The sequence below is a fragment of the Gossypium raimondii genome, chromosome 7 (assembly GCF_025698545.1).
Source record: "Gossypium raimondii isolate GPD5lz chromosome 7, ASM2569854v1, whole genome shotgun sequence".
Classification (NCBI taxonomy): domain Eukaryota; kingdom Viridiplantae; phylum Streptophyta; class Magnoliopsida; order Malvales; family Malvaceae; genus Gossypium; species Gossypium raimondii.
This window is the reverse complement of record NC_068571.1, coordinates 47,142,806-47,214,894: the sequence shown is the minus strand read 5'-3', so window position 1 is coordinate 47,214,894 and position 72,089 is coordinate 47,142,806. Positions and strand designations below refer to the sequence as shown.

Genomic DNA, 72,089 nt, shown 5'->3' with positions numbered 1-72,089 from the left:
ATTCAATTGCATATTGAATATTTCAAGTTTTATTCAATATTTGCCTAAATTCCAATTTAGTTCCTAAACCGAGACTAATTTATATTCTTCACAATTAATTCTATATTTTCCTACAATTTTCACTTTAAACTAAATTTAACTCCTTGTTTTCACTTAAATCCCTAAATTTCAAAATTTTCACAATTTAGTCCCTATTGCTCAAAATTTACAATTCATTCTACAATTTAATCCTTTTTCATTTCTCACTTAAAAACCTATCAATTTAATCCCTAATACTAAAATTATTCAACATTAACAACACTTAAAAACTCAATAATTGCTAAAATTTCGACATGGGTCGGGTAGTACTTAACACCGGAATTTCAAAAACATAAAAATTATAAGAAAAAGGGGACTAAATTGACTAACCAATTGAACTTGAAACTTTGAAACCCCTAAGCCGTGGGTTCTTCTTTCTTTCTCTTTTTCTTTTTCTTTCTTTCTATTTCGTTTTGCTTTTGTCTTTCTTTTTTTATTATTACTATAATATATATATATATTTACTTAAATATTAAGTAAACTTATTTTATTATAATATATATTAAATTTATAAATATCTTAACTTATGCCGCCTCATTAAAGAGTAATGACATAATTGCTTCTTTAGTCCCTTTAATTTTTTTAATTTATAATTCAACTTTCACCTTATATGCAATTTAGTCCTTATACCTAATTACTCTTAATTCGAGCAAATTCACTTAACCGAAACCTAATTAACTACACAACTAGCTTCGAGTCCAATTTATGGGAACGGAGTCTCAAGAATGTACTTTCTAACACCCCTAACTATCAAGTCGTTACATTTCTTCCCATTTATTCCTTTGTTTTTGCATGACCCTAAACCAAAGGAAGAAAAAAAGGAAATGACATAAAATGGTTATAGTTTAAACTAAGCACCAAATTTAATTATGTTATATCCCAACCTCAATTTGGATCTAGTTGGACTCTTTATTGGGTCACTTAAGGCTCAACAAGTGGTATATTTGGGTAGGAACCTTTACTTACCTATAAAATACCTCAATGATCAACATATTAGGGGACTCCTCTCCACTCAAAACTCTAATACACTAAGCATTTATTCTGAGTCCCTCTACATTTCTGACTCTCGACTCTAGAATGGGTGAATCGACCTTCTTCAACAATGCCCCCTCCCCTCCTTCTCCATGTCCGTTGATATTGTAATACCCAATTTTAGCCCAGGCCCTAGGGGTGTTCATTCGGTTAACCGACCGGTTAATCGACCCGAAATAACATTAACCGAATTAACCGACCTTTCAAATTTTTTAACCGTTAACCGAACCGAAATTTTTTCAAAAAATTAACTGAACCGAAATTTTTTCGGTTAATTCGGTCAATTAACCGAATTAACCTAAAACTATATGTTTTTTATTTTTGGTTAAAATTAACCGAATTACCCTAATTAACCGAATTGAATCACTACATAATTAAATTATTTTTAGACTTTTAGACTTTAGTTTTAGTTTTAGTTTTAGAATTTTATTTTTATTTATTAAATTATTTGTAATTTTTATGATTGGGTTGGGTTGAGTAATTGGGTTGGGTTGAATACTTGGGTTTGGATTGGGTTTAGGTGAATAGTAGGCCTATTTATATATTATAATTTTATTTATTAATTTTTTCGGTTAAACCAAAAAAATTTGGTTAACCAACCGGTTTCGAACCGAATTAACCGTTAACCGAAAAATTAAAAAATAATTAACCGACCCCCGACCGAAAAAATTCGGTTAACCAAGCGATTAACCGAATTCGGTCGGTTAACCGAATTTTTTCAATTTTACCCGAATTTTGCACACCCTAACGGGCCCGCAATTAAAATAGACCAAACAAATAAAAAAGAGTCCATTAGCAACAAAAACACAGTGTAAAAATAGAGAAAAATAGAAAATAAGTTGTATTTTCGGGCTATAAAAAGAGCCCAATTTTCTGTTTTACAGGGGGAATTCGGTATTCATAAAAAAGGGAGGAAATCAGTATAAAGGGGGAAAATCAGTGTAAAGAGAAAAAACCAGTGTAAAGGGAGGAAAAAGAAATCAAAAAGTTTTAAAGAAGGTGATTTTTTCACTTTTTCTTCTATATTTTTTCGTTACGTTTTTACTTTTCTATTTTTTATTAATCTTATATGAAAAAGAAAAGAAGAGTTAGGAGATGAGAATCTACCTGGCTTTGCCTACTCCGTCGCAATCGAGTCGGGCGAGTTTCGATCATCATTGAGCAGAGGGCAGAGAGGGTTTAGTTTTTTTCCTGATAGTTAATGTAAATAAAAAAGTGTTCTGATTTTAGGGTTTTAAGTGGCTTTTATATTGTGCATAAAACGGCACCGTTTAGGGCCTATTTTAGTGGCTCTAAACGGTGGTTGATTATTGCGTTAGCCTCGATAACACGCTTTCGGTGACCCGACCCGGGGAAGGATCAGCGCGTTTTGTAACGCTTCGGAAAATTGCACAAACAGTCCTTTTTCTTTCGCAGGGTATTTCAAATCGATTCTTTTATTTCATTTAAATTTGGCCACGCTTTTTAAGTTTCATTCCAATTTGATCCGTGTCAAGATGCTGCGTTTTGAGGGAAGGGAATATTTCCCATTCGGTCCCCATGTTATTTGCGCGTCATATTTTGGCCCTCGTTTTTGTTTTTTTCTCATTTTTTTCTTTTAATTTTGCTTTAAATTCAATTTAGTCCTCATTAGTTTGATTTAATTTGCTTGGGTTTTATTTATTTAAGTATTGATTATTATGCTATTTTTTTAATTTTAAATATGATATTATTTGAATGTTTATACTTATTATCATTAAATTAATCATTAATATTATCTAAGTTTATTGTATATTATTATTTTAGATTTATCATGTTTTATTATTTGTAATTTATCATGTATATTTATTTCAAATTTATCATTAATATTTTTAAATTTATTATACTATTATTTTGGATTTATCACGCATGATTATTCTAGAATTATCATCAAAATTTTAAAATTTTAAATTTTATATGTATTATTATTTCAAGTTTATTATATATTATTTATTGTAAATTATCCAATTCATTTCAAATTGTAGATATTATTTGTATTAAATTGTACATTCATATATATTATTTGTTTTAATTCATGTATTGTTTTAAACTTCATCCATATACATACTATTTATTTTGAATTATACATAATACTTATTTTTAATTATTTTCTTCATACTTCATTTGCTGAAATATTTTTGCATATTGTGTTTTATTAGTTGTTTTAAACAATTTATTAAATGATTTATTTCAATTCATTTCATGTATTCATTTTATCTTAAATTGATTTTCATAATAGATTTCTTTAGCCTATTACTTACTTCATGTTGTTTTATTTATGTACCCTTTCTTTGGAATTAAGTTTGTTTTATATATTATTTCGAGTTCGATAATTATTATGTGTGTTTGGGGTTTGTATGCATATTGTTTAGTATTCTGCCCATGTATATTATTCCATGTTCATACATTTGCTTTTCGATTCGAACATTACATCATAGTTAAAATTTCGATTTATTTGCCAAAATTGATTATTTCATTTCTTTTCATTTGAATAAATCAAATTTATATCATTGTTAATATTGCATTAAACCTTCGCTTTGATCCAATTTCGTAAAAAAGGGAAAATGAAGTTTGCAATATGTCGTCTTTGGCACGATGAGAAATCGTGCTCTAACTTACGGGGTTTCGATTTTCTCATCGAACTAAAACGACTAAACATTTTAGTTTTCAAATGCACAAAGTTTCAATAAAGATTTTTTAAAAGGTTAGCTTATGCTCAGGAATTCAAACGTTGCATCCTAACTTACGGGATACGACATCTTGATGCCTCGGGATGAGAAACCCTTTCACATTCGTTCAAATCTATCCAAGCATTGTTTTAAAATATGGCATTAATAAAAGGGGAATCGTTTCCAATCTTTTCAAATTTTTGACGTCCGACTTTAAGACATTAATAAATCAATTCGGTACCAATTTTGGGCGTTACGAGGGTGCTAACCCTTTCTCGTGCGTAACCGACTCCCGAACCTATTTTCTCAAAATTCGTAGACCTAAAATCGTTTCCAAAGTGATCCGATCACACCTCAATAAAAGATCGGTGATGACTCTATTTTTTCGTTTTAAAAGTCGACCCCGTTTTTTCAAAATAAAAATGGTTTCGACAGATATCATGTATTAATAAATTAAAAAAATATTAAAAATAAAACAAAAACAATGAGGTTGAAACTATTTCTTTATGTGAAAACTATGAAAATACATGGACGGTATAGTTATGGTTAGCTCCCATTAAGGTTTTAACAATAGAGTGAATAAAAATCTTTAAATATTGATTTGTTGATTTTTATTTATTTGCAATGTAATGTGAATCATATGTTAATTTACATAAATTTTGGGTTTTAAGGCCCAAATCAATAGCTCAAGAAAATTGAATCAATCAATATTTTATTTGAAACAAATGGAGGTAAAAAAAATACTATGGAGACTCTGCAGTTTGCTTATTCATCTAAAAAGAGAGGTAAATTTGTTCATGTATGTTAGATTAAAAATAAACTGGTCATTTTGCTAAAAATTTTATTTATTTCTACTATTAAAATTAATCTTTGTACATTAGCATGACATACACAAGACATGTCATGTGTTACTATTTAGTTAGTTCTACAGGCACGGTAATTTTAATAGTATAAATAGATGAAATCTTTAAACGAAAAAATTAATTTAGCTTTTCATCTACTGCATATGGATTAATGTATATAAATACTCCACCATACTTCTTTAGTACTATGTTATCAAATCAAACCAAATCAATTAGTTAAATTGAAAATCACTGATTTGATTTCGATTCGCGATATTTTAAATCAATAAAAAAACATACTTATAATTTTTTATTAATCCAGTTGTAATAATATTGGTTTATCCGTATATCAAGAGAGCAGAGCTGGACAAGTGTAAAAAGCTTAAGCGCTGCAATGGATGAAAGTGAGAGAAAGGGCGAGAATGGAATAGAAATGGAATAAACAAAAAAGTAAAAGCTAAAATTAAAATTAAAATGCAAAAATGATGAATCTATCCACGATGATAGCGTATGGATACCGCCATTGTACGCCACCAATAAAGCAACTCTTAAACTACACTACCTTCCTTCATCTTCATCTTCACCATCACCATCACCATCACCATCTTCAAGGCCGCCCTCTTTCCTTTAACAGTCTTAATCTCCCTAACCTCAATCTCCTTCTCACGGGTAATTGTCTCTTCTTCAGGATGCAGGTACCCTTTTCTTTTCTCTCTATTGGACTTATTTTTAATAGTTACAAACAGTTCTTCCATTTTTTGCGTTCTGGGTTGTTTTTCTTTTTCCTTTCTTATGATTGTTAATGGGAAATTGGGTTTTTGTTTCTTCTCTTTTTTGTTTATTTACTTAATTTTTGGTTTTGGGTTTTCTAGAAATGATGAATTTGTTGATGTTTTGGTAAAAGTTTATGGGCAAAGCTTGATTGTCAGTGAATTATGAAGAGAACCTTGTTAAAGAACTATGATGATATTGTGTCTCTAGAAATGAGTTGTTTGCACTGGAACATTTTTGGACTTTATTATAATATAGTAGGTTCAATTGGGTTTTTCATTTTCTTTTTCTCTTTGTTGATGTATTTTGGACTATTAATAATTTGGGTATTGAATCAACATAATATACAATCTGATGGATAAGGTGATGATTTCAAATGTTGGATTATACTATCTGATGGATAAGGTAATGAAAGAGGGAGATTGTACTTCTACTTAAAAAAATGGGCAAATTAATCCCTAATAATTAGATTAAAGCGCAAATTGATTATTTTTGTTAAAAATTTCATCATCTTAAAAACTGGTGTGGATGATAAAATAATCTAACAATGAGACGTGGCATGCCACGTGTACCTTATGCTGATGTACAAGAACCAGTTTTTAATAGTAGAAATAGATGAAATTTTTAATAGAAGAGCTAGCTTGCTCTTGATTCAACGTACAGGCTAATTTGCCCATTTTTTTAGTAGAGGGGTAAAAACGCAATTTGACTCCTAGTACAAGAGTCTCCACGGTGCTTTTACCATCAATACATTATAAAAAGCATAAGCTTCAAGTAGTTCCTGGTAAAGTTTGGTATTCGAGTAGCATACCGATGCTATGTTCCGCTGGCCATTTCTGATGGGGCCTATATTGGTAATAACTTAACATGTCTGGATTTTGAATTGCTGTATTTGTGGCCATAGGTGTTTTGATTCAGTGGTTGTAATGTAGGAACAGCTCTTCATGATAGAGTTTTTCATTGTTTTTGTTTCGGTATTTCATTTCTTTCTAGTGAGGTGGTTTTTTTTTTAAGATAATTTGAGAGATGTTTTTGTTGTTTTCTTTTGTCTAATTCAGTAGTGATTTGTGCCTAATATTTCTTTCGATAATTTGTAGCGCTTTTGGATCGGAAATGGGATCAACAAGAACAAACAAATGGTGGAGCATTTGCAGCGTTACGGAGTGATTTCGTCAATGAAAGTAGCTGAAGTAATGGAGACTATCGATAGGGCATTATTTGTACCGGATGGGGCTTCGGCTTATGCTGATAGTCCAATGGCAATAGGTTACAATGCCACCATTTCAGCACCGCATATGCATGCTACCTGCCTTCAATTATTGGAGCAAAATTTGCAGCCCGGCATGCACGCTTTAGATGTTGGCTCAGGTCTCTTTGCATTCCACAATTCTTCAACTCCATCATGTCATTTCTGCACTTCAATTTCTTCTTATGTGTATAACTCTGTTGGAATGCTGGATTCAAATGAACTACACGTATTCTCTTGGGATTTATTCCGACTCAATGGCCATTGAGAAAAAAAGGCATATTTTAATTCTGGTTATGCATTTGTTATGTAGGAACTGGATACTTGACTGCTTGTTTTGCGATAATGGTTGGACCACAGGGTCGGGCTGTTGGTGTTGAACATATTCCTGAATTGGTTGCTTCTTCTATAAAAAACATAGAAAAAAGCGCTGCAGCTCCACTGTTGAAAGAAGGTTCTCTCTCGGTGCATGCTGGCGGTATGTACAGAAGAACTTACCATATGTTCTTATGGTTTTATGTTCTATTGTTTAAATGGAAGCGAGTCTGTTGTTGAAATATGTTTGATACTTGATCTTTTATTGAATGCTTATGACTGATGCTTCGACCTTGTACATTTACCGTAGATGGAAGGCAAGGGTGGCCAGAATGTGCACCCTATGATGCTATACATGTCGGGGCAGCAGCACCGGAAATACCACAGGCTCTCCTTGATCAATTAAAGCCAGGTGGCCGAATGGTGATTCCCGTAGGAAACATGTTCCAAGACTTGAAAGTAGTGGACAAGAATATGGACGGTTCAATTAGCATTCGAAGTGAGACTTCTGTCCGGTATGTTCCTTTAACCAGTCGTGATGCTCAGTTGAGAGGTTACTGAGATTGGAAACATAACAATTACTTTAGCTTGTTTGAAAGTCCAGTTGTGAAAGCCGATTATTCTTGAACCCAGTACTGTACAGAATATCCTAGTTATTTATCGCATTTTCCTCCTTTTGTAAATGCAATAGCTTTTTTTCCTGTTTCAAGTTTGTTCTTGTTATTATGTGCAAAAATTGCAAAAATAGATCTTTACATGTATCGGATTACATGTTTGTTTGCGTTAAAATGACTAATAGAGATCTTACAATGTTTTTCTGCTAATAAAATTTTGAGCAAACAAACCTTTTAAAACGATGTTTTCATAACAATGGATACATATATTTTATTCCTTACAAAATATAATAAAATTAAAAATTGAACCTTAAAAAAAGGGAAAAATAGGACAAGTTATTTTAGAAAAATGAAAAAAGAAAAAAGAAAAAGAAAAAGAAAAGCAAACAGCAGTAGATCATGTATCTAAATCATTTCAACATCAAAAGAATCCTCGCCTTGGTCTTTCCTCTGCAACATTTACTCTTATTGCTCTTCCATCCAGACTCTGCAATGATCGGAAATGTGTTTAAGCTATGCTACTCGAACTTGGGTGTAAGTTTTGGATACAGTTACGTATTTAGAAGACCAAATCTTAATATGGGTTGGAAACGAATGTTAAAAAATGAAGAGTCAAAGCAAGTACTGATATGCATGTGATATGGTGTTGGTTCGGGATTTATGGAAAACTATGACCAAACAATCTAGGAAAAGTTGTAGAGGAAACACAGATAATACCTGTCCATCGAGAGCTGCAATGGCATCATTCAATTCAGTTTCTGAGGACATAGTCACGAAACCAAAACCACGGGATCGGCCTGTCTCCCTATCATAGACTACACGAGCCTCAACAACCTTACCATGTTCACTAAAGACTTGCTCTAGTCGAGCATTATCAACATCCCATGGAAGGTTACCTACATAAACTCTAAAAGCACGTTCAAAAACACGAGGGGGTCGGTCGAGACGTGATCCTCTAGGAGCAGCCTTATTAACAGTCAAGAGCCTTCCATTAAGGTCCTGTTTAAAAACAGGGAAGCAACAATGACTTAAGCACAGGCACCAGATACAGCTTTCAAGTTCAACATCAATCAACAAAGAAAAGAAAATTGGATAGAACAATCTCCCATGACATAAAAAAGAAAACTCAGAGCTTAGTTTAGCTGGTTATACGGCAAACTCTAAGAAGTGCCAGACTCAAATCCCAGATTTAACTTGGTTCATGCAAGCATTTAGTAATGGCTACCAAATCAAACAAGCAAAAAGCAAATACTTCACAACTTACGAGAATTTTGGTTCACAACAACAGTTAAATCTAAAAAAAAAATAAGTAAAATCAACAATGACCAACTAGTGTTCTTCCACTTGATGTTCAACTGTATTTATGAAATGTATGTTGAATGGAGGTTTTAAAAGGTTAGAAAATGTCAACTGTTGCAGTCCCGACTGATGGATCTTGTCACAGGACAATTCACAAGCAAACCATCCATCTTAGCAGGGCTCTTTCCCCGCAGGGCTCTTTCCCTGATTTCTACTTCCTCGCGAATGACCTATGATGAACAAGTTGAAATCGTCGAAGGGAATTCTAGACCTTAGACTCGTTAAGAGAGAGCCTTAAGCCTCTTAAAATTGAATTAAATGGACTTAATTTTATTGTTGCCTCTTAAATATAAGTTATATAGGTTTAATGGAAAGAGACAAAGAAAAGTTCAAGAAATCCAATGATTAGCAACCTAATGAAATTCACCACCAAATAGCAAAGGTAAAAGTTGGTTAAAATATACTCTATACTTGAATAAAGTTTGAGATTTAGTCCTATTCTTGAAAATAAAATCATCTTACTATCCCGATCTAAAAATTCTAATCCAATTATTAACATCAATTATATTTTCTATCAAAACCAGCTAGCGTGGCATATTGATTAGGTTGCCCTCATATCATGTGGCACATGATTGACAAAAAATAAATTGCCTCAATATTAATGATCAGATTAGGATTTTTACATTGAAATAGTAAAAGGGTTTAATTTTTAACCTTTTTATGTACAGAGACTAGATCTCAAACTTTACAAAAGTACAGGAACAAGAGGCATATTTTGGCCGTAAAAGTTAATACAAGTCAAAAGAAAGACGTAAATGGGGCAATCAGTCATTCTACACTACTAACAGGCAATTCCTGCTATGCCCCTTCTACACTACTAGCATGCAATTCGTACTATCTAGGTACAGGGTGAACACCCTTGGCCAATCAGCCAAAAGCTGGAGTTCATGTCCAATACTCATGTTAGACACTATGGGATACACTTCATATACATTAAAAAATACTTTATAAAAAATCAAATATACTTTAGTCATATACATACAAGTATCCAAGATAAGTAGCTCGTATCTTCAATTTTCTTTTAAATGTACGTGTTCAACACTCTTGTTGGTTGCATATCCTGATATGCTATAGGATAAGGCACTCCAAATATAATTCTTTTTATCATGGGATCCAGTGTCATCTAGGTGACAAATTGGAGCTTTAACCACGGCTCTAAACAAGTCTTGACACTCCAAATATCAATTAAACATACCCATAACACACATATCTATATACTAACCTATTTGTTTATATTTACTATCACAGATATTAATCCAGAAATAGGAAAATCTAAGCCAAAAAATAAGTAAAATAAAAGAACTTACATAACGATTAAATTGTTCAACAGCCTTCTCAGCTTCCTCAATTGAACTCATTGTTACAAACCCAAAGCCACGACTTTGCTCAGTGTCTCTATTGTAAATAACCTGCAATCAGAATTAAACAACATTTTCAATAATTTTATGACCTAAAAAACCCACAAAAAACAGAAGAATTTGAAACAATTTAAAAGCAGGAAAAAAGAGATTTTTCTCTTAAACCTCAGCAATTTCCACAGTTCCTGCTTTCTCAAAAAGCATAGCTAAACTTTGACTATCAACATCAGAAGGCAAATTCCCAACAAACAATTTAGCTTCCTCAGAGGGTTCAGAACCCTCTTCTTCTGAATCCCCACTTTGCTCTTCAAAAACAGCATCCTCGCCTTCAGGTCCATCACTTTCATCGTTTTCCCATTTCGCTTCAATGCCACTTTCCTCGTCATCGATGGTGATGGTGGCGTCATTTTCTTCCTCTTGTTGAGCACAATCTGATGTTTGGGCAACAAAGGAAACTAGAGAAGAGAAATGGGCTTTGGTTTTGAGGGTCAAAGAGGTTGAAGAATGGGAAGATGAGAGCAAAAGATTGATGCGTTTTGGGGGAAAGGAGAGGATAGATGGGGATTTGGAACAAGTGGTGAATAGTGAAGGGATACAAACGAGGCAACATGAGTCCGCCATGGATATGGGTTTGGTTATTGAAGACATTTTAATTGATTGAAGAAAGGGAAGATGGGGGAGAGTGAAGGAGAGGGTTTAAGAAGAAGATGAAATTGAGAGGATAAGGGATGGCAGGCGAGAGAGACGAGGAGAGGGTTTATCGAAAATAAAAAGGTAAACTACTTCATGTCATGTAAGTAAATTTAACTTAAAAAACTAATACTTTTAAATTTTAAAATTATTTGTAATTTTAATTGGTATAATAACAATATTTTTAAATTTTTTTATTATTTGAACTTGATTTTATATAAAAATTATAAAAATAAAATATATATATAATTTTTAAAAAATCTCAAATAGGTTATTGAAGAACTAATTTGTATAGGAAATAAAAAATTTATCATTCAATAGAATCCAATAACAAATTTTAAAAAATTAAAAACAAAGTTAGATCATTAAATGTTTCTTGAAATCGAATTAGTAATATCTTCGAGTCAATTTTCATGCTTTTGAAAAATATCAATAATTGATATTACAAAAGCTTGTGAAATTAACTTTTATACCATTTTTAGTAACATAATACAAAATATACGGCAAAAATGTCTTATTTAGACTCAATTCAAAATTTCTCACTTGAATTTGGCAAAAATAATAATTGTACAAGCCCATTTTTGCCCGGGGCCCAAAACCCACACATTAAACCCAACTACCCCCAAACCCAACAGCAGCCCAACACCAAATCAAAGAAAAAGAAAAAACCCTAGCCACCTAGGTCTTCAGCCTCCAGCACCGCAAGTCACGGTCACCTGCCCTTCTGACACCACCCACCGCCACCAACTCGCCCACTTGCCTGTCAATCACCTGCAAAATGGAGCAAACACGCAAGAACAACAGAAAACGCAAGAGAAATAGTAAAAATAACATGTAACTTGGGCTATAAAAAAAGGCCAAATGTCTTCATTGTAAAGGGAGTTTCTTCTTAAAAAAAAAAGAGGAAATCTGAAGAACAAAGATTAAAAAAGCAATAAAAGGTCACTCTTTTTTATTTTTGTCTCGTTTTTTTTTATTTCGAAATACAAAATAAAACAAGAAAGGAGGCATTTTTACCCTCTTTTACCGACGTCTGAGCGATCAGGAGGACGAGGAGGCCATTCGGCGGAAAAAAGAGAGACTTTTGGCCTCCCTGCCACACGCACGCATGGCGCCGACGACCGCGGCCGGCAAAGTGGCCCATGGCGGACCTTTGGCCGGAGTTTGACCGAAAGACGGAGGGGAGAGAACTTTTAAGTTTTTTTCGAAATAACAAGGCAAATGAATTTTTTTTAGAAAATTGGCTTAAATAGACTTCCAAAACAACGTCGTTTTGGGCACCTTCTCGAGCACCAAAAGCGGCGCCGCTTTTGCTCTTGACCCGATTTCAACCCGACCACTTTGAAGGATCCGCGTGTTATGCTTGGAGGGGCTATTTGCGCTTTTAGCCCCTCCGCTTTTTAATGCCTCCGCAATTAGTTTTTTTTTATTTTTTTAAATTTATCCTTTTATTTTATTTTAGATTTCAATTTAATCCCCTTTGAAGCTATCGTTTTAGAGGAGAAGGAAAATTTCCTTCCAGCCCCTCTATGTTATTCGTGTTCAATGTGGTCCTTCCTTTGATTTTATTTAGATTTAACCCAATTTCGTTTTAATTTTTTAGTTTAGTCCTTTTGTTAGTTTGTTTATTTTCTTACTAAATTTCATATTATTATTGTTATTATTATTATTATTATTATTATTATTATTATTATTATTATTATTATAATTGCTTATATATATATACTTATATACATACCTACATTTTTTATGTATATTGTATGATTTTTGTACATATTTACATATCTATATATATGTATTTTATTTTCATAAATATATATATTTACATATTCTTCATTTTTTAAAATATTTATTTTATATATGTATTTTATATATTATGATTCATATATATATATATACCTATACATATATACTTTTCATATTTTAATTCACATACGTATATGTATATACTTACTTATATATATATTTTATATAATAATTTTAAAATATGTAGATATGTTTTATATTTTATACATGTGAATACATTTACATAATATGTTTATACATACATAGTTCTTCTCTTTTACATAAATATATAAAGTATACATATATATACTTACATATATTTTCATATTTTCATAGCTTTATTTATTTTATTCCTTATTATCCTTGTTTACTTAGTGTTCATTTATTTATTTATTTATATGTCTATAATTTTCTTTTAATGTTTTAATTTTCCTTACTTGTTATTGTATATACATGAATGATTTGTCTTTGCTCATATTATTTTTGTTCACATTATCATATTTATTATTCCACTTTGCATATTAATATCACATTTCAAAAAAGGAAAATATTTCAAAATAAGGCAATGTTTTGCGTTTGGAAATTCGAGAAAACATGCCCTAAGGTGCTGGGTGTCGATTTTTCTCGTTCAACCAAATGGCTTAATATCCTTCTTAAAAATTTCAAAATAAGGCAATGTTTTGCGTTTGGAAATTTGAGAAAACATGCCCTAAGGTGCTGGGTGTCGATTTTTCTCATTCAACCAAATAGCTAAATACCCCTTCAAAAATTTCAAAATAAGGCAATGTTTTGCGTTTGGAAATTCGAGGAACGTGCCCTAAGGTGCTGGGTTTCGATTTCTCGTTTATCCAAATTGCCAAATATCCTTTTGAATTTTAATCCATGCCATTCGAGTTTTTTTTAAGGATTGTATTTTAAATTTCATTAAAGTTTTCAGTTTTTCGACACTAAGACATTAAGTAATCAACTAGGTACCAATTTTGGGCGTATCGAGGGTGCTAATCCTTCCTCGTGCGTAACCGACTCCCGAACCCATTTTTCTGAATTTCGTGGACCAAAATCATTGTTTTAATAAAATTAAATCGTTTATTAAAAACAACCGCTTTGCAAGGTGATCCGATCACACCTCATCAAAAAGGATCGGTGGCGACTCCAATTTTCGTTTTCATTTTCCAAAACCCAAGTCGACCCCGTTTTTCATCATCCAAAAAATGGTGTCAACAGCTTGGCGACTCCACTGGGGACTTTAAATAAGAGAGTCAAGCCACGAGTTGATTATTTCTTGTCTTTTTGTCGAAAGTTGAAAATTTGATTTAAATATACGATCCTCTCATTGCATTTCATTTGTTTTGAGTTATAGTTTTCATCATGTTTTGTATTTTAAATTTTTATATCTTTCCGCATTGCATTGCATGACGCTGGTCACTCCTTTTAAGTGGGAGTGAGAAGCTACTCCTTCTTGAGGTTTTCAACTCCGTGCAGGATAGTGGATCGCTTTCGGGATACATCCGTACCTATGTCTTCGTGAGATTTTCATCTCCGTGCAGCCATAGGGAAATGTATTCCCCTGAACCGAACTTGGTCCATATGAGCTTATAATGGGTGAGGATTGAGGAATCTGCTGGTTCGGGTACCCTTACTTTAGAACTAAACCTCATGTAGTGGACTTAGGAACTTAACCTAGATAGAGCCACTCCAAACCCCTAGTAGTCACCCGATTAGATACTTTCTGTTTTTCTTGTTTGTTTTTGTACTAACCCTTTTTATTGTGCTTTGATTATGATTGCATCGCATCTGCATCTTAGGAAAGAGATATTGATTTAAGTCCGATTACTAAATTAGAAAGCTTGTCATGGAATACGGATTCCTTGATAAAGTGGAAAACAATACGACTTCCTAAATATATTCCGAGAAACACAAGAAGGGCGATGGAAGAGTTCGTGACCCTGCTTCGTGGCCTGAGGATTAAGGCAATTGTCTAAGAGCCTTCAACATTCCAACCCCTTAAAGAGGCGGACGAGCCTTATGAGGACGGACAGGTGATGGATTACAACCAAGATCAAGAGAATGAGCTAACAATGGCATCTATTGGCGAGATTACCTCAAGCATGCAGATGAAGAAAAAGACCGATGTTGTTTCTTGGAATATGAGGGTGAGGTCGTACATGTATCCGTTTTGTGTAAGGGAATTTGCTTTCTAGAAAAGTTTCCTAAATGTATTTGAATCAGAATCAACGTCTCTTTAGGCATTCATTTCATGCATTTGCATTACATTGCATCATATGCATTAGATTTTCACGAAGTGACCCTAATTAGGTAAAATTATTTCAGAAAGTCTGGAAAACCAATATTTTTGCGGTACCCGAATAGAAACTAAGGAATGGACCAAAGGTTGGAGAGATTAGAGCGAATGCAGATACAGATGCTAGAGCAATTGGCCAAATTTCAATAAGATATGAAGGATCAGATGCTAGAAGTCTAGAGAAATCTGATGAGCCAGTTAACCCAGTTATTGGATATGAGGTTGGAAAAAGGAAAAAACCTAGTGGTCCACTTTGGGAATGATAATGAAGGTCCTGCATATCTTCCAGACTTTACTCCAACCGACATCCAAGCACAACCAAACACATATCCACAAAGGGTAATCACAACATCCGGACCAATACCTCGACACGGTGAATTTCATGACGAGTTCGGTTCCAATCGAGGGCAATCTAACTAATTCTGCATCCTTGATGATCTAGCGGGAACAAAACAGTAAGGTAGAGTTCTCAAAACAATTCAAGATCATTACAAATGAAAGGGCAAGAATGGAACTCCCAAAACAATACTTCAAAGGTCTCGAGGAAGAGGAAAAATGAGGTAAGCAATGCGGTAGGTATAATGAGGGTTATTCAAAGCCGTTTACTGCAGTCGAAAAAGGTCGGTTATTCTTGGCCATCGATATCCCAAGACATGAATCGGCACTAAGCAAAGCATTAAGAAGTCTCAATTTACACCGATCCCAATGTCGTACCAGGAGCTGTATCAGAGTTTATTTGACGCACATGTTGTCTCCCCTTTCTACTTGAAGCCTTTACAACCTCCGTACCCCAAATGGTATGACATAAATGCGCAATGTGACTATCATGCGGGAATTATGGGGCATTCTATAGAAAACTGCACTGCTTTTAAAAAGTTGGTCGAAAGATTTATCAATATGGGCATCGTCAAATTTGAGGATTCACTCAGTACAGAAAACCCGCTACTCAATCATACGGATAATGAAAGGAATGCGATGAATGAAGAGATGTTGGGAAACGTTCACATCAGTGCCGAATACGAAGAAGCAACCGGAGAAGAGATCTTATTAGATGTTTGCCCTTATAAACTTGGGAGTGTTCTAAAGGAACCCCTGTAGTAGTTAGAGCTTACTCAGAGTAATATTCAAAACACACTTGTTGCTTTTAGCCTAGAGGCAACAAGAAGTCTTTTGTGAAATAGGCTCATGTCTGAACGTCATTATTTTAATGGAATGCATCTTTGTGATCTTTTGAACCAATATTCTTTCATTTCTTGAATGATTATTCTTTTAGTCTTTCATCCAAATCATTTTTTCATTCATAATCATACTGTGCAGATAATTATTCTTAAATTCATACATTCTTTGTATATTCTTTTGTACCTGCAGTAGGGCCCTGGATATCAACGACATGAATGACACTGCTACAGACTTAGAATCTCATTTTAAGTGAGACATGTGTTTAGAGGGATCTCACGCCTTTGAAGATGACATAGATTGTAGCCTATATTTGGACTTGTTGAGGATGGTAGAATAAGAGGATAAACAGGCCCTACCTCTCAAGGAATCATTAGAATTTGTGAACTTGGTGAAGACTAGAATTGACCTAACCACAGAGACGAAGCAAAACCTTGTTGAGTTACCTCTAGAGTTCAAAGATGTCTTTGTATGATCATACCAGGATATGCCTCAATTCTTATAATAAAATCTGCACAACAGCATGATGTCAGAAATTTGCAGTGCGAACGATGTAATTCTTTGCCGGGGCAATGCCTCTCTCGTTGAGTCAGCATAGCTTTACCCATTCGAAGTCAAGTTCCCATCCCTTCAAGATGTTGCTGGATTTTATCCTGATTAAAGAGGAAGATCTAAAGTTTTCTGTCGTAGTTGCGTCCCAAAAGGGCTCTATGAAAGAAATCTGGTATCAAAGAATGTTTTTGTATGATCATACCAGGGTATGCCTTAATTCTTATAATAAAGCCTGCACAACAGCACGATATCAGAAATTTACAGTGCGAACGATGCAATTCTTTGCCGGGGCAATGCCTCTCTCGTTGAGTCAGCATAGCTTTGCCCATTTGAAGTTGAGTTTCCATCCCTTCAAGATGTTGTTGGATTTTGTCCGGATTAAAGAGAAAGATCCAAAAGTTTTCTATCGTAGTTGAGTCCCAAAAGGGCTCTATGAAAGAAATCTGGTACCAAAGAAGGTTTCCCACATACAAGATGAAAGTGGAAGATCTTATGTGGAAGACTTTAGAATAACATTGATTTTGGTCGAAAAGCATGACTAGGACTTGCCTAATCTCATCAGTTTAGACTCAACAAAAAAAAACAAAAACAAAAATAAAAAATCGAAGTAAAAAAAAGGAAAAAGAAGAAAAAAGAAAAAGAAAAAGAAAAATAAAAAGGAGAGGTCAAGGCGAAAACCCGCAAAGGGCGCTTTGAGCAAAGGTGGATCTGAGTTGAAAACCCGAAAAAGGGCGACTCAAATTTTGAGCGAAATGGGGCATGGACATCACCATTATCGAAGACTTCTAATGGGCATTGCTTCATTTTTGAGAGGCTACTTCATGGATCAAGGTCATCCTATACCAATACAGAGTTTCAGAGAGGATGGTATTGGAAAATGCATTGAACTTAAATGATAGCACGATAACTGAGGTCTGAAATCAATTCAGAAGCAGACACCACGTTTTGTCACCAAATTACCTAGAGTTGAACAAGGACTGGCATGAGAAATTACTATTTGCCCTCATCGTTTGTCGAACATCTGTACTGGGATAACACCTCTCTTGTTGGTTTACAGGATTGAGGTAGTTTTACTTATTGAAATCCCTCCATTGCTTGTTGGAGGGATCCAATCGCGATGTGATCAGTTGGCCCTAGGAAAAGAGTTAAAAGCTATTCATTAGGGGTTAGATGTACCAAAAATAAATTATATGAGCCCGTAATAAATAGGCTCGTCTCAGAGAATTCCATGAGAAGACTGGATGTTAAAAAATATTCTTCCTTAACGAAAAAATTCTAGAAGGAAATGAATGACAAGCCGGGGATGTCCTTGTGTTGTAAAGAAGACCTTTTTCAGAGGAGCACTGATCTTGAGTGAGATTGATAATCCTATAAACTCGGATCCAGTCAAGAAACGCTTCGTTTAAAGAAGAAGAAAAGACCAAGGTAAAAATCCGCAAAGGGCACTTTGAAAAAAAAAACTCTGTTGGGGCAATGCCGTTCTCTTGGGCCTATCGCGATTTTGCCTATTGAAGACGAGATTCTTTTTGAGTTTTTGGACCCAATCCCGATCGATGAGGAATGTTCAAAGTTATCCATCATGGTCAAATGCGCCAAAAGCAAATTATGTGAGCTCAAAAAAAAGAGGGAGAAGAAGAAGAGAATTCCATGAGAGGACCCAGTATCGAAGAAGATCCTTCTCACACAAAAAGAACTTCATGCCAAGATAGAAAGAACCTTAGGTGGAAGGCCATTATCTGGAAAAGCGTCAATCTTGATCGGAAAGGATAACGAGGACATGCCTAATCCAATGAGTTCAAAAAAAAAGAAGGTAGAAAAAAAAAAGAAAAAGGAGAGGCCAGGGTGAAAACCCGCAAAGGGCACCTTGAGACCAAAGGGGATTTGAGTTGAAAACCCGAAAAGGGTGGCTCAAACTTTTGATCATAATGGGACATTAAGTGATCAGAGCAGCTCAAATTTTGATCAGATCTGGGCATATGGTGATCTTGCTATACCTGAATCAATAGGAAAGGGTAGGCTACATCTTGGGGCATCGACAAAGTCCTGTTGATCTCCTAAACACATGTCTTCAGAAAGTTTGTACAGAGAAATTCAAGCTGCGATATCTGGGGCACCCAACCTTCATATTATTTATATATTAAATTTGTTGTTCTTGGAATACTTTTTCTTTTCTAAGATATACATTCCCAATCAAATTTTTTATTATTATCATTCTTTACTATTTTTTATAATTTATTTTGAGCTATGCTCAGAACCATCTTTATTCTTATCCATTGTTATAACCCTTTTTGCAAGCATGTTGCATTGGAATAATGATTAATGGACAAATATTACTTTCACAAGGGAAGTTTGCATATTCCTCTAGAAGTTTCTAAATAATATAGGAACCTGAAACAGGACTATTGTTTAGAAAACACCAAGTTTAAAGGGTGAAATATCTAAGAAGGAAAAGCCTAAATCAGGACTATCCTTTCAAACTTTGTTGTCCAAACAAGGATTGAACAAAATGAGAAGATGCCGTGTTGGTGACAAATCTTCAATGAACAAACAAGCAATGTTCACCAAGCAATAAGAAAATGTTTTCTGTGAGAAGAAAATACTTCATTGTACATAGACATTTGGTATGACACATTGGGAATGGTGTAGGAGACCAAAGAGTTTCACATTCTGTATCCTTGAATTGTGATAGTAGAAGATCAAGAAAAAGCCATATTTTTCTACCCTTGGGTTACAGTAGGAGAATGATGGTACAAATTTTGCATCCTAGTGGATTGAACTTGGAGGTTTGCAGTGGGGGGCAATCTGATTAAGTGTTTCTTTGGATATGCCAGCCAAGCAAGAAGGCGTTGTAACACGTCAGTGATAAAAATTAGCAATAACAACTCAAACATTAAAAAATGAATTATTCTCATGACATTCTGCATTCATGCAAATATCATTCATACACATCTAGTTAGGAAATTTTGATTCATTTTAATCATGACATCCTAAACACTAGGCATAAATAGGTCCATCAAATGGATTATAGAGGTCATGTTCCCCAGAGAACAGATCAATGAAGATAGCAGATCTTGCCTTCCTGTACTGATAGTGAAGCAGATCGAAGAAACCATAGTTTGCAATTCAAACGATTAAAGCCACCTCGGTGAATCTTGATTAAAGCTACAACAGCGAATCTTACGCCCCAAGCGATGCAGTGGAATAGATTAAAGCCAAATTGGTGAATCTTGTTTCTCCGACATTGCAGTTAAAAAGATTAAAGCCACATCGGTAAATCTTGATTAAAGCTACAACATCGAATCTTACGCCCCAAGCGATGCAGTGGAATAGATTAAAGCCAAATTGGTGAATCTTGTTTCTCCGACATTGCAGTTAAAAAGATTAAAGCCACATCGGTGAATCTTGATTAAAGCTACAACAGCGAATCTTACGCCCCAAGCAATGCAGTGAAATAGATTAAAGCCAAATTGGTGAATCTTGTTTCTCCGACATTGCAGTTAAAAAGATTAAAGCCACATCGGTGAATCTTGATTAAAGCTACAACAGCGAATCTTACGCCCCAAGCAATACAGTGAAATAGATTAAAGCCAAATTGGTGAATCTTGTTTCTCCGACATTGCAGTTAAAAAGATTAAAGCCACATCGGTGAATCTTGATTAAAGCTACAACAGCGAATCTTACGCCTCAAGCAATGCAGTGAAATAGATTAAAGCCAAATTGGTGAATTTTGTTTCTCCGACATTGCAGTTAAAAAGATTAAAGCCATATCGGTGAATCTTGATTAAAGCTACAACAGCGAATCTTACACCCCAAGCGATGCAGTGGAATAGATTAAAGCCAAATTGGTGAATCTTGTTTCTTCGACATTGCAGTTAAAAAGATTAAAGCCACATCGGTGAATCTTGATTAAAGCTACAACAGCGAATCTTACGCCCCAAGCAATGCAGTGAAATAGATTAAAGCCAAATTGGTGAATCTTGTTTCTCCGACATTACAGTTAAAAAGATTAAAGCCACATCAGTGAATCTTGATTAAAGCTACAACAGCGAATCTTACGCCCCAAGCGATGCAGTGGAACAGATTAAAACCAAATTGGTGAATCTTGTTTCTCCGACATTGCAGTTAAAAAGATTAAAGCCACAATGACGAATCTTACTTTCCAAAAGTTACGAGTTACAAATCCTATCTCCCTGATATTACAATGGAGTGGATCGAAGAACCAAAATCTCATCCCCCTAAAGTTGCAGCAGAGTGGATTGAAACTACAGGTCATATCTCTCTGAAGTGCAGTAAAGTGGATTGAAGCAACAAGACACAGTGGATTGCGAGAAGGCTACCTGAAGAAGAAAGGCACCAAGAAGTCAAGACTCGGCAAGACCGGGCAAAATTGGGCTTTCTTAGTCATTGCTCTGTTCCCGTTACACGACAACAAGCAAAGAGGGGCAGCTGTACAAGCTCATTTTTGCCCGGGGCCCAAAACCCACACATTAAACCCAACTACCCCCAAACCCAACAAAGAAATTTCAACACCAAATCAAAGAAAAGAAAAAACCCTAGCCACCTAGGTCTTGACCTCCAAGCCGCAAGTCACGACCACCGCCTTCTCGACACCACCCACCGCCACCAACTCGCCCACTTGCCTTTCAATCACCTGCAAAATGGAGCAAACACGCAAGAACAACAGAAAACGCAAGAGAAATAGTAAAAATAACATGTAACTTAGGCTATAAAAAAAAGCCAAATGTCTTCATTGTAAAGGGGGTTTCTTCTTAAAAAAAAAAAGAGAAAATCTGAAGAACAAAGATTAAAAAAGCAATAAAAGGTCATTCTTTTTTTATTTTTGTCTCGTTTTTATTTATTTCAAATACAAAATAAAACAAGAAAGGTGGCATTTTACCCTCTTTACCGACGCCCGAGCGATCGGAGGAGGGCGAGGAGGCCATTCATGGAAAAAAATGAGACTTTTGGCCTCCCTTGCAAGCACGCATACGGCGCCAAGGCGACCGTGGCCAAACAAAGTGGCCATGGCGGACCTTTGGCCGGAGTTTGGACTGAAAGAGGGGAGGGGGAGAGAACTTTTAAGTTTTTTTTCTGAAATAACAAGGCAAATGAATTTTTTTTTTAGAAAATTGGCTTAAATAGGCTTCCAAAACAACGTCGTTTTGGGCAGCCTTCTCAGGCACCAAAACGGCGCCGTTTTGCTCTTGACCCGGATTTCAACCCGACCCGCCTGAAGGATCCGCGTGTTATGCTTGGAGGGGCTATTTGCGCTTTTAGCCCCTCCGCTTTTTAATGCCTCCGCAATTAGTTTTTTTTTATTTCTTTAAATTTATCCCTTTATTTTATTTTAGATTTCAATTTAATCCCCTTTGAAGCTATGCGTTTTAGAGGAGAAGGGAAAATTTCCCTTCCAGCCCCTCTATGTTATTCGCGTGTTCAATGTGGTCCCTTCCCTTTGATTTTATTTAGATTTAACCCCGAATTTCGTTTTAATTTTTTAGTTTAGTCCTTTTGTTAGTTTGTTTATTTTCTTAATAAATTTCATATTATTATTGTTATTATTATTATTATTATTATTATTATTATTATTATTATTATTATTATTATTATTATTATTATAATTGCTTATATATATATACTTATATACATACCTACATTTTTTATGTATATTGTATGATTTTTGTACATATTTACATATCTATATATATGTATTTTATTTTCATAAATATATATATTTACATATTCTTCATTTTTTAAAATATTTATTTTATATATGTATTTTATATATTATGATTCATATTTATATATACCTATACATATATACTTTTCATATTTTAATTCACATACGTATATGTATATACTTACTTATATATATATATTTCTATAATAATTTTAAAATATGTAGATATGTTTTTATATTTTATACATGTGAATACATTTACATAATATGTTTATACATACATAGTTCTTCTCTTTTACATAAATATATAAAGTATACATATATATACTTACATATATTTTCATATTTTCATAGCTTTATTTATTTTATTCCTTATTATCCTTGTTTACTTAGTGTTCATTTATTTATTTATTTATATGTCTATAATTTTCTTTTAATGTTTTAATTTTCCTTACTTGTTATTGTATATACATGAATGATTTGTCTTTGCTCATATTATTTTTGTTCACATTATCATATTTATTATTCCACTTTGCATATTAATATCACATTTCAAAAAAGGAAAATATTTCAAAATAAGACAATGTTTTGCGTTTGGAAATTCGAGAAAACATGCCCTAAGGTGCTGGGTGTCGATTTTTCTCGTTCAACCAAATGGCTTAATATCCTTCTTAAAAATTTCAAAATAAGGCAATGCTTTGCGTTTGGAAATTTGAGAAAACATGCCCTAAGGTGCTGGGTGTCGATTTTTCTCATTCAACCAAATAGCTAAATACCCCTTCAAAAATTTCAAAATAAGGCAATGTTTTGCGTTTGGAAATTCGAGGAACGTGCCCTAAGGTGCTGGGTTTCGATTTCTCGTTTATCCAAATTGCCAAATATCCTTTTGAATTTTAATCCATGCCATTCGAGTTTTTTTTAAGGATCGTATTTTAAATTTCATTGAAGTTTTCAGTTTTTCGACACTAAGACATTAAGTAATCAACTAGGTACCAATTTTGGGCGTATCGAGGGTGCTAATCCTTCCTCGTGCGTAACCGACTCCCGAACTCATTTTTCTGAATTTCGTGGACCAAAATCGTTGTTTTAATAAAATTAAATCGTTTATTAAAAATAACTGCTTTGCAAGGTGATCCGATCACACCTCATCAAAAAGGATCGGTGGCGACTCCCATTTTCATTTTCATTTTCCAAAACCCAAATCGACCCCGTTTTTCATCATCCAAAAAATGGTGTCAACAATAATAATTTAGATTTATGAATCCAAATTCTTTGTTGGATAACAAATAAAAAGTTGAGTTTAAATTTAGGCAAATCTAAGTCGAATTGTATAGGAGTTAAATTTTTTTATTTCAAATTTCATTTTAAAACTTGAAATTTTCAAGATACAATATTGATTTTGTTTTCTCTTCTTTCAAGGTTTCTTTAAAACCCAAACAATAAATAATTATTTTTACTTCTAATATATCATCAGCAAAGCTTAAGGTTTTCAAAATTAGACCGATAGACGAACTGGTCAGACCATTGATACCCAATTCAACCAATTCAATCGATTCGACATGTTCAATTGAATAAATTATTAAAAATAGATAAAATCGGTTCTAATGATTCGATTGTCGATTTGGCCAATTCAATCATTGGTTCAATCAATTCACGAGTCAATTAATTTGACCGCTTATTCCAGACTGGTATCCCTACCAATTCCCGATCCAACCTAGTTGTTTACATGTATGATATCAATATAGTATATATTTGTACAACAATTTAGGTCATAATGTTTTGGAATTTTGATCTCAAATAGTATGAAGATTTTTTTTCATATTATTGTTGTTATTACTAATACTATAATATCCATGTCTATATAAAAGTTTATATCAATTCAGTTATAAAAAAAATCGAAAATAATTTTTTGATATATATATATTTTTTAAAATTGGTTTAACCGATTCACTGCCCAATAAACTGGTCCTAACTGGTACTCAGTTCAACCAGTCTAATGCCTTTCTCCAAATCAATACCCTAGCTGATTCTCAGTTTGATTGATCGGTTCAGTCTGATTCAAACAACAATTGTAACATCCCGTTTTCAATGAAATCGAAACAATGGTTTCGAGACCACAAATCCAAATCAGGAAGAAAATTTATTTTAATATTATTGTATGGTCTGCATTATGATAGGAGAGACGTATGAAAATTTTGATAAGAAAATTTTACTGATTTCATGTTTAATTGTTAGTAAGGACCAAATTGCATAAAGTGCAAAAGTTGAATTCTAGTAGCTAGAGGGATTAAATAGCTATGGAATTCAAAATTCGAGGTCCTTATAAGGCAAATAGTCCATTAAGAGAAGTTAGTAGATATTTATGATGATTCATCCATGGAAATTTAAGAAAAGAAAAGGACTAAATTGGAAAGTGGGAAAAATAAAAGATGATAGTTAATTAAAAGATAAAATATCATTTTATATCATCATATTCCCCAAAATTTTCTATGGAAACCCTAGATAAGAGAGAGAACTTCAAGAAAGCTTAATTGGGTAAGTAATCATGTCCTGCTTTTAAAAAATTTACATTTCGAGATCGTAATAACTTAATCTATCTATTTTGGGGATCAATTTGCAAAGTTATCAAAGTATTAAAATTTTTCCGTGGATGAGTATACTAAAATTTTGAAATTTATGGTAGAAAATGAAAGGTTGTTGATAAACAACTTTTGTAAATGAAATTTTCATGAAATTGTGATTTAGGGATTTAATTGAAAAGATGTAAAATTCATGGAAAAATTCTGAATTTTTGAAATACATGGACTGATATTGTTATATGAAAAATTTAGCTAGGCTTGGAATAATGATTAAATTGCATTAATTTTATTTTTCGAGCCTAGGGACAGAATCGTCATTTTTAAAATTATAAGGGCAAAATGGTAATTTTACCTAGGATGTGAATTGGATTGAATTGAATATGAAATATGTTAAATTGATGTTAAATTCATTTATATAGATCCAGAAAGATCAAATAGAGAGTTAGATCGAGGAAAATAAAAAGTATCGGATTAGTAGATTTCCGTATACAAGCAAGTGACGAGGTAAGTTCGTGTAACTAAAATTGTGTACATTTATAGGTTTGAATTAAATGTTATATATGTGAATTGAATAATTGCCATGTATATGAAATTGATTAAATATCCAAAAAATGCCTAGTAAATGTTAAGTTCCGTTTGAACAAATGAAAATCGATGGATACAAGTTTCCAGTATTGGTTGTAGTCCTGCATATGTTGCGGACACAACATAGCTCGAAAGAGCGTCCCGTTATTAGCTGTCTCGAGCTTCCCGTTATATTGTTCCTGCGAGCTTCCCGTTAATAGCTCTTCAGAGCATATCGATTGGTTGTGATCCTACATGTGTTGTGGACACACCACAGCTCTTATGAGCTTCACGATTATGGCTTTTTGTGAGCTTCCCGTTAATTGGCTCTTTGTGAGCTTCCCGATAAGGCTCGCTTGAACTTCCAGATATTAAGCTATCCGGAGATTCCTGTTAATGATTCTTTGGAGCTACCCGATATTGGCTCGCATGAGCTTCCTGAATATGGCTCTTATGAGCTTCCTGAATATGGCTCTTATGAGTTTCTGAATATGGCTATTATGAGCTTCCCATTATAAAGCTCGGATAAGCTACCCGTTTCATGGCTCAGATGAGCTTCCTGTTATATGGCTCGAGAGAGTGCTTCCCATTTAAGTGTTCTTATGAACACTCCTGAATATGAATTGACGAATTACAGATTCCTACACTTCATGTGTACTATCCGATGTCCATCGATATTTCATAAGGTTTAACAAGCAAAGTTCTGATATAAGTTAAGATAAGGTCTGAATGAATTGATAATTGTATCTACCTGAAAATGTATGGAAATATGTATACGATGAACTCATCTCTGTTACTTACTTGAAATGCATTTGAAATATATGACTAACTTGCTTGAGGATGTATATGTGTTAGGTTATTGATTAATTTGATTTGGATGTACTTTGTATGCATATTTTAAATGAATATGAATGGTAAGTCAATTTCTCGTTATACGAACTTATTAAGCATAATATGCTTACTCTGTTTTATTTCCTTTGTTTTATAGTACTCGGAAGCTCGTGAAGGTTGGAACTTAGTCGAAGACACATCACACTATCCTTCGGACTTCTCGGTATATAAAGCAAGCTAGTTTTTAGTATGATGGCATGTATAAGCTAAGTTAGACAGTGTAACAACCCAGTTTTGACCCTAATCGGAATAGTAGTTTTGGGACTACAAATCTGAGTCAAAAAAATATTTTAATATTATTTTTAGTTTTTATTATATGTTAAGTTATAGGTGTGAAAGATTCGTGTGGAAATTTAATCGTATGAAGGTTCAATTTGATAAAAAGGGTTTAATCGCATAAAATAAAAGTTAGAGGTTAAAATTTAAAAGCACCTATTTGTAGTTGTCTTTTTAAGTGGGAGGTCTAAAGATGTAATTAGACCAAGATTTAGTTAGTGGGTGGTATATGCCAACATTGCCCTTAAGTTATGTGATTTATAATTTATTTAATTAAGGTTAATTTAGTCATTAAGTAAATTATAATATTATAACTAAAATAAGTCATAAAAGATGAATATGTTCATCTTTGTTAGCGAATATTGGAAAGGAAGAAACCATCCATGGTTTCTTAAGTTTCGGCACTTTCATAGCAAAATTAAGGTATGCTTTGATTTCGGTTTTTGATAATTTTTACGTTTTTGAGATCATTGCTTTGAATACTTCAAAACCCATGTCTTAATTTTGTGAATTGTTGATGATTTTGAAATGTGCCATTGATGAATGCTTGAACATTGTGATAGTTGATGATGAAAAATGAAAGAAATTTGATAGATTAACATGTTTTGTTTTTGAATTTTTAGTGAATTTGAGAAATTAGAGCTAAATTGTGAAAATGAATTTTTTTAGGGATTAAAATGTGAAATAAATGAAATGTGTGGATTTGTATGAAGATAAGGAATATTCGGCCCTAGCTTAGTGTGGGCAAATTTTGTGTATTTTGTGTTTTGTGCAAAAAGGACTAAATTGCAAAAAGTGCAAAATGTTAGGGGCAAAATGTTAATTTTCCCATTTATGTATTTTTGGACTTAATTGAGTGTTTTGATGAATAAAAAGGTTAAATTTGATTATGTTTAGATCAAGAAACGAAGAAAATGATTTGGATCGGGGGAAAACGAAAGTAATTGAATAGTCGATCGTGTCCGCTAATATCCGAGGTAAGTCGACTAGCTATTTAATGTTAATAATTCAATATAAATATATATATTTGTGTGTATGAATATCTACTGTATTTTTATGTTAAGGTATAAAAAAATATACTTTGATTAATTAAGTTGATATATGGATGGCTTATATGTGTATACTTATATTCTGGCTATATGAATATAAGTCTAATTAAGCTTTGGGGATTAAATGTAGTTAAGAATGATGCATAGATGGATATAATTATATATAGTATAGCTATATGTTTGAAACTTCATTTGGAAATATTTGATAATATGAGGGCTATAATTGCAAGAACAATTTTCGAATATGTATATGTATAATTAAGTATAATCTTTGAGTTTGATTAAGGGTATACATTGTATATACTTTAATAATTTTGAATGAATGTCTCTGTGTGAATTGAAGAATATACATGTATATTTTCGAATAAGTTCTGAACATATTTCAAGGTTTAAATGTTAAGTATATTTATATATATGGAAATATCGAATAGGTAATAATATACATATATAGTTATTTCAGTATAAGTGTAAGTATATGAGTTAAAATATAATGTATGAATTGTATATATATATATGTGTGTGTGTGTTAGTTAATGTATATTTGAGTTTTATAAGTTAAAACAAATTGCATAGATTCTATATATATATATATATTTTTAGCGAATATATATATATATATGCTGAATTTTGTAAGTTGGATGAAATTTAATGGATTACATATATGTTAGCGAATGTATGTATTGAATTCGATAAGTTGAAATTAATCACATGAATTATATGTATGTTAGTTAATGTTTGCTTTGAGTTTTATAAGTTGAAGCTTATAATATAAAATAAAATATATATAATATTCAATGCGTGTATTGAGTTCTATGAGTGAATTTAATGATATGAACTATAGAGATGTTATTCAAATGTATGTTTGCTACGAAGATTGGAATAATAATTCGATTCTTGCTGAGATACGATTATTGAAAAGATTTATATGAGATATAAAGAATATCTAGATTTTCTTATAAAGAATTTTGTGAAAGACCAATTTCATATCCGTGGTATTCAGGCTCGATGCCTAGCAGATGTAGTGCTTGGGTGAATTAATTCGACTTTAAGTCTAGTAGGCTAAGTGCTTGGTGATCCGAACCAGATTATGAAACTAGCGTGCTAAGTGCCGTGATTTGAATCAGTTATAAACCTAGCGTGCTACGTGTTGGTGATCCGAATCGAAGCTATAAGCCTAGCAGCTAAGTGCTTAGTGAATATGTTAAATTAAGTGATTCTATGCATGTGATATATATAAATATATAAATTATTTTGGGTTATATATAATGAATAAGTATATGAATATTTATTTATATGTATTCGATGAGCTTATAAATGTTTGGATCTATGTGTTTAGTGAATAGGCACATATATTGGTTGATATGAAAATTGTTGAATATACATGTATGCAATCGGCACATGTGGATTAGAAGTATAAATGTGCATTTGATTCATGTAGTTGATAAGTAAAAATATAAGCTTTTGACATATGTATTTGAAAGATCATAGATATGCATTCATGAAATGCAAATGATAAGTATATTTGGAATTTGTATATGCAATTAATGATTATGTATGTAACTTGATTATAAGCATATAATGATTATGCATATGTTCGTTTATATGTATTTTAGATATGCTATAAACTTACTAAGCTATAAAAGCTTACTTTGATTGTTTTTGTCCATTTGTTTTATAGATTTTGGAGACGAGTTACGAGCTTGGGGGTCATCAGCATAGTCTATCACACTATCGACTTCTTTTGGTATTTTGTTAAAAATTTGAACTCGATCTTATGGCATGTATAGGTTTGAGTATGTTTTTGGTTAGTTTTGGATCGTAAAATATAAATAGCCATGCAAAAATGATTTAAATTTCATGTTTGTGATAAGTTTGGTTTTAAAAAAAAAGGTTGTGTTTGTTTGGTAATGCCTCGTAACCCTAATTCGGCGACGGATACGGGTTAGGGGTGCTACAGACAGAATGATGAAATATTTTGGTTGTAACTAGCCATTGGAATGGCTAATGTAAGACTTATTTTGATGTAATTATATAAGGCCTTAACAAGTTTGATGTGTGATAAAATGGTGATATGATGGGAAGTATACAAACCTATTGATGAATGGTTTTGAATTAGCATAATTGATAAAGTATGCCTATAAGCATAAACGTGTTTTTGGTAGGTTTAACACTTGAACATATGAGATAATATGTCATGCATAAAATTTGGTATTGACATTGATTTGAGGCTTATGAATTGGCTTGTGAATGTGTTTGGATGATTTTGTAGGTGAAAGGCAAATTGGGTGAGAAAAGTGGCCTGAAAATGGCCTATTTTTCGTCCACACGGGCAGAGACGTGGGCGTGTGTCTCAGTCGTATGTGACACACGGCCATGTGCACTGGCGTGTGGTTTGGCCATGTGTCCCCTGCACCTAATTTTTGAATATTAAATTGTCCACACGACCTAGCACACGGGTGTGTGCTTGGCCGTGTGACCCAAGTCAGAGAGTTACACGGGTATGGACACGGGTTGGGACACGGTCGTGTGCCTCACATCGAATGCCCACACGACCTGGGACACGGGCATGTCATTTGGCCGTGTGAGCCACATGGCCTGGCCACACGGGCGTGTGTCCCCTGCACTTAAGAAAAGTTTTGAAATTTCGTGAAAAATTCTCTGAGTACCCGATTTAGTCCCGACTTGTTTCAAATGCAAAATTTGGGCTTCGAGGGTCCATTTAAGGGACAATATAATTGAATATGATTGTTTTCGATATGAATAGTAAATGACATGAATTAATTGTATTTATTCTATAAACATCGGTAATGCTTCGTAACCCTGTTCCGACGACGGATATGGGTTAGGGGTATTACAACAATGTTCAAAATCCTCCTCAATAATTAAATTAAAAAATATATTTTCAAAGCTTAGAATTAGTTGAAATCCAAATCGAAATTTCAATTATCCAAAAAATGAATTTGAATTAATTCAAAATCTTGAAATTTAAATATTTTAATTCCCAAACAAAAATTTGGAAATAATAAATTCATAAATCATAAATTTCAAAGTTAAAATTTTGAAATTTAAATTCATAATCCAAAATTTTCAAAATCCAAATTGTAAAAACAAATTCTATTTTGAATAGCAATGTCAAGAAATAAAAGAGTTAAAAGAACATAGAACCAATAATTTTGCTTAATGTTTTTATTTTTTCCATGTTCTTTTAAAGAATAAGAATTTGATATTTTATACAGATGATAGAGGAGAAAATTTGGAGGGTTTAAATAATTTTCCTCATTTTATCTAATTTTGAAAAAAATCTATTTTTATTTAATTTTTAATTTTAGAATTTTCTAAATTTTAAAAATAATTTCAATTTTTTAACATTTTATATATAATCAAGATCTAATTGATAGAAAGTATAAAACTAAGACTAAAATTGTTATTATACTAATAAAAGAAGTGCCACCTAACACTTGGGTGACAAAAAACAATTTTGAAAACATTAGTAACAAAATTATAAATTTTTTAGTTAAGTGAATAAAACGAATTACCTATAGTTTAGTGGCTAATAATGTAATTTATCCAAATAAAACTAAAAATGATATAAATAATCTGTAAATATGGCGAATGGGAGAAGTTTCTTGAACAAGTCATTTTTTCGCCCCTCATAATTGTGGGTTTAAATATTTTGAAGAAAAAAATCCAATAAATAAAAGAAATACATTAGTATTGAAGTTTGTTATTATTTTTCACGTAAATCAAACAATTAATATGCTTTCAAAGAAAATAGACTTGAACGAGTTTGTAGGGAAGTCGAAGGTCTTGAGTTTACATGAAGGTGTTAGTTTTTATTTTCAAGTGTTTTAATATAATATAATAATTATTTAATCAAATTTATTAAACAACTTCCCTAACTTTTGTAAAAAAAATTTCAAGTAATTCTAAATTCATTTGAAAGACTTCGAAAATTTTACAAGTCTTAAAAGCCTCCCAAAAAGTCTTTCAAAGTGTTTTAGGCAAACCTTGAACTTATGTTCCCATACACTCCATAAGTATCGGAACTTATCGAGCCAAAATGAAATAAACAAGCTACTGACTTCATAGGTATCGAATCCCATGAGCAAAAGTGTCGATACCCACATAGGTATCGGAACTTATCCCCTAATGGTTTGATACACAACAAGTCAATGATCATTTTCGACCAACTAGACATATCAGACCGCCATCTCAGATGAATTAGACCCTAACCAAGAGGTATTGGAACGTATCCCCATGTCTTGATAAGTATGGGTCCAACAATCATATTATTTAAAGTTAGGTATCAACACCTAAGAGTTATGTCCTAGAATATAAGGCATTGCAATTGCATTTAATGTCTAAATTGATGGCTCCAACGGCTTTTAATTCCTTCCAACCACTCCAAATGGCTACAAATCAATGATGGAGTATAAATATGGTTTAAAAATACAAGATGAAGACAAAAAACAAGTTTACAAAGTTATTTGTGCAAAAATTCAATCATTTTTTTATAGTTCTTATTTTACACTTGTACACACTTGGGGTTTTATTTTTTTCACTATTTCAAGTGTTGTAATTTGTTTGAATGGACTCGAATTGTTGTAAATTAGCCTTTGAGAGGTATTCCTTGTTTTAATTTCATTTCTAAAACTTGTGAGAGTATTCTTAACATTTTAGGTAGAAAACCTTGAAGGACGTAGCTCTATCTTGCTTATTGGAAAAAAATAGTATTATAAAGATTAAACATTGTCCTTAAAAGGTTTTAAATTAGTGAATTTTGGAAATACTTAGTTGTGGAAAGCCAAGATAGCAGACGTAGGCAATTTGGGCCAAACCACTCTAAATCATTGTGTCATTTTATTTGCCCATCTTACTTCAAAACTTTAATCACCAATTCATACCCTCTCTTGGTGCATTTGAGCTTTACGATTGGTATCAAAGCTAGATCTCTAAAGTGATTTATCCATCAAGAGACATAATCTTAAAAGAGCTCATGTACTACAACCATGGAGAACCATCACCAAGAAGTTTCCACCATGAGGGATGTGTGTTTGAAGCTTTGAGCAAAACTCCACAATGTTGGGAGAAGGTCATTCTAGCATGAGACCTCCACTATTCAATGACACTAATTACTCATATTAGAGGACAAGAATGAAGTTAATCATCCAAGCTAATGATTATAAGGTGTGAATCACAAATGGGTTATCCATCCCCAAGAAAAGAGTTGATGGCACTATAGTCAACGAAGAAAAAGATGAATAGGATGAAGTTGATATCAATATGGTGTGACTGAATGCCAAGGCCATGCACACTCAATTTTGTGCACTAAGCTCCAATGAATATAATGGAGTTTCTTTATGTGACAATGCTAAGGAGATGTCACACATGAGGGGACAAGTAGGGTCAAGGAGTCCAAGATAAGCCTTCTTACCTTCAACTATGAATTGTTCAAGGCCAAGTCAAACGAAAGAATTAAAGAGATGTCTAGTTGCTTTACCAATATTATCAATGGTCTTAAGGCACTTAGGAAGACCTATGACAACAAGGAGATGGTGAAAAAGATGTTGAATAGCCTTTTAAAATCATGGAAAGCTAAGGTGACGACTATAGAGGAGTTAAAAGACCTTAACACTCTTTCTTTTCATAAGCTCATTGGGTCTTTCTTGAGACTAATGATGCTCCAAAAAAAGTGGGTGTGACATTCAAATCAACAACTTTAGAAGATGGTAATTCTAGTGATGATTTGGAAAATTATGAGAAGATGGCTATGTTTGCTAAAAAATTCAAGAAATTCATTAAGTTCAACAAAGCCAAAACACCTTAAAGAATAGAATTCACCAAAGGAGAGTCAAGCAAGAAAGAAAATGACTCAATCATTTGTTACGAATGCAAGAAGGAAAAAATCACATAAATGAAATTTACATGTATTTGTATGTATTATAACCCCCGCATAAAATTATATATATGTATGTGTGTATGGGTAAACTACACCTAAGGTCATTAAGCTATTAGTAAGTTTACATTTTGGTCACTCAATTTCAAATAGTTACATAACGGTCTCAAAACTATTCAAAAATTTTCATTTAAGTCACTGAATTATTCGAAAGTTTTCATTTAAGTAACTAAACTATTTGAAAGTTTTTATTTAAGTCACTTAGTTGTTATGTTTTTTTAAAGTTCGGCTAGTGAGCTTTAAGTGACAGTTCGACGATTGGTACGGTGGACCAATACTCATCGACGAGTAGAAGAACATACCTTAGATCCAAGTTGATTTGACAGTCAATGTTGGAGATCGAAGAAGAAAGTTGTTTCGATTTTGGTTTGCAGATTCATATGGTATTCAAAGTTGTTTCATGAAAAAATTAAACTATAGAAAAGAAGAGGAATAAGAGCTTTCGATTGGTGCAAACAATACGAACAGAGAAGGTCATAAAATAACTTAGTGACCATTTTGTAACTTTTTGAAGTTGAACAACAAAAATATAAACTCATTATAAGTTTAGTGACCTTCATGTAGTTTAACCTATAATACTATTATAATGATATTTTTGTCTATTCATACTTTTATATAATCTTTAAACAAAATAGCCGATAAACATTATTGGTAAACTACATTGCAGGTCACCCAACTATACTTGAATTTCTTTTTTGATCACCTAACTTTTAAAACTTTTAAAATTGTCACTCAACTAATCGAGATTGTTTTTTTGGTCCATTTTTGTTAAGTGTCATTAAGTGTTTGACGGGAAGGTGACGTGACAATTCAAAAATTGGTATTATAACAAATATAGCTCTCAACTTTTACATATTGGATTGGTTTAGTCATAATTTTAAAAAATCAAAGCTCAAAATTTACAAATAATCTCAATTTGGTCCTAATTCTAAAATATAAAAGAAATATATAAAAATACATAAATATTTTCAAAAATATACAATAAATTTAAAATAAGAGATGGTTTTGAAAATAATAATAAATTTAGAAAAATGCCTGCAAAGTCTTCATTTTCTTAAAATATTCAAAATTAAAAAATCCTCATAAATATTCAAATAAATTATACGTGGATTGTTGTACATGTTATCATGTTTTAAAATTTAATGTTTTAATTAGTATTTTATTAAAAAACAAAATTTTGACTTTTTTTAAAGTTGATGGTCAAATTTGCCAATATTTTATAAGATTAAAACAAAATTAACTTAAAAAGTAATAAGGACTAAATTAATAAAACTGTAATCATTGAAAATTAAAAAATGAAATCATACCAAAAGATATTGTGCAAAATAATATACTCACCAAACCTTTAAAACGCCGACAAGAATGGTTAGATGGAAACAAACTATTGGTAGCGGCTACCAACAATATTTATATATAACGTGGACGTAAAGTTGTAGTATTATCTTTAACTACCATTTTACCAACAAATTCCAGCTGCCCTTTTGCCTTTATTGTACTCAACTCCTTTTTCCATCGGTGAGTCTTGGTTCTCAGTCCAGCTTAAATTTCATTTTTAATATAATTCCTTTTTTTAATCTTTTTATATTTATAAATGAAGGACCCAATTTATTTATATATTTTTTAAAAATGACATATTATATTTGTTTAACGTATAGTTATTTTATATTTTATTCAACTTAACATATTTTTAGTATTTACATTAATTTTCTCATCATAATATATATATAAAAGTAAAAACCAACATATTATAAAATTAAAAATTAAGTCGGGTTGCTTTACTATTACAACAATTAGGAAAGCGTTGATTTGAGCGTGTGTTTTATTTTGATTTAAGGATTTAAGGAATTTATGTGTTTGTATAAAAAATGAAATAAATTGAGTCAAGTTCGATTTATATTTTAAATAAATCTAATATTTTTATCAAAATTTATTTCTAAAGTCTAATATTTTTATTCAAATATTTGATAATAAATAACTTTATCATCTATACACATGAAAAATATACACACTACGACACTTAAAAAACACTAAAAAGCAATGAAAAAAGAACATTAAATCCTGTGAAGGAAAAGTAAACCCAACACTTTCTCCTTCACAGGCTCATCCTAAACCTACCCTATATTTACTTACTGTGAACTTACTACTTATGTAATGGCTTCCATCCCCAAGTTTTCTTATCACAGGTTGAAGAACGAAGAGTGTAGTTTTAATGAAGCCGAAGAAGAAAAAGCAATACAATTCAAGCAGACCTCAAGGAAATGGCAGAGACCGAGGTTCAAGAGGTTCGCCATTAGAAGCCGACCAAAGCTTCGAATCCCCGGGTTAACAAGGTTCTTGAGAAAAAGACGCAGGGTGTTGTCGAGGCTTAAGCTTTCATGGAGGAAAGCTTTGAACAGGTTGAAGCATGGGCAAGCTCATATGAACGATTTGTTTGGTGGGAATTTCTTGGTTCTACAAGTTAACCATACTCCGTTTACAACGGGGAAGAAGAAGCCATTGAAGGGATCATAATACGTTTCCTTCTTACTTTTTTTGGGGGAATAGGCTTCCCTCAGAGAAATCTTGTATTTCAAGTATTTTCTTTTAGGTAGTTGATCCAAATCTTAGCAAGTATTGTTCGTGTGTGTCGAAGTTTTGTCAGCTTTATATAATTCATGAAGAAGGCAACTATACTTGAGGTAAGTGTTAGTATTAAGTGTGCGAATAATAATGCAGATTAAGCTCAAGTGATACCATATTTACAAATAAGTTACATATAAGATCTCGGTGGATGCTTCAAGCTACGATGCGCCCAGACACCTTTCATTATTCACACCAATATTAATATCTGTTATTAGTTTTGTAGGTGCTAATCTTCATCCCCTCTATGAATTGTACATAACTCTTTGTAAAAATTAGGAATAAAATCTCAATGCGAAGATAAACTGATTCAAATTAACTGCTCAAAAAAACACTTCGAAAACCAAATCTTGAAGAGTTGATTCTCCTCTACAACTCTCTATATGTTTTTAAATTTGCTTCTTAAATATTGTATAATATGATATGAAATTAATGTCTGATGTATGATGGGCTTTTTATGTTTTGTAATTTGAATTGTCTAGAAAACCTTATAGTATAATAAATGTATTGGGTTTATATTACTTCTATACACATATGTATAGTTTATTAGTGCGGGCGTGGATGTTCTTATCTGGACATCTTGTTTGGGCTACCGACTCCATTGCCATCTCTAATAACATTACCTAATCTAAAATTTGTTGGATAAGCATAAATCAATGATATTTAAAGATTTAAAACACATGAAAATTAGAAACTTAAAATAAATATTTTATGGTTTTCAAATCAATTAAAATCAAATGAAAAGATAATAAATTTTATTTTATTTTTAAAGATTTTGAAGTCGAACGAATCAAAATCTAACATTTTTGAGATTTTGGAATATATAAGATCTTGTTTTAGTTTTTGCATTTTCTTTGCAATTTACTATGTAGAAAATATGATATAAGTTGCAGTTGCATATTTTATGAAAATAAAATTTATAATTTTTCAAGTTATAAAGTAAAATAAATTAATAATTTGGACTATAATTATTATTTTTAAAAATTATATTTAATTTAAGTTCAGGTCACTTGAATTATTTATTAAATCATTTTGAGTTTAAACCTTTTCGAGTTTGAATTAATTTTGGATTGAATCAATTTCAAGTTCAAATGGGACGACAAGTTAGAAATTAAATTTACTGACTGCTATCAAATACATACTCATATTAATAACTATCATCACTTTTTTTTTTTACTTCCTATAATGGAGGAAAACACTTCAGATTACAACATAACTAGGCTACTCCTTGAGACCCCATCGCTGTCATTCTTGAAAGCAGCAATAACTTGTGGTGGGGGTGTGTCGAAGACTTGCAAACCAAGCTGATGATGCCTTGCGACTGCAGCTAAACAATCAGCAACAATATTTTCTTCTCTGTGGTAGTGTTGCACTCGGACTTCCCATGGCTTTTGAAGTAAATGTTTTATTTGCCGAAAAACTCCTAAGGGATGATTTCCATCATAGCCTTTAATCACCCTAACAGTAGCTAGGTTATCCAATTCTAAGATCACCTTCGTTGCGCCAAGGGACCAAGCATGGTGGAGGCCATCCAGGGCTCCCCGGAGTTCCGCATCAAACACTGAACATTGCCTATCTTACGACCATAGCACCTTATCCATTCGTCAGTAGCAATTCTTGTATCAATCTCTCTTGCACCACCCGAGTTAAACTTAAGCCACCCTTCCGACGGACGCTCCTAGCATATCTCTCGATTTATCCAATTCACTGTATCAACACCAATTGCATTATGTTACAAGAGAGCTGTGCAAATCTCTTGGCACATCCTCTTGCTTGCCTCCGAAATAGTTTCAGATTCAATACGTGTCTCATTAAAAATCCAGTTTTCTTTTTTGCTGGAAGTCCATAAGTTCTGGCACAAAATTCCAAAGAGAATATCCCAATGCTCATCCTGTTTTGCAAAATAGTAACAACCCATTCCATGATATTCATTGACATGAACTCCTCTACTTTCTAGGCTTTAACCACGTTGACCCAAATAGATAAGGCAAGGAGACACCACCTCATTACATGCCTAACATCTTCTTCTTGGTTGGTACTCCATGGGCAATGTGGATCTATTGTCGTGCTCTTCTTCATCTGTTCCTTGTTAGTTATCAATTTATTCTTGCAAATCATCCATAAAAAAGTTTTTACTTGAGCACCTTTATGTTCCCATATCCATCTCCATCTCCATCTTTTGTCCATTGCTAATTAACGATTCCTTGTGAGCATTGCATAGGCCGACTTCGTTGAAAAGTTAAACTTTCTATCTTCTCTCCATCTATAGAAGTTTTCACATAGGTCATTTGCAAAAAATAAAGGAGAGATGAAAAGATCATTTCTTGCAAGCTTGAATGGCTTCCACGTACCTTGCAACACTTTACTAGAAATGGGCGGACCTAAACGTTTCATGTATAACACAAAGAGATAAGGCGAGAGAGATCTCTTTGTCGAATCCCGCGTGTTGGTTTAAAATTTTCAGAAAATCCACTATTTCAAATGATCTGCATAGAACAATACGTAACACAATGCATGATTACATCCAGCAGGTTACTAAGAATCCCAACATCCATAAATGTATCTCTGATAAAATCTCAATCTAGCATGTCAGAGGTTTTTTCAAGGTCTATCTTGATCACCATGTCCGACCTTCGTCCTCATCAAATGGATGATTTCTTGTGTTATTATTATATTGTCGTGGATATTCCTCTCAGGGACAAAACTAGTTTGATTTGGCAATACCATATTCCGGTAAGAAAGGATTTAGATGATTAATAATCACCTTAGCAACAGTTTTATACAATACCATGCAGAGGCTGATCGGTCGAAATTGTTTGACTGTCTCAGGCCTGTCTGTCGACTTTTGGTATCAACACCAAGAGAGTCCAATTAACCAACCATCCGGTTATCCACCTGCCATAATCTTTTTAACGAAATCACAAACACTAGACCCAACTGTATCCCATTTTTTTTTTTTGGAAAAAGGATGCATTGAGTCCCATCAATCCCTGGGGCTTTTGAAGGCTGCATTTCAAATATCACTTTTCTGATCTCCTCATCCAACACTGTTTCTTGTAAACACTCGAGTACGACCTCAGAGAGTTCATGAAAAGATCCTCTTAGGCTGTAATCATGCCGTAGGTTGTCATCTTTAGTAAAGAGTTTACCATAGAAATTAACCGCATGTTACTTTAATTCATCCTAATCCTCACTCCAGACTAAACCAGAAATTTTAAGAGCCCTTATTGTATTCCATCGCCTCCTATTGATGGTGCTTATATGAAAAAAATTAGTATTTCTGTCTCCCTCAGCTAGCCACTGCGACTGTGATTTTTGTCTCCATAAGCTTTCCCCTTTTCTGAGAACCTCATCAAATTCTTCCTTTAAAATAACCTCTAAGTCAGCTAGGAAACAAGAATACTATTTTTCTTGGGCTTTGTCAATGCCTGCTAATCTTTTCAGAAGAACCTGCTTTCTAGGATCAATACAGCCGAAAACCTCCTTGTACAACCCTGAACTTTAGCGCAGAACTCATTTACATTCCTTACCACATCCCCAGCCGTATGCCATACTGATGTAAGGAACTCCTTAAAAGCTTCACAATATCTAACCGTATGCCAGTCAAAAGAAGATTTCAAGAAGTTCCATGGGTTGTCTCGGGCAATATCTAACCGTGGTACCATGGACACCAAGCTTCACAACCACGTAGCCGTTCCCGATGAAAGTGGTAACCTGGATTAGGTTATCAGGGCTTTTGGCAACGATGTATAAGACAAGCTCATTAAAAGGGATTGGTGAGATGATTGGCTCGATGATAATGATTGATTATAAAACTGATAACCGTGGAAGGGGGAGATTTGCAAAGATGGCAATTAACATAGATCTAAGTAAACCTCTAATCTTGAAAGCCATTAATAAAGGTAAAGTTTAGATAGTTGAAAACGAAGTGTTGCCAAAGGTATGCTTTCAATGTTGGAGGTCTGGTCAGGACACGTTGGAAAATATGAAATCGACAATTTGGTGTTGGAGGAAGTGTACGCTCCTCCACCCACCAAATTTGTATAAAAACAATTTTAATATTTAAGGTGTTTACAATTTATTAAACTGATTATTTAGACTATACTGATTATATGGACTTGAGGAATTATGTACGGGTGATTGGGTTGAATAATATTACCTTTATCAAATATTTTGAATTAAGGAAGTCGGAGGATTGAATTACTAAAAACTTAATTGCCAAGTTTTTTGTTTTTTTAATTTTGTTCACTATAATTATATTGTATTCAACTTATTTAGTGGATGTTTTGTATGGATTGTAATAGATCTTTTTATACAAGCAAGTTTCTATAAACACTATATAATTAGAGACTTGTAAAGATTTATGTAAAACCTTATTGATGGTAAAAGCTTTGTACTGCGGTTTACTTGCTGAATTTACAATGAGTGAATTTAGTGGTCAGAATATCGAGTCTTCAAAGCATGAGGGTGATGGATTTATCATGGGTGTGATTGAGTAGGTTAATTTTGTGCATATTTCTCACGTTAAACTTTACAGACATAGGGAAACCGAATTGCATAAACAATCTTCTTGTATTCTATTTGTTTACTATTTGCCGTTTGGTGCTTGAAGGAGTGCCCATTACCTTACGTGCCAATTTAATTGTGCAGCTTCTGTTCTTAGCAATGACTGAATCGTTAACAAGATAATTTCGCTTTAGTTCAGAAAACAGAAAAGGAAGAAATTGTAATACCAGAATCCACCATGACTATAGTGAAGAAAAATAACTCTGGAAAAGATCAAATTGGACATTGGATGCTGGTTGATAGGCGAGGAAAACATAATGGAAGAAAAGGAAAGGAATTTTGAGACTCATCATTAAACTTAATCTCGTGAAACATTATTAGTCTGTCTTTGTTCACTAAAAGAAAATCAAATTAAGTCATTGATCGCAAAAAAAAACTTTAGAACAAATACAAATGGTTGATACTAAATGGAGAAAAGAGAAAAATAAAGGGAAAAGATGAGGAGGAAAATAAAGAAATAAAAGGAAAGGAGAAGAAAAGAAAAAGTATAAAGACTAGTCATGTAATTGGACTTAAAATTTTCGTTATTGTGATATATAGCTCGTAGACGTTGAAAAAAAATTAGTTTATTTGCATCAAGCTTTCGAGGGGCTCATTCAAGACTTACTCGAACTATTACTCAACAAAGAATAAGAGCTTTGGTTTCAGCTCATCGGGATAGAGATAGGAAAAAAAAGGGATTTTCGTTTGTGGATCACTCGAATAAATGCATGAATTCATGAGTGGGGGTATCCTATAGTTATAGTAGATTAATACACAATCATGACAGAAACAGATTGCTTCTAAATCGTAAAATACTTGCACAAATAGCTATCTCAAATAGGAATTGTCTTTATATAATTTCCAACGAGATTAGAAAATAAGAAGATCGGAAGGAATCAAACGAAATGCTTTAAATGAAATAGGGTTCCCTCGAGAATGAACATGGAGAAGGTAGAGTAGAAATTAGTATGATAAAAAATTCTGATTCTGATAAGGTTCTGATAAGGTCATCAAAACAAGATGAGCGAAGGCGCTCAATAAAAAAAAGATTTTTTTTCCCCAACCGGATTCGATTCTTTTGAAAGGGTAAGTCTATTTATTTCTGGTTCTAAGAGCAGTAGTTCTAGTGGTCGACTCGTTTCTTTCAAACTGTTTCTCATTATTGAGAAAGGGTAACAAAGATAAAATACGAGCTTGTTTTATAGCAATAGTAATTAATTGTTGTTGTTTTAAGGTCAATCTATTTACTTGCCTAGATAATATTTTTTCTTGTTCACTAATAAATCGACTAATTAAACTCATGTTTCTATAATCAATTTGATCCCCCGATTGAATACGATTTTATTATTATAAATTATTCAGTGATCAAAATATTACAAATAAATAACATTAGCAACCATTTCATAACAAATCATATATTTATCTATAATTTACTTTAAAAAATATTCCTAAAAATTCAAGGCCTTGAACTGAAACATCGAAAAGCCCATAAAAATCGTCAAAGAAACCCACAACTACGAGGGCCTGTTTAAGGAACTTCCACCATTTGCCATATTTACAGATAATTTATACCATTTTCTTTTAGTTTTTATTTATTTTCTATAAACCCTCTCCTCGTCTCTCCCGCCTACCATCCCTTATCCTTTCAATTTCATCTTCTTCATAAACCCTCTCCTTCAGTTTCCTCCGGCTTCCCTTTCTTCAATCAATGAAAATGTCTACTATAACCAAATCCATATCCATGGCGGATTCATGTTGCCTCGTTTGTATCCCTTCACTCTTAACCACTTGTTCCAAATCCCCATCCCTACTCTCCTTTCCCCCAAAACCAATCAATCTTTTCCTCTCATCTTCCCATTCTTCAACCTCTTTGACCCTCAAAACCAGAACCCATTTCTCTTCTCTAGTTTCCTTTGTTGCCCAAACATCAGATTGGGCTCAACAAGGGGAAGAAAATGACACCACCATCACCATCGATGAGGATGAAAGTGAAACTGAAGGGGGGGAATCGAAATGGGAAAACGATGAAAGTGATGGAGCTGAAGCAATTTGGGGAACTGAAGGTGAGGATGCTGGTTTTGAAGAACAAAGTGGTGATTCAGAAGAAGAGGGTTCTGAACCTTCTGAGGAAGCTAAATTGTTTGTTGGGAATTTGCCTTTCGATGTTGATAGTCAAAGTCTAGCTATGCTTTTTGAGAAAGCAGGAACTGTGGAAATTGCTGAGGTTTAAGAGAAAATCCTTTTTTTTTTCTGCTTTTAAATTGTTTCAAATTCTTCTGTTTTTGGGTTTTTAGGTCATGAAAATTTTGAAAATATTTTGTTTAATTCTGATTGCAGGTTATTTACAATAGAGACACTGAGCAAAGTCGTGGCTTTGGGTTCGTAACAATGAGTTCAATTGAGGAAGCTGAGAAGGCTGTTGAACAATTTAATCGTTATGTAAGTTCTTTTGTTTTACTTTTTTTTTTTTGGCTTAGATTTTCATATTTCTGGAATAATATCTATGATAGTAAATATAAGGAAATAGGTTATTATATAGATATGTGTGTCATGGATGGTTAAAGCTCCAGTCGACGTGGGATCTCCCTTAATATCCTATACCATATCGGGATATGCGACCAACATGAGTGTTGGACACATATTTAAAAGAAATTGAAAATACGAGCAACATAGCTTGGATACTTGTATGTGTATGACTAAAGTATATTTGATTTTTTATTAAGTTTTTATAATGTATATGAAGAGTATCCCATAGTGTTTTAACATGAGCGTTGGACATGAACTCTAGCTTTTGGCCGATTGGCCAAGGGTGTTCACCTTGTACCTACAACACCCTAGGATCAAATAGTAGGAACAGCATGTTAGTAGTGTAGAGGGAGCTTTGATTTGCTCCTGCCTGTGGTGTTCGAGTTATATACCAAAAAAAAAAAAAGTGTTGGACTTTCAATTTTTTTTTAAAGAAAAGAAAAATGAAGAATCAGAGTAACATAGCCAATGACCGATTGCCCCATTTACATCTTTCTTTTGACTCGTATTAGCTTTTATGGCCAAAATATGCCGCTTGTTCCTATGCTTTTGTAAACTTTAAGATCTAGTCCTTGTACTTAAAAAAGGTTAAAAATTAAACCCTTTTACTATTTCAATTTAAAAATCCTAATCTGACCATTAATATTGAGGCATTTTAGTTTCTGTCAATTGTATGCCACATGATATGAGGGCAGCCTAATCAATATCCTACATTGGCAAATTTTGTTAGAAAATATAAATGATGTTAATAATTGGATTAGAATTTTTAGATCAGGAAAGTAAGATGATTTAGTTTTCAAGTAAAGGACTAAATCTCAAACTTCATTGAAGTACAGAGATTGAGGGTATATTTTAATCAACTTTTACTTTGATTTGTTGATTGATGTTAAACTCTAAAGTGGAATTTGGTGCTTGTGCTTAAATCATTGTTGCTTTCTTGTTTTTAAATAGGACCTTAATGGAAGGCTCTTGACTGTTAATAAGGCTGCTCCTAGAGGATCGCGTGTCGACCAACCTCCTCGTGTTTTTGAACGTGCTTTTAGAGTCTATGTAGGTAATCTTCCATGGGATGTTGATAATGCTCGACTGGAGCAAGTGTTCAGTGAACATGGTAAGGTAGTCGAGGCTCGTGTAGTCTATGATAGGGAGACAGGCCGATCCCGTGGTTTCGGTTTCGTGACTATGTCTTCGGAAACTGAATTGAATGATGCCATTGCTGCTCTTGACGGACAGGTATTATTACTGTTCCCTCTAAAATTTTTGCTATATTGTTGGTCATAGTTTTCCATAAATCCCGAAGCAACACCATATCATATGCATAGAAGTAATTGCTTCGACTCTTCAATTTTTAACATTCGTATCCAACCCATATTAAGATATCATCTTCTAAATACATAACCGTATTCCATACTTACACCCAAGTTCGAGTAACATAGCTTAAACACGTTTCGAATTGTTGCAGAGTTTGGATGGAAGAGCAATAAGAGTAAACGTTGCAGAGGAAAGACCAAGGCGAGGCTTCTTTTGATGTTGAAAGGATTTAGATACATGATCTACTGCTGTTTGCTTTTTCCTTTTCATTTTTCCCAAATAACTTGTCCTATTTTTCCCCTTTTTTTAAGGTTAAATTTACAGTTTTTAGTATATTTGTAAGGAATATATATTTTATCCATTGTTATGAAACCATCATTTAGAAAAGGTCTACTTTTGCTTGTTTTATCTGAATCAATACTAGAATAACACTTTGCGTTTTTCCTTTCCTAGATATGGATTGTCACGCAAATTACCATGTCGGTACCTTTAAAATTTTTCGGTCAGAGAAAGTAGATGTTAAATGCAAATTGATATTTTTTTTTTCTAATACACTAACTTGAACTATTCATTATTTCATTTCAACATTTAAATAAAAGGATAAATGTACTTGAGCGTACTTAAATTTACATTCTTTTTTATTGATAACAATATCGATGCCTGAGTTAAAACTCAAAAGATAAATTTATTAATACAAAGTAAGGAATTACACAACCCTAATAGGTACCAAACAAAGAGGAGTTTTCTTGAATACTGTGATCCCTAATTCTTCTTCCATATCCACGTCCTCAACACTCATTCCTTCAGGCAATTCCCAATCAAACCGATACAAGAAGTTTGCCACCATGAGCTGAAGAAGCATAATTGCGAAACTCATCCCTGGACAACCTCTTCGTCCTACTCCAAAAGGCAAAAACTCCAAATGTTGCCCTTTGAAATCAACTGAACTTTTCATGAATCTATCGGGTTGAAAGTCATGAGGGTTTTCCCAATATTTCGGATCAGTTCCAATTGATTTCGCATTGATGATAACCCTTGTTTTGGCCGGGATCTCGTAATCTCCGACAACACAGTCCTCAGTTGTTTCTCGGGGGACCAATAGAGGAGCTGGTGGGTGGAGCCTAAGTGTCTCTTTTATGACTGAGTGTAAGCAATGTAGTTTGGGAATGTCACTTTCTTCAATTTTGTCTCTTCCATTGCCAACTTTTCGTACCTCATATTTCACCTTCTCCATTGATGGTGGATTTCTTATCAATTCGGTGAAGGTCCAAACCAGACTTGATGCTGTCGTATCAGTCCCCGCTATGAACATGTCCTGAAATCATTTCAACTCAATAATAACTGATAGACATATACTATTGCCAAAGTTCTTCACAAGTGTAATACTTGGATTACAACACATGTTCGATTTGGGTGAAAAATAAAATTATGTAACAGATATATATATATATATGAAAAAAAAACATAAATAATAAACATGGTGTTGGGATTTTGGTTGAATCATAAAGTACAAATATTAAATTTTATATAGAGGCTTGAGCTCAAATCCTATTATGTATATATGTATTCTATATAAAAGACATGAAATGATAAAAACCATAATCAAAATAATACAATTTTATTTTGTAAAATAATACATTTTATTATTACTCAACTGAATTGATATTAAATTAACTTGTGATACTAACTCGATTAGATACTTAATATATAATATGGATATAAAATATATCTTAAAATTCCAATAATATATATTTATATATAACATTATCATATATTTCAGACCTCTTCGTAAGTATACATTTTAGATACATATATGAAACGACGATAGGAGCTTTGAAATATATGAATATCTCTAATCTCAGCTTAAATTTTATTTATATTTATAGATGAGTAGCTCATGTATACTTTTTCAAAACACATGTCATTTTAATAAAATATATTCAATATATTCAACTTATTTCACTTTCTTATATTTACAATTATATTAAATATTTAGTATTTGTTATTTTGTAAAAGGCGGTGGTCAAATCAGCCAGATAATTGATTTTCGGTCTAATTATTTTTGTCTAATTTAATCAAATAAATCATTAAAAATTCATAAAAAATTTATAAGTTAGAGAAAATATTTCAACCAGTTTGCGCGTCAATCGATCTAACCCTCTAATCAAACCGGTACCCCAATCAATTTTTGGCCCAACCGAACAATCCAATATTATTTAAACAAAATTAAAAAAAGAATAATTTAATAATATAGTTGGTGCCCGGACAAAAACACTCTCGTATTAATATTATTACTTTCCATATAAGAGAATATTTTAATAATATCCCAACTAATTTGGTGTCTTAGTTAGGAAAAGGGATTGTACGAAATTGTGATTCCACGTGATCTCTATCCCTTTCCAATAGGAGAATGACAAATTAGATTTTTTTCGCATGATTTTCAACTTTTTTTCTTCTGACAAAATTTAAATCCAACTAAAAATGCTAAAAATCAGGAGAAAAAATTTGATTTGTCATTTTTCTATTGGAAAGGGATAGAGATGATGTGGAATCACAATTCCATACAATCCTTTCTCCTTAGATAGGGGTTAATATAACTATAAGTATAAGTAAATAATACTATCAAAAAACAATAAAAAATTGCTTATATAACCCCTTTAAAATTTTAAAAATCACAAGTTATGATCGGGTATTTCTACTCTAAAATTAACTTGAGTTTAAATCATCTTTTATGTATATAAATAAATAAATACCATATATAATGAATTTTGGCAAGAAGCATGTTATATAGCATACCGTGAGGACACCCTTGATTTGCTGATTGTTAAGAGTGATAAGTTGACGTGCATCCTTTTGCAATCGAAGAAGAACATCAACAATGTCTTCATGGTTAGCTTTAGTTCTTGTCGGAGCAACATGATCGGCAATTACTTCATCGTACAACTTGTCAAGTTCTTCGAAGTTCTTTTCAACTCTTGTTTCCATACCATTCAACTTATTCACCCACCACATCCACGGAAAGTAATCCGACACAACAAATTCTCCCACCAGATGCTGAACTTCATGCAACACCCTGTCGAATCTGTTCGTACCACCGTCACCTCCGCCGCCGTATTTTTTACCAAATGTAACGCGACATACAACGTGGTTCGCTAACAAAAGTGATAGTTTTTTAAGATTTACAGGGGCTGATGACGAGGAAGCTATATCAATATGATTCAACATTGCTGCAACTTCTTCTTCTCTTATAGTTCGAAACGATTGGACCCTCTTTGAACTAAGAAGTTCCGCTACTGCTATCTTCCTCATTTCCCTCCATAATTCACCATAAGGAGCGAAAGTTATACCGTTATATTCATAACTTAGCTTCTTCGCAACGTATAAATTAGTAGGTCGACCAGAGAAGGCAAGATCATAGCCGCCGCCGGGGCCTTTGAAGATCGCCATTGCAGCATCTGCGGAAGAGATAACCAGTGTTGGAACGGCACCGAGTTGCAGAAACATCATCGGCCCATATTGTTGGGAGAGTCTTTGAATGGATTTATGGGATGAGTCACCGAGTTGGTGTAGGTTGCCTATAATAGGGAGCTTCCATGGACCAGGAGGAAGCCTTCTTGTTCGAGCTTTGTACTTAAACACCATTAGTGTGAAAGCAATGAATGAAAGCGTTAGGATAAACTGAAAATCCATGGAGTAAGATTTCTTAACAATGGGTTTTGGAGTTTGGCAGGAAAAGGAATGGAATTTGAAGGATGGAGATAATATTGACATTGGTTTAGACTGTTAAATCTTCAGTGGTAAATAGCAAATTGCAAATGTAGAACCAATCAATTTGTGCAGTTCATAAACTAGTGGGCATAGTCCAATGCCAATATGATGGAAATTGAGATATTTTTTAACCGATGTCAATATCATGAAAATTGAGATAATGGTTAGAGTTTTATTAGTTAATATCTTTAGCATTTATTAGCATAGTTTATTTGATTTATTAATTTAGCTTATAAATAGATTTTTTTTATGACCTTAGAAAATATACTCATTAGATATTAAAACTTATAACATTTTGTGCTTACGTTTGGAGGATTTTTTTATTTTTAGGTTTTTGAGGTTTAGTTTTTTATCTCCATTTTTGTACTCTTTGTTCTTTTGCCATTATAGTAAAATTATATTTACTTGTGATTTTTTATCTCTTTGGAGGGAGTTTTTTACATTAAATTTGTGTGTTTAATTTTTCAATTTATTTTACTATTTTTTGTTACTTGTTGCTTAATCGGATCGATGCTAATAATAATAAAACAGGTAGCTTCAAATCAAGTTAGAGTATGATTTAAAGACTCTAGGAAAAATTAAAACAAATGAGATGATGTGATGTTTCGGGAAGCATGAAGATATTTTTACAATGTAGGGTAGAGATCCTTCCATCTTTGGATCATAATGTCTATTGACTTTTTTTCGGAATTGAAGACCCAAACTACTCTCATCCTGTGGGAACTGTTTATATCTCATTAGGTGCTCACGAATATGGATATATGGATAGTATTCTCTTTGCACGAAACAGCCAACGATGGGGAATTCATTTGAATATTCCAATGATCCCCGATTTATATATGGAGAAAAGAGACGATAGTGTTTTTATATTTGCCATTATAGTAAAATTATATTTGTCACATTGGTGTGAGGGAAAGGACACGGCCACCCAAACCATTGTTATTCACCTTTTCAATTATTTTCTTGTTCTTCAAATTATGAGTAGGTAAATCTTGATTCTAACTTTAAGCTGATAATTAATCTAGTGTTTAGTTGGTGAGACTTTGAAATTGCACTTATACCCATTATATCGATATTCGTTAGTTCTGTAATTTAGGAGGTAATTATACGTAACACTAACAGCCATGGTTCATGAATGTTTTCGATAATGATAGCACTCAACAAATTCATTGAATCTCGCTCATGATGTGGTTGATGGGTCCAGGTTATTGATAAGAACGACAATACCAATATTTGGGCGTCTATCTTCTCAAGTTTTTTTCGTGGACTGGTTCGGGAGACTGCAACATCGTGTATTTGGCAAGGGGTTCTCTCTTATTTTCCCAAGTGCTTTCCCAGCTGTCTTATTACTACAGCTCTTTGCCAATCAATTCTCCATCCATTATTTTTTCTCCTTATCTCTTCTTTGTTGAATACTTGTATCAATATTGCAACCGTCCAAATTTACAAGTAGACACAAACCAATGGAAATTGAGAAAAAATCAAACTGATGTCAATATCATGGAAGGTTGAAATGAATGTGGACTCAAAATATGAATGAAAACAAATGTGATGGAGGATGGTTTTGGAAAGCATAAAAGCTATCTATACAAAGTAGAGATCCTTCCATTTCTGGATGATTGAAAAAGATATGGTCGGTTGGGGGTAAAATATACTTTTTGAAATTGAGATAAATATATTTTATTTCCATAAAAAATTTAATATTTTTAATAATAATAATTATATCAATATATAATAAATAAATATATTTAGATTTTCTGCTTGAATCTATTATTCAACATTGAAATTACCTAAACAATTATAAAATTGTAATAATAAATAATAGAAATTTATTGTTGTAAATAGAAGATTTTTATAAATTTATATTATAATAGTATTTAAAATAGCATAAATTAAATTAAAATAATAAAACGCATAATTATAAAATGAAACTTTCACATAAGACAATAGTACGTAGGACAATGAAAAGTGGTCTAGGGTGAGTTTATAATTAATTTAGTATAATATGCATAATAAACTAAATAAATGTGTGATGAAATAATATCGTAATTTTACCTTATCATCGATTAAAATGATCTTACATCTTTCTCTAGTAACATTGGCATTTGGGTATGACCTGAAATTTCCTCTTCAAAAACCATTACTTTAATATACCGTTATTTTTAAATTTCTCTTCGAGAAATCATTACTTTAATACTCTATTATTTTTAGACACTTTAAACTTACCAATGCTAATAATCTCCATTTTGGGGTGATATTATTTAGATGCTATTTATACTTTTATAACTTAAATTTAATTAGTATAAAACTGTTAAAACTAATTATATGATAATTGATTTAAATTAATATCTATTATATTAATAATTAATTAATATATCTAATTATGTATTTCAAATCAATAAATATTCTATGAAAAATAAAATAAAATTATTATTTATATAATTTTATCTATTATTAGTAATTAATTAATACTACTTATTCTTATTCTTATTCTTAATATATTGAATTTAACTTCAACTTAACTATACAATTTTGTTACGTATTTATGGTCACCAACCTGAAACCCAGATAAAATTTGGATTGCCTACCTGTGAACCGGTTGGGCCCTACCAGTTGGGTGCGTGAAGGTCTTGTAGTGGGGGTTCGTCAGGAGGGTTCGCAAGGGAAATTTGCAATCCCAGTTCCCATGTGGGGGCTACGAAAGTTCAGCAAACAGACCAGAACAGTACATGTGTCCAATATGCATAAATATTCCATGAACAATAACCATATGTATAAATATTTGATTATCCCCTTCAATGAGATAAGACAGAAAAACACTCAACACATTTATATACTCATATAACATTATAAAAATTGACTAATGCATTAATATTACCTATCCAAATTTTTTAGAAAATAATGATTGAAGACAGAAAACACTCAACACATTTATATGCTCATATAACATTATAAAAATTGACTAATGCATTAATATTACCTATCCAAATTTTTTAGAAAATAATGATTGATGTTAACTTTGCAAATAATTAAGATTGAATTCATATATTTCATAAAAACTTGAATTCACATTTTTTTTTAAAATCCATAAAAACTAAAAGGATTTTGTACTTTGTATGTATGAATTGTTAATAGTGATGTAGCATTTTTTTCTATTTATATTTATTTCACTACAACAAAATTGTTGCTTAATTCCTATAAGTAAAAAAAAAAAAAAAATCTGTCAATATAAGGTCCAAAGACTTATACCGACGGTCGAATGGGTTACCTGACAAAATTTTATCAGTTGCTATAGGGATGTGTCGGTATAAGTTTTTAGCGACGGCTAGAATTTGTTTGTATATACCTTTTATTTTATACAACGATCATTCCGTCAGTAAAGACTGTTTTCAATGTCCACTTCCACCATAACTTTATAAACGGTTTAATCCGTCCGTAAGTTATTATATCATATACTGACGATTTCAAAGCGGTTTCCGTCAGTAAAACTCATTTTGGGATTTTTATTTTTGTAATCTATTATTGATATATAATAAAAATCTGTCAGTAAAGACCAAATCTGTAATTTTTCTTCATTACTATTGCCTTATACTGGCAGTATCTACGATTGGCATAGATTTAAAAATTGAAATAAAATATCTAAATTGTATTTAATTAATTTTAAAATATTATTCATAATTAAATTAATTGTTGATATGATAGTAATTATATAAAGAATATTAAATGCAATATACAATTAAATTGTTCATATAATGATGAAAATATTGTCTCGTAACAAATTTCACAAAGTTAAGATGAATATAAAACACAAACCATAAATCACGAATGTAACAAACTAGGCGACATCTCTTTTCTCGATACCTCATACCTCACAAAACAAATTTGTACATCAAGCAACATTTAGCTTATTTTCCTGCATCAAATGTAATAACAAGTCAAAGCATTACTTATTTGCCGTGTAATTTATTATAGTATATGTTTGTGCATGATACAAACTTTGTCTCCATTAGTATTAAATACAGAGAATTTGAGCAAAAGAAAAATACAAAGAGATGGATGGGTTGGAGAGCACGTATTACTAAATAGTTTCCAACTTTCACTGAGCTCGTTAGCTAGCTTTGGTGTTCAGAGGGCAAGGCGTCATAAAATCTTGGAACATGTTTTTTTTTATCCAATGAAATGCAATCAAGTGCATCGAAGACTAAAAATGGAACATATTTCTATGATCGATTCAATCTGATATTACTATGAGAGGAACACAGATAAAATGATTCATCTCAAAAAAAAAAAAAGCAAAGGGGAAGACAAAGTCAACACCATTAAACAAACAACCATATTTAAATAAGAATCAATAATTTTAAAATTGAATTTATATGCTAGCATTGGGACAAGGTGCTACATATTCACTACTTTAAGATTGCCACTACCCCTCCAAGGCATGGAAGGCTACTCAATGAAGAAACATGCAAGGTAAAGATATATATTCTATATGATACAAAATAGATATAAATTTGTCTAGAGAATCAAAAACCAAAAGCAATATGTTGAATTACACACACACATATATATAAATACAAAATAAGGACCCAATCCAAGGAATACAGCTGCACAACTCTAGGCATCTGAGATCAGGGCATCCATAAGCTAGACTCATCACTTTTATATCACCAACACTATCACACCATCCAACATTTTAACACACCAATTAGTTATAAACTCTACAACCCTGTCCTTCAGGCTTTGGAAAGTCCTACGCTTTTGTTTCACCACAACTTTTGGCAACCTAAATATTTTTCAACATCTGTTATGCATCTTACTTTTAACGATTGCGTCACCAGATTTTTTTTCTTATATTGTACTGTTTGAACTAAAGAAAGTTTCTGATTTTTCCAAATTAATGCACTATCCAGATTATTTTTCGTATTCTTGCAAAATTTCTTTCAGCCTATTTACCCCCTATTTGTGGCATCACTAAACAAAATGCAATCATCTGCAAATAGTAGATGCGTAATCGTTGGTCCTCTTCTACTTGCCCTCACGCCTTTTATTATTTTTTTCTCTTTTCGCTATCTTCATCAAAGTCAACAACACCTCTCCACAAATTAGAAACAAATACGGATTTAGCAGATCCCCTTGTCTAAGACCTCTTGTTGGTTTGAAGCTTTCCCTCGCTTTTCCATTGATACAGATTGAATAAGAAACTGAAGAGACGCACTTCATAATAAAATCCACCCATGCCTTCTCAAATCCCATCTTTAACATCATATATGCCAAAAACCCTCATTTAACCCTATCATATGTCTTGCTCATATCTAGCTTCAGTGCAAAAGATCCCTTCTTGCCCAATCTCTTCTACTTTAGAGTATGTAGGATTTCATATGCCAGTAGAACATTGTCCGTGATCATTTTACTCGGGACAAACGCACTCTGTGCCTCTTCAATACAATTATTAAGGACTCGACAAAATCTATGAGCCACTATTTTTTATATAATTTTGTATAGAACCAAGCATAGACTAATAGGTCTAAAATCTTTCAAGCTATATTCATATATTGTAGAGATTCTCTATCTTTTGACACGATTTTTCTCTGTCACGTTTTTTTCTTCTAGACTATTTCCTGTTTTTATTTTCTTTAATTTCCTATTTTTGGTAACCTGCTTGTCTTTTTTCGTAGGAAGAAAATGGAGGATTCAATTGCAGGTCTTTCACTGGATGATGAAGAGGAAAAAATCATTCAATTGGAGGTGGAAAAGACTAGTTAAGAGATCTCGTATGTGAACTTTTTAATGGAAATATTTCTTACTTTCATTGTTGTGCATTTTCAAGCAATGCGATCAACTTTGGCAAGTGTTTGGCATCTAATAAGGGGTGTTTCAATCTCAGATCTGGGAAGGGAGAGATATTTATTTCATTTTTATTATGAAGTGGATGTGGAGAGAGTTATGAAGAATGAGACATGGAATTTTAATTCCCATTTACTAATTCTACATCGATTAAAGACGGGAGAGGATCCTTTAACTGTTCAATTACATTGGGTAGATTTTTGGCTACTAATACACGACCTCCCTCTTGGTTTTATAGCAGATACTGTTTCTCATCAGTTGGGAAATTTTATTGGGAAATTTATTGAGTATGACACTAGTGCAACTCAACTGGGATATAAAAGCATCATGAGAATTAGGGTGAGGGTGGATGTTAGAAAGCCTCTTAAGAGAAAGAAGAGGATTGCGCTGAAAAATGGTGAATCAGTTTATGTTCGTTTTAAGTACGAAAAATTGACTCTATTTTGCTTTCTATGTGGCAAATTAAGACATAGTGAAAGTTTTTGCCTGATTAGAGCTATTTAGCCACAGTCAGAATATGTCTTTAATTGGGATATTTCTCTACGTGCTCAACCAAGGAAGAATCTGTCATGGAAGAGCAAGTGGTTAGTGGAAGACGATGGGGGAAACCTTCTATTTTTGGCAACATGATGTCAATGGGGCAAAAAAGGAATGTGGGGATTCTGAAATCAAATTCAGTGAATAAATGCGAGAATTGGGATTCTGTGGGGATTCTGAAATCAAATTCAGTGAATAAATGCGAGAATTGGGATTCTATCCCAAAAGATTTTGTTTCTCTAAAAGATAAAGGAAAGTCTACTTTTGCTCTAGGCCTATTAAAACTTAGGGAAATAGATCAACATCATGATGGATTTGACGAGAAAATGGTAGCCCATGAGGAAGCGAGTGGTCCAATAACATATAGTGATGGACTTAAACAACCCCGCGTACAATTTAATGTTTCACGAGTTTCTGGAAATGACGATTCAAATGAAACTTTTGGTACTTCATTGCAGGTACAAAATACTAAAAGATCGATAGGCCTTGATAAGCAGGCCAGCCGAGAGTAATGAAAATCTTAAGCTAAAATGTTCGGGGTTTGGGGAGGCTTCGAACTGTTAATCGTCTCCGGCATATGCTAAGAGACATAAATCCCAAGGTGGTGTTTTTAATTGAAACGAAGCTTCAGAGTTGTAATATGGAAAAGGTCAAGCGTAAGTATGGTTCTTCTAATGGAATAAATGTTGATTCGGATGAAAGAAGTGGGGGTTTATCTTTAGGTTGGAACAATGATTGTAAGATTACTCTTCGATCTTTTTCAAAAAGGCACATCGATGTTATGATTGATAAGGACTTGGAAGGGAAAACTTTGAGATGTACGGGGTTCTACGGAGTGCCAGAGGAGACTATGCGTGAAGCATCTTGGAACTTATTACGAACATTGAATGACTCCTCACATATTCCTTGGGTTGTTATAGGGATTTCAATTAAATTATTTTTTCAACTGAAAAGAAAGGCAGGCTTCCAATGAGGGAAAGGCAAATGTGTAGATTTTGGGATGTTATGGAAGGTTGTTCTCTCACTGATCTTAGTTATAGTGGGCAGTGGTTCACTTGGGAAAAAGGTCGTACAAGAATTAATAATATTCGAGAACGCCTAGATAGAAGTATTGCGAATTCGACTTGGTGGGATTTATTTTCAAATTTTAGGTTATCTCATTTGTCACACGCATTTTTAGATCATTGTCCTTTGTTACTTAATTCAAATTTTGGAAATCAACGTCCAAAGCAGTGACATTTTAGATATAACATCCCAAATCCGGTCTAAACGTTATGAACGAATCTGGCGATGTCACATTGTAACACCCCTTACCCGTATTCGACGCTGGAATAGGGTACGAGGCATTACCAGAACACTTACACTTATAAACATGTTAAACTGAGTTATAAAATTTTATTCAAATTTAAACTCTTCAAATTTTTAACATGCTTTTATAAATCTTCACGTTATAACTTCAAAATACTAAATTTGTAACAAATAGGGCTTCTGAGACCCAATACATACTCATGCAATTCAATACTTCATTTCCATTTCATTTAATTCACGATTCTCATTTTCACGATTCAATTCAATTTCTCAATCCAATATACATTTCACTACCACAATAATTCATTTAATTCAAATCATATCATTTGCAATTTCCATTTAATTCACGTACAATTCAATTTCATTAAGTTCAATACTAACATATATTTATGGTTTAACTTAACGTCCCTTTTTTGCATCATTTTATACTTCAAGAATGAACCTAGTATTTCATTTCCTTTCCACTCTTGTTTCCTATGCATATCACACAAGATATAAACATTACACTAAACCGTAGTCCCAAGCTAGCCTTTTTGAAGACTAACCACATGATAAACCATTTTAATAAAGATTACAAACTTTAAACCTTACCACCCTTTCATGATCACAAGCATATTTTCATCTAGACATTTACCATCTCAATGCATAATTTTATAAATTTAATGTGGCGTAATCCAGCCACAACTTGGCCAAAGCCTAAGCATACACACCAAACATGCTAGCCAAATAAACATATAGTATAAGCATTATAAGCATGGATAAGCACCACATTTATTTATGTATAAAACTTATCAACATGAGTTAATTCATAAACCATTTCTGACATTGGTACATACCAAATCATATACCAAGTATACCACATACACATACTATGAAACTTTATTTTCTCACATGAACTTTAACTATAACTAATAATGCACAATTATAAACATCATTTCTTTTTAATCGTTTATCGATTATAATCGAGCATATGGCCAATTATACAGAAATAATTCATATGTTCTTCCAATTTTCCTCCTCCTCCTCTCCATTCCACATCCTTAATGTGTATAACACACTTAAACAACATTAACTACAATTTCACTATTCACTCACATGTATATTCAAAGATGTCTATTCGAGTCAGAGTAACTAAATTATTTTTACCCAAAGATATAAAACTCAAAATTAATATCCGTAAATTTTCCCTGAAACTATATTCACATATACTCTTACCATAAAATTTTCAGAATTTTTGGTTTAGCCAAATAGTACAGTTTATTCTTTAAAGTTTCCCCTGTTTCACTGCTCGACAGTTCTGACCTGTCTTCACTAAAAATTAATTATCTCATTGTATATAATTTGGATATTGTTTTTGTTTGTTTCTCTTGAAAATAGATTCTTTAAGGATTCTAAACATATAAACTTTATCCCATAATTATTTTTTTACAATTTTTGAAAATTTTCCAAAGTTAGAACAGGGGATTCCAAACTCATTATGACTCTGTCTAACTAAACTTTAAATATATCAAAATATATAACTCTTTTGCTTGCTCTGTTTCTTTTATGTGAAAATAGACTCATTCCGCTTCAATTTCATATATTATTCAGCCTCTAATTAAATCCCCACCATTTTTGGTGATTTTTCAAAGTCACACAACTGTTGCTATCTAAACTGTTTTATTGCTAAATGTACTCTTTCATAATTTCACTTTTTCACTTTCAATCACAATTCAATTCAAAATTCACTTTTCCATTTCTAAGTCGATATTGAATTCAATTCCACACCTATATTTTTTATTCAATTACACTTAGTCAATTTCCTAATGAACACTTCAGAATAATAACAGATATTCGGTGGATTCAGCACATAGCAACCACCTTATTAATCAATGATGTCCGATGGAATCAACACATAGCAACCACTTTACTAATCAATGATGTTCGGTTCACATAGTAGCTTGCACATAGTACTACACATGTTACCATTACCATCCGATACACGTAGTAGCCTGCACATAGTACTACATACGTGATCGAACTATCCGGTACGCATAGTAGCCTGCACATAGTACTACACATGCGACCTATCATTCCGGTACACGTAGTAGCCTACACATAGTACTACACACGTGACTAGGGGTGAGCAAAACTCGATTCGATTCGAAAAAATCGAAAAAAATTTCGAATTTCGAGTTAAACGAATCGAGTTATTCGAGTTATTCGAATCAACTCAAATTTTTTTTTCGAATTTCGAGTTCGAATCGAGTTGAGTTTTCGAATTCGAATAACTCGAATAATTCGAATAATTCGAATATTAAACTATAATATTTTACATTTTTACCCTAAACTTCCAAACCTTTTTACTTTTCCCTCAAAACTTTTACTCCTTCCTACTTTTCCCCCAAAACTTTTACTCCCCTCCCTTCCCAACCCCCCAAATCTACCCACAATTCATTTCCCACCAAAATTTTACTCTCCCATTTAATTTTTCTCAAAATTTTACTCCAAAAAACCCTCAAAATATTTTATTTTCCCCCACAATTTTTACTTCCTCCCACTTTTCCCCTAAAACTTTTATTCCCTTCCCATCCCACCTCCCATCTACCCCAAACCCTCCCCCTCCATTTTTTTAATATTTTCCTCCAAAATTTTACTCCCCTATTTACTTTCCTCAAACTTTTATTCCCAAAACTTTTATTTTCCCCTAAACTTTTACTTCTCACCCTTTACTCTCAAATAAAAATCAAAATTATCCAAAAATCACTAAACATAAATAGTAATAAATTTATTTATATCTACTATTTATATTATTAAATTAAATTTCACATTTTATATTATTTATATTATTGAATTGTTTAGTCATATTGAATATTTATATTAAAATTGAATTATTAATTATGCCATAAAATATTCGTGTTAAAATTTTATATTGGTATCAATTTCACATTTTATTTTTAAAATAAATTTTATTAAAAATCATATTTTTACATTTAATATATTATTTAATTCCAAAATACATAGTGACAAGAATCTAAAGATAATTGAAACAACTAAGCAAGCAAAGAAGCTAACCAATATATAAAAAATTAATAAATAAATTATGAGGTGATGAAAGTTAATAAAAAAATTGATTAAGGTGGACAAATTTTATTACGATGGGTGACAATAGTTACAGGGACCCAAAATTATTTTTTAAAATTTAACTCGAACAAATATATTCGATTCGATTCGATTCGAATTCTATCTCACTCGACTCGATTCGAGAAAACTTCAAATAAAGTTAGGATGATAAAATGAGATTCGAAAACTTGATTAACTCGAAAATTTTCGATTCGATTCGATTCGATTCGATCGAATGCTCACCCCTACACGTGACCATCACTTTCACTTTTACATAGTGGCCTACACACAATCCGTGCCATACATGTGATCATTTCTGTCACTTCATTCGTATCCCTTTTTATTCCAAAGGTTCATTCGGGAATTTTTCACTTTTTCTCACTTTTCTTTTAATCGATTAATTTCAATTTCTTGTCTTTCTTGATTTATAACAATACATTTAACTTATATAACCTTCACACTATTCATTCCAGTCCAAAAATCATACTTTTGAAAAAGTACATTTTTGCCCCTAAAGTTTTACAAAATTACAATTTTGCCCCTAGGCTCGTAAAATAATTTTTATTCAATTTTCTTGCATTTTAGGCCTAGCTGAACCATTTTCATAACTATAGCAGTCCACAATACTCACTTATTCACACACTTGTGACATATTTTATAACTTTTACAAATTAATCATTTTAGGCATTTTCATTGAAAATTACTTAGTACAAATCGTTTATCACACTCCAAACATTCATATTCTTCCATAAAACATCAAAATACATGCATATCATTCATGGGTAAATTTTTAAACACAAACCCTAGTTCAAAACAATGGTAAAAATAGGTAAATCTTGTTACGAGGATTTCAAAAACATAAAAATCATTAAAAATAAGGATAGAACGGACTTACAATCAAGCTTGGAGGCTTGAAAAACCCTAGCCATGGTTTCTTCATGCAATTTTCGGCCTAGGGGTTGAAGATGGACAAAAATTGGCTTTTAATTTTGTTTTTAATTCATTTTAATAACTAAATGACCAAAATGCCCTTAATGAAAAACTTTGGAAACATGCCTAACCATACCCATTTTTGTCCACCAACTTAACCAATGGTTTAATTACCATATAAATACCTCAAATTTAAAATTTCATAACAATTGGACAACTCTAACATATAGAACTCAACTTTTGCACTTTTTACAATTTAGTCCTTTTGACTAAATTGAGTGCCCAAACGTCAAAATTTTCGAACGAAATTTTTACGAAATCATTTTTTGAAATCGTAGACCATAAAAATATAATGAAAATATTTTTTTTCCTAGAATTTGTGGTCCCGAAACCATTATTCTGGCTAGCCTCAAATTCGGGCTGTTACATTAGATTTGAAACAATGTGGCTTTTGGAGGAATCGTGTGAAATGGAGGTTAGTAGAATTTGGGTTAATAGTTTGGGTGATGTTCCAAGTAAAATAAATGCGGTGGAAGTGGGCCTTGAGAAATGGTTCCAGAAAATTAAAAATCAGAAGTCTCTAACGAGGAAATATTTGAAACAACAGTTGCTTAAATTGAATGAAGCTATTCCCACGGATGAAATATTGGGAGAAATTATGGAGACTAAACTGGCGCTTAACATAGAGGCTAATAGAAAGGAGCTTTATTGGGAGCAAAGAGCCAGAGCGAATTGGCTGAAAAATAGGGATAGAAACACAAATTTTTTTCATCAATCGGCAACGGATCGTCGACGAAGAAATAGGGTGGAGGAGCTGGTGGATGGCGCAGGTAATATTCATAAGAGCAATGCTGATTTATTAGTGTTGGCCACAAATTATTTTAATAACTTATTTACATCGAAAGGTGTTGGAAATTTAAATTCTAGTTTAGAAGGTGTCGAGCCATGTATATCTCAATTGATGAACGAGGATCTTAAGAGGGATTTTACTTATGAAGAGGTGTGTTTGGCTTTAAAAGCTATGAGCCCTTTAAAAGCTTCTGGGGAGGACGGTTTAGGGGCGATTTTTATCAAAGGTTTTGGCATATTGTGGGTAAAGAGGTGGTAGATTTTTGCATTGAGACGTTGCATAGGCTTCATACCACTGCTGAAATAAACAGTACAAGAATTGTCTTGATCCCCAAGGTTAGTTCTCCTTGTTTCATGACTCATTTTAGGTCTATTAGTCTTTGTAATATTTTATATAAAATTATTTCAAAGATGCTAGAAAATAGGCTTCAAAAGGTCCTTCATATTTGCATTGACGAAGCACAAAGTACTTTTGTTTCGGGAAGACTTATTACCGATAACATCATAGCAGCATATGAAATTTTGCACTCAATGAAGAGAAAACGGGTAGGGAGAGAGGGATCATTTGCCTTAAAACTTGACATGAGTAAGGCATATGACCGGGTTGAATGGTTTTTTGTGCAAGTTATGCTTCAAAGGATGGGTTTCTCGGATCAATGAGTTGAGAAAGTCAGGCGTTGTGTGACATCGATCTCTTACTCTGTGGTTATGAATGGGGAGGTGGGTAATTCATTTCTCCCGTCAAGGGGACCCTATTTGTCCCTATTTATTTCTTATTTGTGGAAAAGGTTTGTCTGCTCTTCTTCGGATGGCAGCTACAAGGTGTGTTCTTAATGGTTTTCATATAAATAGGCACGCTTCTCGGGTTACCCACTTGTTTTTCGCTGATGATAGCCTTATTTTTTGAGATGCAACAGTTGATAGGGCTAAAGCATTTAAAGAAAATTTAGAGGTTTATGGCCAGAGTTCGGGTCAAGAAATTAATTTCGACAAGTCTAAGGTCTTCTTCAGCTCAAATGTCAATCAGAATAAAAGAGAGGTGTGTCGAATTTTTGGGGGTTAATTGAAGCATTAATTCGAAAAAATATCTCGGTCTTTCAACAATAGTGGGGCGTAATAAGAAAAGGGCTTTTAAGGAGCTTAAAGAAAGGTTAATCAATAGGGTATCCAATTGGAGCTCGAGATTACTTTCTATGGGTGGGAGGGAAGTTCTTATTAGAGTTGTACTTCAGGCTATTCCTTTGTATGGTATGAATTGTTTCTTGCTGTCGTCGTCTGTTTACAAAGAACTGGAAGCTGTCATATCCCATTTCTGGTGGCAAAAGAAAGCTGAAAGAAAAGGTCTTTATTGGTGTTCGTGGAAAGAGTTGTCTGTGCCAAAAGAGGAGGGGGGATAGGGTTTTGAGACTTGTCCAAGTTCAATATTGCACTACTAGTGAAGCAGGGCTGACGTCTAATGGAAAACCCGGGTTCACTAACAGCGTGTTTACGTAGAGCAAAATATTTTAATGGATCAAATTTCATGGAGGCTTCTCTAGGAGCGAATCCATCACTTGTATGGAAAAGTATCTGGTGTGCAAAAGGACTCTTAGGCTCTGGTTTGAAATGGAAGATTGGATCTAGAACATCTGTGTCAATATGGCAAGATTATTGGTTGCCAGGGAAAGATCAATGACTTATTTCTAAAGGTAGGGTGGCTGGAATGAAATGTGTGTCTAATTTGATTTTGCAGAATCCTAATCGTTGGAATAGAGACCTCATTTATTCAACCTTTACAATGGAAGAAGCTGATCAAATTGTGAGTCTTCCTATTCCTATTACAAATCAATCTGATAAAGTAGTTTGGTCTAACGAAAACTCAGGCATCTATTCTATGAAAAGCGGATATAATATGCTATTGGATCCCCCAAATGTGAATTTAAATGAGCAAAAGCTATTCAAGCAAATATGGAGCTTAATGTGTCCTTCAAAAATTCGCATCTTAATCTAGAAATTTGCAAAAAATTATGTGCCTACTTATCAGAATTTACATTTTAGGAGATTAATCACTGATAACAAATGTTCGCGTTGCCGATAGTTTTGGGAATCCTCTACCCATGTTGTTCGTGATTGTTTGTTTGCTGCACAAGTTTGGTCCAAATTAAATTTTCAGTGGCCGAATTCAATGGCAAATTCAAAATTTAATGAGTGGTTGAACTGGCTTTTGGAGAATTCAGCCAGTAACAGAAAAGATGAGATTGCTATTACAATTTGGGCACTTTGGTTTTCTCGAAACAAATATGTCCATGAGAAAAAGACGGAAAGTACAGAAGAAGTTGTTACCTTCATTAGGGGTTTTGGTATGGAATATCACGGTAGCACATCGACTTTGAAACATCCTAAACCGCGATCCATGGTAAAATGGATGCCCCCTCCTCAAGGGTGGGTGAAAATTAATGTCGAAGCGCGACTTTCTGTGGCAAAAAAAATGCAATTTCAGGTTTCATCATAAGAAATGAGGAAAGCTTTATAATGGGTTCGGGGTTTAAAGGGCATAACCTAGTTCAATCGGTGGTGATGGCTGAAGCGACTGCAGTACTGCATGGGCTCCAATTTGCACTGGATTTGGGATTCACAAACGTCATTTTTGAGAGCGATTCAAAGCTGGCTATTCAGAACATACAACAAACAAGTAAAGATTACTCAGAATCCAGACCATTCACCTGGGATGCGAAGAATTTGGCGATGAACTTTTCTTCTTGTCGATTTCAATTCGTTACGCGATAAGGAAATGGGGCAGCGCATGCAATGGTTGTTGAACGTTTTAGAACTGATGAGGATTCGTTTTGGGTTGAAGACGTGCCATTGAAAGTCTTGGAAGTAGCTGATTCTAATTGACGATTCAGTCGACCACCATAATTCCTTTTCTGTGAAGTCGATTGGGTTGAGAAACTTGGTAATCTGGTTGTCTGTCTCAACTTGCTTCCTCTTCTGGTTGACTCTCTGCTGAAATTTGGAAGATTTAACCATTTATTCTTAGGGGAGTTCAGAATTACAAAGAGCTTGGAAGACTGTAGAAATGAGAAGACGATTTCTTGTTTTGGGGCCTATTGCTTTTTTGGTTTTCTATTTTTTGTTTTCCTGTTATTTGGTTTTTCCTTTCGTTTTTTTCCTTTGGGGTTGTTGTAAACTTCTCTGATTTGGTCTTTTAGGTCCAAGTATTAAACGAACTTTATTTCAAAAAAAAAAATTTCTTTCAAGCTATTTGGACTTGAACTTTTTGATATTAACACTATGAGGGTAGAGTTTATATTTTCCATAAACTTACCTCTATTTAGTACATTGAGACAAGATTAAGCTCACATCTCTTCCTATAATGTGAAACATTTTTAAACAACATTATTTTTAAATAGTTTTAATTTATAAAATTATTTTTAAATATACATCTAAAATTTAGCCAAAATTTACCTAGTTTAAGCAAAAATTTAATGTTAACATTTGTCATATGGTAAAAATCAAATGAATATTAAAATATTCTTTTATACTTTTAATATTTACCTATATCATAAGATAATTTTACAAACATGACTAATATTATTTAAACATAAAAATAGTTACTCATAAATTTAAATACGATTAATAGTTACTTACCAATATTTAAAATAAATCAATCATATAAATACTAATAATATTATTTAAAGTAAATCATAAAAATACTTAATCATGCTTAAGATATCAATAACAATTCATATTATCATGGCTTTTGTCCATACTTTCATAGTTTTTGTTTTGTCTACTATGTTCTATCTAAAAGTCGTGGTTGCTTTAATTTTTAGTTTTTAGTTATTTTTAATCATGTTTTGATATATATATACATATATATATATATATGAGATTTGCCAAGGTAACGGTGTCACCATATTTATTGAGAACCATTATTAGAGGGCATTATCATGATAAAACACAATGATGATATTTATAAAATTGGATTCTAAAATGATGAGAAGGAGGATAGGTCATTTGAAACTTGGCCTTTTGTGCATCGCTTATGCAGTAGGTCACTTAGGGCCCTTGGTAATGGTCTCCTAGTTGATCGAAATTTATCATTAGATTAGTCTGATGATGGCATGATTTGAATGCAATTTTCATCGAATTGATCAATGTGATGCATCTTTGGTTTGTTTTTTAATTCTTCTAGCGTTATGACTACTATTAGTTTGCAAACATAATATTTATGCATGAGTTTATAGGTCATATTTATTGTTTGTACTATATGTTATGTCTTGTAACAACATACTCTATGACCAAACGAATTCCTTTGCAAAACTAGATTACCTATTTCTCCACAAGCCTCCCATTTGGGTTATGCTTTACACTCTAAGTTTATGCAAGGAAGAAATATTAATGGTAAAGCATTAATCATGAATTGCGACATCACCTAGAGAGAAGGGAGTGAAGATGAAGATGGAGGAAAGAGGAAAATATAATAGCAATTAACAATTTAATTTAATATTATATTATATTAAAATAAAATTACATGTCAACTCTTAATTGGTTGAAGAATTTTTTTAACGGAAATAACGATAGGGGCTTATAATGGTGACGAAATTCTAATTTTAAGTATATGGTTTGACAAAAACAAGATTTAGTTAACTAACTAAAAAAATGATATAATTTAAAAGCTACTTATTCAATTAAGCCTAAATTTTTATAATTAAATGACTAAAAAAGATTTAATTTGTAGTTGAAACAAATTGTTATATATAGGAAATCGTTTTGGATTCTCATCATTATTTTAAAAATCCAACTCAAAAGATTTTAGTTTTTAGCGGAAAAAAGAGATAAACATATATATTGTGAAGGGTTGGTCAGGCCGGATCTATACAAGGTATCTAGACCAATGTTTCAAGTTCGAACTCAATTTGAAAATTGAGTTTACTTTTTTGTCTAAGTTCGATCCAATTTAAGAAAGGTAAATTCAAGCCCAATCTGGCTCATTCATATTTGACTTTTTTAGATTAATTTTTATTTAAAATAATTTTTTAAAATATAATATACTAAATGCACTAAAAATGTTGAAATAAAAGTTTTTATTATATTAAAAATACTACCATAAATATAATAAATGTTTTATTATATTAAAACCACAAATAAATATAATAAATATGTTTATCAAATATAATTTTAAAATTTTATATTTTGAGTTGGGTTGCTTTAATTGGTTAAATTTTTTCTTTAGGTTTTAAATAATGAATTTAATTATTGTTAAGTTAATGATTTAATATAATTATTAATATATATAATTAATATAATATTTTATAATATTATATATCCGGGTTAAATCGAGTTTAGATAAAAAAATCTTATTTAAAATTCGACCGATATAAAAAACGGACATCAAATTTTATTCAACTTCTCTTTTAAATATTATATTTTTATTTAAATATTTTAATTTTTCGAATTAGCTTTCGGACTTGACTGTGCGGCCCATATCACAATTTTAGAAGGATCGCACATTCACATGGCATATTCCGTCAATCCAACGGTAAATCTCTTGACACGTGTACGGAAAGATAGCATCACAACCGCCTCGGTCCCTTTAGTTGTTAGGTTAAAAACTCGGGTACGGTGAGCGAAACCTTATCCTGAAGAAAGGGGGAAAAAATATTAATTTTCAATTTTTTATCATTTTCTCGGGAAAAAGAAAGAATTTTCTTTTCTAGATCTAGTCTTTACGATCATGGAGATGGAGAGCGTGACGGAGTTTCCTCATACGCATATGGATCGGCGACCTAGAAAGCGGCCGCGATTGGGATGGGATGTAACTCAGTTGCCGCCGCAGGTATCGCCTTTGTTCTTTGATTTTCTTTTCCTAGATCTGGTTAATATTTACCCTATGTGTAGAGTTTTCCAGTTTACGAATCTGTTCTGTAAAGATTAACGTGCTCTTTTTAAGGATTTTGCCTTAGATCTGCTATTATTTGATTTGTTCTTTTTTCCTTTGTTAATTTGTATGTTTTATCATTCAGTTTAACCATCAATTTATCTTATTTTTAAGAAGAAATTCGTGTCTTAGGGATTTATCCCTCAATTTGTAAGATTCCAAGGGCATCGGAAAGATAGAACAAATTCATCAATATGTTATATTTTGTGTTGCACGAGTCTTTATTATGATAATTTTTGGGATAAATAATTACTTTTTAAGCATTTTTTAGATATTATATACTGTTTCTCTATTGTTTTTGCTTATGGAATTTTTGGTAGGTAAGAATAAGGGATTTTAAGGTGATTGGGGATGATAAAAAAGTGTTGAATTTTTTTTATCTTTTAGTGGTACAATGAATGGATGGCTGTGTGTAGGCTCAGGTAGGAATGTTTTATTCACAAGAGATTTGGAATGTGACAAGCGTTGCTTCTACTGCAAAAGCACCCTCAGATTGTGCTAGTACTATTACTACTAGTTCTTCTGTAGTTCTAAATGGTGGAGTTGCTCGAAACGGTTCTCCCCCGTGGCGAGAAGATGACAAAGATGGGCATTACATGTTTGAGCTTGGAGATAATTTAACCTCTCGCTGTAATTTCACTTTTACCATCACAAGCTTATATTCATTGATAAATTGCCTTGAAAACCATAAAGCAAAATGTTTGAATTGGTATTTGGTGAATAGGATGATTGTATTTCTGGATTTGATTGTAGGTTAAACTCTCAATGGTTTAGTGATAATTAGCATTTTCTTTATTGTTCTAAGTAGTTTTTAACACATTTTTGTTAGTTATTTAGTACTTCTGTTTCTAATTCTCCTTTCTTTACGGTTGCAGATAAGATACAGAGTAAAATGGGTGAAGGTATGCCTTAGTGAACATATTGCGTCTTTTGTTTACCTATGGTTTGGTTCAATATATATATGCCATTTCATCTTAGTAGGCATCTCTTTCCTGACCTCCATCCTTTTACAGGTACTTTTGGTCAGGTTTTAGAATGCTGGGATAGAGAGAGGAAGGAGATGGTTGCTATCAAAATTGTTCGTGGAATTAAGAAATATCATGAAGCAGCCATGATAGAAATTGAGATGCTGCAACAGCTTGGGAAACATGATAAAGGTGGCAATCGGTGAGTTATCCACTGCATTAAAATTATATTTCGCTAGAGCCACCAACTTTATAACAGACTTTTTGAAGTTCTTTTTGCAATGGTTAAATGCGTTCATTCCTTGCAGTTGTGTGCAAATACGGAACTGGTTTGACTATCGTAACCATATCTGTATTGTAAGTATATGATTGATTTGTGATGGATTGCTTTCCCCACTGACCAATAATTTGGGGGTTAAAACTTGTGAATGAATTTAAATGGTTTCAACAGGTGTTTGAGAAGCTTGGACCAAGCTTATACGATTTTCTACGGAATAACAATTATCGCTCATTTCCCATTGATCTTGTCCGCGACATTGGCAGACAACTATTGGAATGTGTAGCATGTGTGTAATAATTACTAAGCTAGTATCTCTGCCTATCCTTCTTATGTTGCCATTTTTAAGTTATCATTATCTCGACTGCTAAACCTTAATATAAAATGAAAGCATTAGGTTCTATGAATGCCTTCTGTTAGCTATTAGAGGTGTCTGAAGTCTTTTCCTTTGAAAGCATTTGCATTGATGTTTATTAGAATGGTACCAATTGTTGTGCTTATTCTGTCACTGGTTTCTTATAGTTTGCTCTTGTTAATATTTGCAGTCATGCATGATTTGCGTCTGATACATACGGACTTGAAACCAGAAAATATTCTTCTTGTCTCTCCAGAGTGTGTCAAAGTTCCTGATTACAAGGTATTTTCCTTTAGCTGAAACCTTCATCTTTCTTTGCAGCAAGAGTTGTGTAAATTCCCTATCTGTGATGTATTACATCTGTCTGTCATTTCTTGGGCTAATTATTTATATTATTTTTATGCTGCCAGGGTACATCAAGATTTCCAAAAGGTAGTTCTTACTTTAAAAGGTTGCCAAAATCAAGTGCCATTAAGGTAATAGATTTTGGTAGCACTACTTATGAGCGTCAAGATCAGACTTACATTGTGTCAACACGACATTATCGTGCTCCAGAGGTTATTCTTGGTATGCATTTTCAAGTTATTATGGCTCACGTATCAATGGTTTTAGAAAATGGTCACATGATCATTAAATTTTTTATATCGGATTTTATAGGACTGGGATGGAGTTACCCTTGTGACATATGGAGTGTTGGCTGCATCTTAGTTGAATTATGCACGGTATTTCAGGAAAACCGATTCATTGTATTGTGGTTTTGTAAGATTGCAAAATGATATATGAGCAGAGCACTTATACAACAGTTGATATTCCGACAGGGTGAGGCATTGTTTCAAACACATGAGAATCTGGAGCACCTTGCCATGATGGAGCGGGTGTTGGGTCCACTACATCAGCACATGTTGAAGAGAGTAGAGTGCGTGGATTCTTTAGTTTTTCATTTTCCCCCTTTGTCTTATTGAAGTTTATTAACATGTAGTTTGTGGGTTCCAGTCGACATGCGGAGAAGTATGTTAGAAGTGGTAGACTGGATTGGCCAGATGGTGCTGCATCAAGGGATAGTATGAGAGCTGTTCTTAAGCTACCTCGTCTTCAGGTATGGTTTTGTTTCGGGCGAGCGTCAACGATTGGTGGTGGGTTATGTTGGTCTAATAGGTTTGTGCAATGATTGCAGAACTTGATAATGCAGCATGTGGACCATTCGGCTGGGGATCTAATCCATCTATTGCAGGGGTTGCTTAGGTATGACCCTATTGATAGGCTCACTGCTCGTGAAGCTCTAAGGCATCCGTTTTTTAGCGGGGACAAGTTTAGGCGATGAGCGTGCGATATGCTTCACTTTGTAAATTGTATCAAACATTCAGTTACATGAAAATTGTATCATTAGTTGGATTGAATATACCTTTTTATAAATTATCCTGCCCATGTCGTTGTTTTTTCAATGCATCTCTGAGGGCAATTGACACTTGAAAAAAGTGTTGCAACATGATATTTTAAAATTAAAACAAATAATTTAAGATTAAATATCTTATGCTGTTGAGCTTCCAAATGCAAAATTAAATAAAGCAGCTGAATTTTCTATAAAACACTCAAAAGTGAGTTGACTCAAATGAGACTTAAAATGTCAAAAACACTTCCGAAATCAAAATTTTGAGGTAATTATTATTTGGGCTCGAAATATTGGTTTATAGTAATGTGCAAAAGATACCAGGACCTAGAACTGCCTTAATGGTACATCATGATTGATAGATTAAACAGTTGATCGTTAAATCCTATCAATCTTGCTTAATTAGTTGTTAACGACTATTGAATTAAGCTATTATGATGCTTATGTGATGATCCATGGCAGTAACGACTACCAATAAGTTCATTATGGACTCAGTTTTTTAAATTATATCCAATTTTAGAAACTTTAAAAATATAATATATTATAAAAATAATACAAAAATGAGTAAAGGCAGTTTCTTGATATTTTGCAACCCAAAAATAAGCTTGATTTCACATCTAAAACGTGGATTTATTATATATTTTATTGAAATCCATTGCATGATTAAAAAGTTTATATTTATTTTGTTATTTATACTAAATAAATTTATTATATATTCGTTTTTATTTTACATGGAAGTTAAGCGTGAGCATAGAAAATACTTCAATCACCAATGCCATGATTAACAAATTGGATAAAAAGAACTTCAAAAATTTATAGCAAGAAAAGCAAAAATCACCCTTTCTTTTTGAATCATAATTATTATAGTCCCCCTTCAAAACCCAACAAAATTGGAAAATGACCAAAGCAATAATGGTGAGAAATCATGATTCCTACCTTTTCCTAATAATGGAATCCCAGGTTAAAAAAACATAATATTAAATTTAGCTCTTAACCTTTTATTTTTGTTAATTTGACTCTCTTTTTTAGTTAAATTTGATCATTAACTTTTTAAAAGAGTTTAATCACTTTTTTTAACGAAATGTTGACTAAAATATTAATTTTTTAACGATGAAAGTGCGGCAACCCACGTGACATCTACATGTACTTCATGTAAACATGACATTACTTGTCATATCTGTAACGTCAATAAATAATTTAAAAATTAAAAATTAAAAAAAGTCATAAAAGTCATAAATTTTTTTAAAAAAACATAAAAGTACATGTAGATTGCCATATGGGCTACTATGTTTAAAATTTTAACATTTTAGTTAGTATTTTTATTAAAAACTTGAGTACTCAAGACTCGAATCTTTGCCTTTGTCAATTGTCTTTGATCCATTTAATTTTCGATTTTAAAATTCAGTCCAACTATTATTAAAATTAAATTCAAGTTCATTACAACTTCATTTTTAGTTATATTGCTACCAAGTAAATTTTTTATTCCAAAATATCAAAAAAAGTTAACAATTGAACTTGAATTTTGAAATATAAGAGACTAAATTCCTAAAAATAAAAATATATATACTAAATTTCAAATTTGCAAAGAGTACAAGAAACTTTGATATATTTTAACCTATAACAAAAACTCCTTTAACAATTTACGTAAACAAAAGCTTAATAGGTGATTTACGATGCCAAAAAAATTTAAGGAAATTGAGATAAATTATAAAATTTGGGAGTTTTTTTTTTTTTTTGAAATAATTAAGATTGGGCTTTATTAATAAAAAATATTGTAACAAAACTTATAAACCTATTATCTTAGGAAAACCCGGCCCAAAACAGATGGCCAAGGTTGAAATAAATATCTAGATATTAAAAGAGAGAATTCTAGAACCTACATTAAATGCACCAACCTACTGCCCAATCAAAATTTGTTGAAATCTGTCATCTCGTCTTCCCATCATTTCATTTCTAGTTTGACGATTTTTCTTTCAAAACTTCTTCTGAATCGTTTCACTTTCTTTAGTTTTGAAGCTTTCTTCCTTCCTTTCCTCAT

At 32.7% G+C, this 72,089-nt stretch overlaps 6 protein-coding genes across 8 annotated transcripts; 4 read left to right on the top strand and 2 right to left on the bottom strand.

The window, feature by feature from the left end:
• The first annotated feature begins 5,027 nt into the window (after positions 1–5,027).
• On the top strand, positions 5,028–7,680 carry LOC105786677 (protein-L-isoaspartate O-methyltransferase 1). The gene is made up of 4 exons (XM_012613181.2): positions 5,028–5,334; positions 6,508–6,778; positions 6,970–7,134; positions 7,282–7,680. Exons 1-4 carry the CDS (start codon positions 5,122–5,124, stop codon positions 7,530–7,532), a joined length of 900 nt encoding a protein of 299 aa, XP_012468635.1. The 5' UTR covers positions 5,028–5,121; the 3' UTR covers positions 7,533–7,680.
• Positions 7,681–7,800: 120 nt separating this feature from the next.
• On the bottom strand, positions 7,801–11,080 carry LOC105786669 (28 kDa ribonucleoprotein, chloroplastic). The gene is made up of 4 exons (XM_012613175.2): positions 10,468–11,080; positions 10,252–10,353; positions 8,303–8,584; positions 7,801–8,072 (listed from the first exon to the last, which is right to left on the bottom strand). The coding sequence occupies exons 1-4, from the start codon at positions 10,948–10,950 to the stop codon at positions 8,007–8,009; spliced, it is 933 nt and encodes a 310-aa protein (XP_012468629.1). The 5' UTR covers positions 10,951–11,080; the 3' UTR covers positions 7,801–8,006.
• A 24,873-nt stretch (positions 11,081–35,953) lies between these two features.
• Positions 35,954–36,313, top strand: LOC105786684 (uncharacterized). Its single transcript, XM_012613189.2, has one exon. The coding sequence runs from the start codon at positions 35,954–35,956 to the stop codon at positions 36,311–36,313; it is 360 nt and encodes a 119-aa protein (XP_012468643.2).
• Positions 36,314–42,559: 6,246 nt separating this feature from the next.
• On the top strand, positions 42,560–45,199 carry LOC105786699 (28 kDa ribonucleoprotein, chloroplastic). The gene is made up of 4 exons (XM_012613199.2): positions 42,560–43,193; positions 43,307–43,408; positions 44,447–44,728; positions 44,958–45,199. The coding sequence occupies exons 1-4, from the start codon at positions 42,678–42,680 to the stop codon at positions 45,021–45,023; spliced, it is 966 nt and encodes a 321-aa protein (XP_012468653.1). The 5' UTR covers positions 42,560–42,677; the 3' UTR covers positions 45,024–45,199.
• A 162-nt stretch (positions 45,200–45,361) lies between these two features.
• Positions 45,362–48,652, bottom strand: LOC105786693 (cytochrome P450 71A9). The gene is made up of 2 exons (XM_012613194.2): positions 47,603–48,652; positions 45,362–46,121 (listed from the first exon to the last, which is right to left on the bottom strand). The coding sequence occupies exons 1-2, from the start codon at positions 48,575–48,577 to the stop codon at positions 45,513–45,515; spliced, it is 1,584 nt and encodes a 527-aa protein (XP_012468648.1). The 5' UTR covers positions 48,578–48,652; the 3' UTR covers positions 45,362–45,512.
• An 18,107-nt stretch (positions 48,653–66,759) lies between these two features.
• On the top strand, positions 66,760–70,106 carry LOC105786722 (serine/threonine-protein kinase AFC2). Of its 3 annotated transcripts, XM_012613214.2 has the most exons (12): positions 66,760–66,965; positions 67,484–67,697; positions 67,943–67,969; positions 68,081–68,234; positions 68,341–68,389; positions 68,484–68,598; positions 68,855–68,946; positions 69,075–69,231; positions 69,322–69,386; positions 69,483–69,580; positions 69,658–69,760; positions 69,839–70,106. In XM_012613214.2, the coding sequence occupies exons 1-12, from the start codon at positions 66,864–66,866 to the stop codon at positions 69,983–69,985; spliced, it is 1,323 nt and encodes a 440-aa protein (XP_012468668.1). In that variant the 5' UTR covers positions 66,760–66,863; the 3' UTR covers positions 69,986–70,106. The 3 variants fall into 3 exon arrangements, with proteins under 3 accessions (XP_012468668.1, XP_012468673.1, XP_052489341.1); XM_012613219.2 differs by lacking the exon at positions 67,484–67,697 and having other exon boundaries at positions 66,787–66,965; XM_052633381.1 differs by lacking the exons at positions 66,760–66,965; positions 67,484–67,697; positions 68,341–68,389; positions 68,484–68,598 and having other exon boundaries at positions 67,711–67,969.
• The last annotated feature ends 1,983 nt before the right edge of the window (positions 70,107–72,089 follow it).

Coding starts and splice junctions, on each gene's coding strand:
- LOC105786699 (XM_012613199.2), top strand. CDS start 42,678: ATGAAAATGTCTACTATAACCAAATCCATATCCATGGCGGATTCATGT. Junction 43,409..44,446: donor TTGAACAATTTAATCGTTAT/GTAAGTTCTTTT, acceptor GTTTTTAAATAG/GACCTTAATGGAAGGCTCTT. Junction 44,729..44,957: donor TTGCTGCTCTTGACGGACAG/GTATTATTACTG, acceptor GAATTGTTGCAG/AGTTTGGATGGAAGAGCAAT.
- LOC105786693 (XM_012613194.2), bottom strand. CDS start 48,577: ATGTCAATATTATCTCCATCCTTCAAATTCCATTCCTTTTCCTGCCAA. Junction 46,122..47,602: donor AAATCAAGGGTGTCCTCACG/GTATGCTATATA, acceptor AAATGATTTCAG/GACATGTTCATAGCGGGGAC.
- LOC105786722 (XM_012613214.2), top strand. CDS start 66,864: ATGGAGATGGAGAGCGTGACGGAGTTTCCTCATACGCATATGGATCGG. Junction 66,966..67,483: donor TAACTCAGTTGCCGCCGCAG/GTATCGCCTTTG, acceptor GGCTGTGTGTAG/GCTCAGGTAGGAATGTTTTA. Junction 67,970..68,080: donor ACAGAGTAAAATGGGTGAAG/GTATGCCTTAGT, acceptor ATCCTTTTACAG/GTACTTTTGGTCAGGTTTTA.
- LOC105786669 (XM_012613175.2), bottom strand. CDS start 10,950: ATGTCTTCAATAACCAAACCCATATCCATGGCGGACTCATGTTGCCTC. Junction 10,354..10,467: donor GAACTGTGGAAATTGCTGAG/GTTTAAGAGAAA, acceptor TTCTGATTGCAG/GTTATTTACAATAGAGACAC. Junction 8,073..8,302: donor TTGCAGCTCTCGATGGACAG/GTATTATCTGTG, acceptor CGATCATTGCAG/AGTCTGGATGGAAGAGCAAT.
- LOC105786684 (XM_012613189.2), top strand. CDS start 35,954: ATGGCTTCCATCCCCAAGTTTTCTTATCACAGGTTGAAGAACGAAGAG.
- LOC105786677 (XM_012613181.2), top strand. CDS start 5,122: ATGATGAATCTATCCACGATGATAGCGTATGGATACCGCCATTGTACG. Junction 5,335..6,507: donor GTCTCTTCTTCAGGATGCAG/GTACCCTTTTCT, acceptor GATAATTTGTAG/CGCTTTTGGATCGGAAATGG. Junction 6,779..6,969: donor CGCTTTAGATGTTGGCTCAG/GTCTCTTTGCAT, acceptor TTTGTTATGTAG/GAACTGGATACTTGACTGCT.